Source organism: Equus caballus, chromosome 15, assembly GCF_041296265.1.
Source record: "Equus caballus isolate H_3958 breed thoroughbred chromosome 15, TB-T2T, whole genome shotgun sequence".
Lineage (NCBI taxonomy): Eukaryota > Metazoa > Chordata > Mammalia > Perissodactyla > Equidae > Equus > Equus caballus.
In genome coordinates this window covers 90,362,365-90,433,363 of record NC_091698.1, presented here as the reverse complement: position 1 = coordinate 90,433,363, position 70,999 = coordinate 90,362,365, and the positions used below count along the sequence as shown (strand labels likewise).

The 70,999-nt window shown below is 53.0% G+C and overlaps 2 long non-coding RNA genes across 2 annotated transcripts; both read right to left on the bottom strand.

The window, feature by feature from the left end:
* Window positions 1-28,785: 28,785 nt before the first annotated feature.
* LOC138917719 (uncharacterized) lies at window positions 28,786-51,146 on the bottom strand. The gene is made up of 2 exons (XR_011426168.1): window positions 51,006-51,146; window positions 28,786-32,716 (listed from the first exon to the last, which is right to left on the bottom strand). It is a non-coding gene; the product is annotated as an uncharacterized lncRNA (long non-coding RNA).
* An 8,085-nt stretch (window positions 51,147-59,231) lies between these two features.
* On the bottom strand, window positions 59,232-69,322 carry LOC138917718 (uncharacterized). The gene is made up of 2 exons (XR_011426167.1): window positions 67,952-69,322; window positions 59,232-60,812 (listed from the first exon to the last, which is right to left on the bottom strand). It is a non-coding gene; the product is annotated as an uncharacterized lncRNA (long non-coding RNA).
* Between the last annotated feature and the right edge of the window lie 1,677 nt (window positions 69,323-70,999).

The following is a 70,999-nucleotide window of genomic DNA, read 5'->3' as shown; positions in this document are numbered from 1 at the left end:
TCAGCTCCAGCCTTGTCCAGAGTCACATACATTCCTTCTCCTCCTCTTCTTCTATTTAAAAATTTTTATTATGAAAATGGTTAAACATACAGAATTGAGAGGATGGTATAAACCCCTTATACCAAGTACCCAGATTTAACATTTACTAACATTTTGGTATATTTGCTTCACGTACATTTTTGCTTAAATATTGTAAAACAGACTACTGACATACATTTTACCCCTAAATGCTTCAGTCTGCATCCCTAAAAAATAAGAAGTTATCTGCATAACTGTGATATCATTGTCATATCTATCAAAACGAACAATAATTCCTTATGATCATCTAACACCCAGTCCCAGTGTTCAAATTTTGCAATTGTTGCAAAAATGTCTTTTATAGTTGGTTTAGTTAAACCAGAGTTTAAGCCAGATCCATGCCTTGCACGAGGTCGTTACATCTCTTAGGAAGGCCTCTTTTAAACCAGGTCTATACTGTCCTTCCTGCAGTATAGACAGGTGGAAGGCATAGCAAGCGCAGTTGGCCAGGTCATACCCAATCTGGGGACCTGTGGGTCCTGAGCAGGGGTGACGGGAGAGAGGCCTGCTTTGCCCCTCCCTGGCCGTGGGAGTCCTCTGCAGGCATCACATGAAATGGCACAGGGTCACCCGTGGCCCTGGAGTGTTTCTACTTTGAAGCCCAGAAGCCCAGAGAAGCTGTCCCTCCTTGGGGAGCCACCGTGACAGACAGAAGGGGCTGGGAAGATGGCCCAGACCAGAATAAGGGCTTTGAGACACTTGCAGCCACACCAGGTCCTTCCGGGAGGGAAGAATCATGCAGTCTCTGGGAAGGACCTTTGTAGATAAAGGTCAATGGCTCAAAGCCTGCCAGGGCCGCGCACTCTTGTACCTCTGATCCTCCGTGAGGGCAGGGCCTGGCTGTGGGCTGGCGGCCTCCCACCCACACACTGACCCCTTTGATGGATGCTGGGCCCCGCCCTTGGGCTCCCTGAAGGTCCCCTCCAGAGAGCAGCTTGTCTTCTGCCTCCACTTGTGTAGCAGCTGTCATCATCCACTGGCAGCAGCTGTGACATTGTCCAGACCCCTTCCTGGCTCCCGCCCTGCTCCCCTGCTCCTGCCCTCCGCAGCTCTCTCTCCGGGCTGCTGTCCAGGCCTATGGCTCTGCGCATGCTTATTGCAAACCAACAGCCCTTAAGAGTCAGTCTCGCTGGCACATGCTCACAGTGAGAGGCCAGGCCTGGCTCAGGAGGAAGCTGTAAAGCAAGGGTGTAAATGAAGAAAAAGAAATGAAGAGAAAGCATTTCTTTCTCATATCAGATGAGAAAAATTAACTTAAAAGTTGATAATCTCCAGTGTTGCCAAGGCTGTGGGGAAACAGTCTCTTGCTGTCTTGGTAGAGTATAAATCCGTCAGCATTTTGGAAATAAATTGGCAATACCTATGAACATTAAAAACATGCATGTCTTTTTATCCATTCTTTTATTCAGCAAATATTTCTTGAGTCCCACTGTGTGTCAGACACTATTCTAATTGAGTGTTGAGGATACAGCAGTGAATCCGACAGATAAGGTACCTGCTCACACGAAACTTATATTTTAGTGGAAGAAGCAGACAATAAGCAAATAGGTCTATACTGTAATTCATAGTAAATGCTCTGAGTCAAAGTAAAGCAGGGTGAGGAGATCAAGTGTCGGGTAAGTTGTGGCTCTTTCACTTCTTTAACATAAGAATTATGTTTGCAGGAAATGCTCACAGAAATGCTTGCTCACATGCACAGACACACATATGCACACACAAATGTTCTTAAGAGCAAAAAATCGTAAACACCTGGATGCCTAACACAGAGGAGATGGGTCAGTGAATTGTCCATCCACACAAATGGAAACGTGCAGCCGTTAGAGAGAATGAGGCAGCTCCAGGCGTTCCGAAGACATATTGTTAAGCAAAAACAGGATGTCTTAGAGTAATAGACATAGCAGGACCCATATCAGTAGAATCATACTTACATATATTTACAAATGCATAGAAAAAGGTCTAGAAATAATTAATGGTGGTTTCCAGTGTAAGGAAAGGGGAGGGGTAATTGTAAAATGGGACTTCAAATTTTTACTCAAAACACTCCTGTATTGTTTGAATTCTTTAAAAAAAAATACCGCTGGTATACATCTATGTATTCCATGGATTAAGTAAAAAACAAAACACAATATCAGAAATGGACGCTCTATGTGCAGATGCCTTTCCTTGGGATTTTGAGATCCTAATCAAGCAAGTTAAATGATGCTCAGGTTTATCCAATTGACTCTGACCTGCAGCTTTTGGTCCTGAGGGAGACAGTGAAACAAAATGAGCATTTATTCCCTAAATCCAAAACGCTTAGCAGCTGAGCTGGCCCCAAACCATAGAGTGAAGAGGTCAGGGGAGGGTCAGGAAGAGAGGGACCTGCTTTCACTGAACCAGGTGCCCGGCCAGGAATGTAGTTGTCTCCACAGGAAGGAGCTCCTCCTGCCATTTAGAGACAAGGAAACTGAGGTTCAGAAAGTCAATCAGCTGGCCCAGTGAGAGTCAGAGTTTGAAGCTACGTCTGTTGACCTCCAGACTCTGTGATCTTGTCTGGTGAGGACGGTGATGACCTGGGGCCCCCTTCACAGTGATGCCTCCTCTTCAAGGAGGGCCCAGCAGTGGGCGGTTCCCCTTCTGCTCTGATGACCAGTTAGGACTCTCCAGCCCAGCCTGGTGTTGGCCTGTCCCCAAGCCTGGGGCCAAAGGAGGCCACCACCTTCTGGGTCCCTAAGTCCTGGCTCCTGTGCAATGGGGGACCTGTGGTTGCTTCAATCTGCAGCCACAATCGTAATCAGAGCTGAGAGATGATAGTGATAGTGATGACAATAATAATAAGAGTAACCAATAAAGAACAACAGTAACAGCTAAGATCATGCTGGGGATTGTTCTCAGCATTTTGCAAACACTGATCCATCTAATCCTTTAATATTTTAGCTGGTATCCTCCCCCCTTATACCAATGAGAACACTGAGTCACAAAGCATTTCACCACTGGCCCAAAGTCAGGATCAAATTCCAGCAATCTTCAGAGCCTGTGCTCTTGACTTCTCTTACACCGACTCCCCCAAAGCTAGTTAACACAAGTAGTCCTTACTCTGTGCTGGCATTGTTGTAAGTACTTTAAGTATATTAACATGTTAATTGTTCTGAGATATCTTTAAGAGATAGGCCCTATTAGTATGCCCGTTTTACAGATAAGGAGACTAAGCACAGAGAAGCTAAGTCACTTGCCCAAGGTCACAGAGCAAGTAAATGGAAGAGGTGGACTTTGAGTCCACACGTAGTAACTCCAGAGTTTGTGCTCTTAAAAGTTGTACTATATTAACAAATAGGCCCTGAGACTCTAATGCTCTCAACCTACACTTTCTATTTTTAGAGAAGAGGCTTGAAAATCCCCAGGGGCATTGTGGCGTTCAGCGGAGCAGGAACAACTGGTAATTCCTGGTCTCTGGTCTCCTTCTGCGGTTGAGGAGCTGGCTGTGGGCCGGTGACTCACTGCGCTGGGATGGGGAGACTAATCCCTTTACTGTCCAGCTAATGCCCACGGTGACACACTACCACCCTCCAGGCCCAGGGAGGGGCTGCGGCTGCAGGGTGAGTGAGCCCATTCTAGAATTGCAGCAGGGGGGCGGGGCCGTCCAGGGGACGGACAACACGGAGCTCTTCTCTCTTCCTCACTTCTCGTTGTCTTTCTACCTCATTAGGGTGAAAAGACTAAAGCAACTCCAGGGACATGTAGCAGAAGTGTCCCTCCAGCTCTGCTCCCGTCCTGCCCAAAGGAGCACACCAAGCCTGCTGCCTCGCACGCTCTGCTGCTGGTGCCCAGTGGGAGACAGAGCAAGGCCAGGGCACCGAGCCCTGCACCGGGGTCACGGTGAAGCTCAAGGAAGCCGCACGCGGTGCCTGGCGGAGAAGCAGGCTGCTGCCAGGCAGCTTTGTGCATTTGGTGGCTTCATTGGGTACTCATCAAACAGTTGGCACAAACACCTCCCTCCTCCCGCGACAGGAGCTCGCGCTTCAAAAAGCCTCAAACTGCTCTGAAATGTGATAACAGCGTCTGTCAATTTCTGCACATAGAACGCTGTTTGCTACGGCAAGACTATTTGTCTTGGCCTTCTGGAACTGTGTGGACTTCCAGACCAATGATTCCCCGCACCCTGGAGCAAGGTTGGGGTGGCGAATGGGGCATAAGTGGGTAGGGCAAGATGGTGGAGAGGTGGTGGGGAGCTCGTGGGAGCAGCGACCTCTCAGCACTCCGTTTGTGGGGTGGGGAGGGGGAGGGTTCTGGGGACATTCCTTAGCCAGGCGGCAGGCACAGCTGCGACCAGTGGCAGCTGCAGAGCCCAGAATGGGTCTGAGCGTGGCCTCTCCCTCCTTAGGGCTGGCGGACAACCTCCTGCTACCCCAGCTGCGGTGCTGGCTCTGGCTGGCAGGGGCAGGACACACAGCCTTCCCCGTGCAGGGAAGTGTGAGCAGGTGCAGAGGGGGAGGGTGTCTTAGGAGGTGAAGGACAATGGAGGTGAAGTGCAGAGGTGGCATTGTGCCTGGTGTTTGTGGGGACTGAGAGGAGGACACGGTCATTGTTTTGATCATTTGTAATTTAAGCCTAACTCCTTCTAAAGGAGGTTCTGCTGGAATGGGGCATGTGTGTAGGCGAGCTGTGGAAAGTAGGGCTGAGGAAGCATTGAAAAGTTTTTGAGTTGGGGTAAGGACAAGATCAAGAGGCAAGTTGACCTGCAGGGTGGAGGGAAACTGGATGGAGCACACTCACTGGAGGCTGTCCAGTGGTTCTGGTGGGAGGCCATTATGGACTAGACAAGGAAAGGGCGGTGGGAACGGAAAGGGGAGCAATGGAAGACCCAGTGCTTGGGCGCAGCACACAGGACTTGGGTGTGCTGCTCTTTTCCGTCCTCAGCTCTGGTGCAACAATGTGCTCAAGGCTGTCCCTAGGAGCTCAGCGGACCCCTAAAGGTCCTGGAGGACGTCTGAGTTATGTGACAAGAAGTCTAGCAGAAACGTCTCTTAGGAAAGGTGAGGATACTTCCTGCCAGACGCCCCGAAGATTAGGGATGATGGGGCATCCATCTGAGTGAGTCATTCCTGGGCCAGGATGCTGGATGGATCCTCAACCTCAGCCACCGCTCCTGGTGTCCCAAGACTCCCACAGCAGTCCTTTATCAGGCCACCAACCATGTCAGCTCTTGGATTTAGCATATTTGGTGTGCTTTAATCCATTGTGGTTATTTTCCTATTTATGCTCAAATTGTCTCATTTTCAGCTGGTAGGAACTTAACTCAAGTTGGCTTTTGAGTCCTTTTAATGTGATCCCAGTAGTTTTGGCTTTGGTATGACATAAGCTTTAGGCTCTTCTGCATTTCCTTCCTCGGACCTGGAATCAGCTATTTCTCCAAGTCGCTCTGGTTCCTTTTGGTGGGAAACGGTATTCAGAGACCACAGCCTGGGTGTATTTATAATCTAGTTCTGCACCTAGTTTCTTCACTTAACCTATGGCTGACAGATGACACAATATTGGTAAACGGAGGTAGCCCTCATTCCTGGTGACATGCCATTATGTAGACATGCATTCAATTAGTTCCTTACTGATGACTATCTGAGTGGTTCCAGTCTCACTATCACAAAGTGTCCTGCAGTGGATAGCTTTGTGCATGTGTCTTTGCCAGTGTGTCTTTGGAATAAATCCCTAAGAATGGGGTCACTGGGACAGAGGATGGAGGCACATGTCATTTTCCTGGATATTGCCCTCTGCGGAGATGTAACGTTTTTCATTCTGATAAGCCATGTTTGAAAATGCCACAGCCTTTCCAGAAGTCTTTGATGTCGGGGGCCGGCCCTGTGACCGAGTGGTTAACTTCACGCACTCCACTTTGGTGGCCTGGGGTTTCGCTGGTTTGGATCCTGGGCACAGACATGGCACCGCTCATCAGGCCACGCTGAGGTGGCGTCCCACACGCTACAAATAGAAGGACCCACAACTAGAATGTACAGCTATGTACTGGGCGGGTTTGGGGAGAAAAAGCAAAAAAAAAAAAAGATTGTTAGCTCAGGTGCCAATCTTTAAAAAAAAAAGTGTGTCATGTCCAAGTTTTAGAGTTTTGCTAACGTATTAATAATTGAGAAATGCTATCTTGGCATAGTTTTAATTTGCATCTTTCTTATAATGAGCGAGGCTGAGTATTGTTTTTAAATACATTTGAAGACCATTTTGCCCACTTAAAAATGAGATTGCTGTCCTCTGCTAATTTTAGAAGCTCCTTATTTACTCAGGATATCAACCTTTTTTCTTTTATACAAATGGCAAATATTTTTCCTAGTTTTTCATTTGTCTTTTTACTTTGTTTACAGTGTTTATCCCTCAAAGTTTTTTGTTTTGCTTTGTTTTTCGTAAAGATCATGATTTCATAACCCAGATTACAAAGATGGACTTCAAGGAGTCTGAGTGCCCTGTCATTTACACAAATTTTGGAGTGTCTAAGTACATACACAATTTTCTGGGGAAAGAGTTTGTTTCTTTTATTAGAGCCCCACGGTTATGAGCTCACCTTCAGATTCTCAAAATCTAAGTCCTTGCTTTTACGCTTTGGTGCGCCCTGTGCCCCTGCCATCTCTGACTTCAGTTTCTCCACTGAGCAGTCAGGGGACTGGGCAAAGAGCCTTTAGGGTCCTCCCAGCATGGACATGGGCCTTCTCCAGAGTCTGGACCTGCCCAGGCTCCCCTGCAGCACCCCTCAAACTTGATGCCTCCTGGCTTTTGGGGGAGGTCCGCCCTCACTTGCTAAATTCAGGATGAATCCTCACCAGTCATCCCCAGGAGACCTCGGGGCCTGATGACTCACCTTTCTGTTGGGAAAGGTCTCCCTGGGTTAGCCGTGAGTGCTGCCAGAAGGTCAAGGTAAACCGAGGGTCTGATAAATGAAGCAATACTCAAATTACTGCCCCAGAATGGAGAGGATTTGGCACTCAGGAATAAATAGCCAGCAGGGCTTAATAAATAATTAGACATTAATTCTTTGCCAATGGAAATGAATTAAAGTTCACTTGGGTGGAGAAGGAGCCAAGACACCTGTGGAACGAGGGTCCTTGCCGCCAGTCTTCGTCTTCTCACTGGCGCTGGGGTGGGAAGGGGGAATGACTAATTAAGATTTTTAAAAAGTCTCTACAATGTAGCAAAAGCCCTAAGTCTGAAGTCCCCTCAGAAAGAACCATCCACAAATCCATGAATTGCTCTTCTGTTTACGCTTCCCTGAGGGCCCTGTGGCGGCCGCCTAGCGGGATGCAGGTCTGCTATCCCAGGAGTCACAATGGCCACCCACAGAGAAGGGGTCAGACATTTAGACACTGGTCATCATGAGAGTCTCCAAACCCAATAGGCCATTTGTCTTTCCCTCCAGAGCCTACAGTGCTGGGAGTCCCCAGTGACAAGTAAGTCTTCTCTGGCCCCTGGGGCCCTGTCGTGGAGCTACTGTGCTAGTGGGCTTGGGGTCTGGGCGGAGGCTGCCCTGGACGGAGCTGGCCACTTAGCCTGTCTTCTTGGCTTTCACGAGGGAGAGGCTGGGAGTTAGGGAGGAAACTGGTGACTATCGCCTAGCAGCCTGTGTGGGGCAGGGCACAGAGTGACCCTTCAACAAAGCTTGGTGATGGATGTGAGGGCGGGGCGTGCAGAATGCAGAATGGGCCTCCCAGAAGCGCGCCTGTGGCAGGGCGGTGGCGAGCGTGATCCAGCGCTCCCCTCCTCTACCCAGAAAGTGCCCAGAGAGGTTCTGCTCCTGCCACCCAACTTCTGCTGCCCTTCCTTTTCCAGAGTGATGGCCGCACCCCCACCCCCAAATCCATGAAAACAAAACCCATCTCCCTAGATATTAATCCCCCACCTACCCACCTACACCTCCCCCCAGCCCCCAAGGCCGCTTTCAGAAAGGGATATCAACCAGAACAAGAGGGACCACGGCCCTGAAAGATGCTGGTCCGGCCTCCTGGTCCCTAGCCCCGAGCTCTGCCTGGCAGGCTCCTCCCTGCTTCCCTAGTCCAACACCTCACAGCGCCTTAACGTTCAAGGTCACCCAGGGACCTCCGCCCACAGGAGCTATTTGCCAGGCAGTGGGGGCCTGACCTGGGCCCAGGTGCTGTTCTCACTTTCTGCTGCCACAGCCATCATCGCACAAGGAGGGCGCCGGGGGCTCTCTGTGCCCCCTCCCTGCTCTCTCCGCCCTTCGTGGGTCTAGGGCACCCCTCTGCAGGCCCTGCGCGGGCTCACAAGGGCTCCCACAGGCAGCTTCAGCAGGGCCCACTGTCTAGCTGTCCTCAGAGTTTCTTCTGCTCTTGGCCATGTCCTCCTGCAGGGGACATGGAAGCAAAGGCCCTAAGAGCAGACTTCTGCTGCAGGCACACAAGGGGCAAGGCGGCTCTGGGTCTCTGGACCTAGGAGACCTGCTCTTACCCCAGATCTGCCTCTGCCCAGCAGTGGGACCTTGGCCAGTCACAGGAGAGGAGTCGAGAAGCTGGGCTAGTCAGCTCCTCCTCTGAGCAAGGCGCGGTCAGGTGACTTCCTCTCAGTTGCCTTTCCTGAGAGATGGCTGCCTCAGCTGTAAATGTAATTCCTCACTGAGTTTTAGCAGTAGATAGAAGAGGTAACTATGGGAAACCTACCTTGGAGCCATTTGTTGATGTAAGTCGGGAGAGTTCCCGGTTGTCTGGACCTGGTCTCCGCCTTCGTTTAGGGTCTCTAAGCCTCTGGCATCTGCCTTCCCTCAGGTGGATCTTCCTTCCTGTGGAAGAGGGCGACCTCTCCTGTGACATTGACTCGCCGAGGCTGTCACACCAGGCCATTGGCTGCAGGGTGAGCACACGGCTGACTGTTCTCCGCCAGCTCCTCGACGACACCCCACTCTGGTGCGTCCTACTCCCCTGTTCCTGCCCTCACAGTGACAGAGGGCCACTCTGGGTGCCTCACGTGGAGCCTGGTCTGTTAGGCCCTGTCCCCTTCCTCAGCAGGCTCCGGCCGAACCCGAGCCCCAAGCCTGTGGCCGCTCCAGGTCGGGAGCGGGATGGCAGGAGATGGGCTCACTCTGGCAGGGGAATTGCTCGCTGGCGATCCCACCTCCTGCCATCAACCCAACACCAGTGGCTGAAACACGCAGTGCCAGGGGAGAGACGGGCACTGAGATCCAGCCTGGCCTTGGGGGAGGCACGTCTGAGGACAAGGCCCTGACGGACCTAAATCAAGTTTCTACTCCACCTCCCTCACCAGGCCTTCTAAACATCAGCCAGACTAGTCCATGTCTCCACCCCCTCCATCCTCTCAGGGAATCCGGGAAGGCATGAGATGAGCAAAGATAGAAAAGATCAGCATCCGCCCTGACGGAAGTCTGGGGAAAGGGACCCGTTCCTACACTCTCACCGGAGCAGGAGTGAGCTCCACTCGAGAGGAAGGTGGCACAGCAGTGGACGTCCCATTATAAATTGTACATACTCTTTCACTTCTAGGAATATGCCCACAAAGATGTAAATATAGAGAAATTCACCCAACATTGTCTTTATTAACAAATAATTACAAACAAGCTACATGGCAATAGGGAATAGCTAAGAATGTCAGTAATAGTGGACTGATGCTGTATATCTGTACTCAACAACCAGAAAAACTGAAAAAAGTGGAGTAAAAGGTACAAAATAATATGTATAGGATATTCTAATACATACATATGCACGTCCAATAGCACACACACTATCCGGACACAGAGAATATCCTCACAGAGACGTCTGGAAGGGTACATACCACAGTGTTAATAGTACACAGTACAGAACGGTCTGCAGCACGTCGCGGCGCAGTCGTCCCTCGGCATCTGCGGGGGATCAGTTCCAGGACCCCCATGGATCCCAAAATCCACAGACGCTCAAGTCCCTTATATAAAATGATGTGATATTTGCATATAACTATGCACATCCTTCCGTATAGTTTAAATCTTCTCTAGATTACTTATAGTACCTAATACAATGTAAACGCCATGTAAATAGTCATTATACTGTATTGTTTAGGGAATAATGACAAGAAAAAGAAGTCTGTACGTGTTCGGTACAGACACGACCATTGTAGGCTTTTCATTGTACCAGATGGTTGAATCTGCAGATGCAGAACCTATGGATACAGAAGGTCTGCTGTACAGCATACGACAGTAGGCAGAGCATCACAGTATACACTACATCACGGTACACAGTACATCACGGTACACAGTACATACGGTATACAGCACATCACAGTATGCAGTACATACGGTACACAGCACATATGGTACACAGTATATCACAGTATGCAGTACATCACAGTATACAGTACATACGGTATACAGTACATATGGTATACAGTATATCACAGTATGCAGTACATCACGGTACACAGTACATCACAGTATGCAGCACATACGGTACACACTACATCACAGTATGCAGTACATACGGTATACACTACATCACAGTATGCAGTACATACGGTATACACTACATCACAGTATGCAGTACATACGGTATACACTACATCACAGTATGCAGTACATACGGTATACACTACATCACAGTATGCAGTACATACGGTATACACTACATCACAGTATGCAGTACATACGGTATACACTACATCACAGTATACAGTACATACGGTATACAGTATATCACAGTATGCAGTACATCACGGTATACACTACATCACAGTATACAGTACATACGGTATACAGTATATCACAGTATGCAGTACATCACGGTATCACGGTACACACTACATCACAGTATACACTACATCACGGTACACAGTACATCACGGTACACAGTACATCACGGTATACACTACATCACGGTACACAGTACATCACGGTACACAGTACATCACGGTATACACTACATCACGGTATACAGTACATACCGTATACAGTACATCACGGTACACAGCACATCACAGTATGCAGCACATACGGTACACACTACATCACAGTATGCAGTACATACGGTATACACTACATCACAGTATGCAGTACATACGGTACACACTACATCACAGTATGCAGTACATACGGTACACACTACATCACAGTATGCAGTACATACGGTACACACTACATCACAGTATGCAGTACATACGGTACACACTACATCACAGTATGCAGTACATACGGTACACACTACATCACAGTATGCAGTACATACGGTACACACTACATCACAGTATGCAGTACATACGGTACACACTACATCACAGTATGCAGTACATACGGTACACAGTATATCACAGTATGCAGTACATCACGGTATACACTACATCACAGTATACAGTACATACGGTATACAGTATATCACAGTATGCAGTACATCACGGTATCACGGTACACACTACATCACAGTATACACTACATCACGGTACACAGTACATCACGGTACACAGTACATCACGGTATACACTACATCACGGTACACAGTACATCACGGTACACAGTACATCACGGTATACACTACATCACGGTATACAGTACATACCGTATACAGTACATCACGGTACACAGCACATCACGGTACACAGTACATCACAGTATACAGTACATCACAGTATACAGTACATCACGGTATACAGTACATATGGTATACAGTATATCACGGTACACAGCACATCACGGTATACACTACATCACGGTATACACTACATCACGGTATACAGTACATCACGGTATACAGTACATACGGTATACAGTACATACGGTATACAGTACATCATGGTACACAGTACATCACGGTACACAGTATATCACGGTACACATACATCACGGTATACAGTACATACGGTATACAGTACATCACGGTACAAAGTATATCACGGTACACAGCACATCACGGTATACAGCACATCACGGTACACAGCAAATCATGGTACACAGTACATCACGGTACACAGTACATCACGGTACACAGTATATCACGGTACACAGTACATCACGGTACACAGTACATCACGGTACACAGTACATCACGGTACACAGCAAATCATGGTACACAGTACATCACGGTACACAGTACATCACGGTACACAGTACATCACGGTACACAGCAAATCATGGTACACAGTACATCACGGTACACAGTACATCACGGTATACAGTACATCACGGTACACAGTATATCACGGTATACAGCACACAATAGTATACAGTATATAACAGACTTTTAGGAAAAAAATCTGTAGGCTAAAATCTTTTGATCTAGGGCTGGGCAAAGAGTTCCTAGACTTGACAACAAAAGCATGATCCGTAAAAGGAAAAACTGATAAAGCAGACCATGCCCAAATTAAAAATGTTTGTTCTACAAAAGGCCCTATTAAGAAGATGAAAAGACAAATTATGAACTGGGAGCAAATATTTGCAAACTACACATCCAACCAAAGACAGATGTTCAGCTCTATAAAGAACTCTTACAATTCAACAGGAAAAATAAAAGCCCACAAACAACCCCACTAGAAAATGGGTAAAAGACATGAAGGGACATTTCAGAGAGGAAGGTAGAGGGGTGGAAAGTAAGGAGAAGAGATCTTCCTCATCGTCAGCTGTCGGGAAATGCAGATTAAGCCACAGTGAGATACCACTGCACCTCCATCAGAACGGCTAGAGGGACACAGCGACCACAGGGTCCCCCGGCTAGAAGGGCTCTCCGGGTGCCCAGCCAGAGCTGTGGTGAAGTCAGGCCTGGGTGGATTCAGTGCAGACAGTGACCTCTGCCTGGCCTGGAAGAGCCCGCCCCACAGCCTCCGCCGGGCTCCGGCCTGTCCCCGCAGTGTAGTGCGGCCGGGGTCAGGCTGCCCTCAATCTCGCTTAGAGCCGGGCTCCCTGTTCTGTCTCTCTTGACAGCTCAGGACAAACTGTTTCTAAAATCAATTTATTCTGAACTCCCAGCCTGGTAACTTAGTCCAAGATTTCACGGGGGCCAAGTGCTTTCCTTTCTCGGGAAGGACTGCCTTCCTTTCTTTCGTCCTAATTTCCATTCATGCCATCTGCAAAGCAAATCTTACGATTTTAAATAGACAGATAAATGTTTTAAAGTAATTAAGCTTTTAAACTGTTTTAAATTCAACAATGTAATAGCAGTTGCCATTCATATGCTTGTCTGTGCCAGGACATGTGCTAATCATTTTGTATGTGTTACCTAACTGAGTTCTTACAACCATTGAGTGAATAGGTAGATTATTTTCTTTTTACAAATGGGAAAAATGGGTTCAGAGAGGTTAAGTAACTTGCCTAAGGTCACACAGCTAGTAAGTGGCAGAATCGAGACAAGAACCCAGCCATACCTCATTCTAAAGCTCTGCCCCATGCTGCCTCCCAACCAAGCTGGCTAAATGTCACTGTTATTAACTCAGGATGGGCTTATTGCTGAAACAAGCAATCCCAGAGCTCAGTGGTAAACATGTTATTCCATTTGTCAGAACTTAGTTGTATGGGCCCCACCTAACTGCAAGGGAGTGTGGGAAATGTGGTCCCATTGTGTGCCCAGGACACAAGAATTGGTTAACACATGGCAGTGTCCTGGCCAAAACCACCTCCAGTGATATCTTTCTCTTCACCTGAATTCATGCCCAAAGTCAATGTCAGGATGGTCTAATTGGGTGCAAACCGGCCAATCTTTGCACAATGCCACGAATGGAAAAGCCGCTTCTTGTTCCTGGTAGAGCCAGGGCAAGGCACCATGCTCCCTGCAGAAATTTAGAGAATAGATTTCTAGTCCCCATTGTCTCGCGTCCTTTCTTGTCCTTAGACGGAGAAGCTTTGCTGGCCAGGCTGGGTTGGAGGCTGGATGGGGTGAAAGAAGCCACAGTGCCCTGTCCAGCCTGGGCTCTGTGCTCACGCATGCTCAACAGGACCCACTCCCCTCCCTTCACTCCATCCTGCCTCTGAGCTCCTTGCTCGACTGCCAGGCAACACACGTGAGCAGCCTGGACCAGCTGGGCATTGGCACGGCCTCACTGGGCACCAACCTCACCCTCTGTGCCTGCCCTGCCAGCCAAGAGCATGCACAAGGGCAACCTGAGTGGAGGCCCCCGCAGCCCAGGCAGAGGTTCCACGAGGTCTTTGCTGCCACCTCCCCTGCCTTTGCCTTTCTGACCTGCCAAGTCAGCCTATTTCGTAGACAGTTCAACTCTCAGAGACATCAGGAATTTGCACTGTTTCAATTAAGCAATTAGCCTATCAAGCGGCAGGAAGTGCCCGGCTATACCCTCTGTGAACCGAGCAGGCCTACTGCCAGAGCTTCCATCGTTTGGTCTTTGAAAGGCAGCTAGGAGCTCGCCCACGGTCATGCCTGCCTCCATGCAAGGCTTCTACCAGAAACAATGACTGGTCTGTGAGGATTATCTGGTTCATATATTTTATTGGGCATGCTGTGGGCAGAGCTGAGAGCAGGGAGGCTGAGTTTGAAGGCTGGCTCAGTCATGGGCTTTTTCTGACTCTGGACGAATCCTTTCTGATCTCTGGGCCTCAGTTTCCTCACCTGTAAAATGGGAATAAGTAATGTCTGGTTTTCGCGCCTTCCAAGGTTGTTGTGGGATAATTTTGGGGGAAAATTCTAAGAAGTAGCCAACATATACGGATAGAAGACAGGAGGTCAGGATTGTCCTTGTGGCAGACTGTTCCCATCCCTTTCCCTTGTGGTGTTTAGCGCTCAAAACAGCAGCCTTATTTTTTTTTTAATTTTTCCTTTTTCTCCCAAAGCCCCACAGTACATAGTTGTGTATCCTTAGTTGTGGGTCCTTCTAGTTGTGGCATGCAGGACGCCGCCTCAGCGTGGTCTGATGAGCAGTGCCATGTCCGCGCCCAGAATCCGAACTGGCGAAACCCTGGGCAGCCAAAGCGAAGCGGGTGAACTTAACCACTTGGCCACGGCGCCGGCCCCAAGCCACAGCCTCATTTTCTTAGCCTCCCGGGTAGTGGAGCTGGGGGTGGCCCCATGATGTAGTTCTGGCCGATGAACTTGAGGGGAAGCGTGCCGGAGGCTCCTGGAGGACTGAAGCTCTCCTGATGAAAAACAACAACCGCAGAGCAGACGAGGCTGACCTGGCTCTTCTTCCTTCTTGCTTCTCTCTGCCTTGAATTCTAAAGAGATGCCAGGAGCTAGGGTGGCATCTTGGGACCACGAAGAGACTTAGGACCTATCCTAATCAAGTACGACCTCATCTTAATTACAGCTGCAAAGACCCTATTCCAATAAGCCCACATTCTGAGGTTCTAGGTAGACACGAACTTTGGGAGGATGCTATTTAACCCAGTGCAACCCCCTAGTCCCCAAATCTAATTCATCAGCGAGTTCTATTAACCTTACCTCCTAAATACCCTCTGGACTTGGCCACTTCCCCCTACAGAGATTCAACCAGCCTACCCCAGGGTCCCAGCATCACTTACCTGCCTGTATACCAGTCTCCTATCAGGCGTACTGCCCGCAGCAAATCTCCGAGGAAGAGAGGGCAGTGGCCCTCAGCCCTGACTCAGTGCAAGGTACACATGGTTCCAGAGGCTCTGATGTTCTCTGCTCCCTGCCCACCCCCAGGCCGTGTGAGTCCCATGGCTTTGTCATGAGTGCCAACAGCACTGAGAGCACTGCAGCCAGAATCCCACTGGGCTGGACCCTCAGTGATGATAAAGTCAAGGAGGAAGGGGCTGAACCTCCCCTCACAGCTCTGTTGGAGAGGATGGAGCTGGGCAGGTGTCTCAAACACATGCACACCTGGCTGCTTCCTGGGCGTGGACTCGGATCTGGGTTGGGTGGGAGAGGTCATGTGGGAAGGTGTCCCCAGGTCTCCTCTGCCTGGAGCCCTGACAAGAGAGATGAGATGCTACTGTCCTCCAGAGAGGTTTCCAGCTAGAGCCTCCCCTTCTTGAAATCAATTGTGTTTCTGGGCTCCCCGGAGCTTCTTCTGTGCCCTGCCGATGACAAAGGTCCTGGAAACTTGATGGTGGGACAAGGCTTGAAGCAGCGGGAGTATGAACCAGCCACAGGTGATTCAGGGGCGGCGGGCCAGCCGGCAAATGCAGGGAGAGGCTTTGAACCCGGCAGGCTGGTGGGTACACGGCTGATCCAGCCCAGCAAGTATTGATTAGGCGCCTGTCGCCCCCTTGGCACTGTGGGTTTGCGGGTTGGTGGGGGCAGGGCAGGGAAAGAGCCAGCCTGTCCCTGCAGAGGAAGGAGAAAGTGGCGAGGTGATGCGGGAGGACCTGAATCGGACGCGGGCAAAATTGTGGAGAGCCGACACTCATGCGGAGTGGACACGCTCTCAACCCGTGGCAGTGGGAGAGTCCGGGCTGGTAGTGGCATACGGAGGCCACTGCGGTCCCAGGGTCACGGGAACCTAACTGAACAAATTAGACCGGGGTCAGGCCCTTCTCCTCAGGTGTTAAGGGTGGTCCTGCCTGGTGGCAGAGGACTGTCGGAAATGAGTGTGGGAGTCCTTCCAACCTGGGGAGTCTGTGGTTCTAAAAGTAGACAAATACGCTCAAGCTCTCTGGATCCCTCCCATCTGCCTTCAACAAAGGGTTTGTGGAGGGATCTGGGGCTTATTCTTAAAGCTGCCAGTAATATTAAGCAGAGTTCCTATTTTAGAGGGAAACACTTTCTTAAGGTGGGATCTTTCCCTATTTAAGGAAATACCAAACAGCCCCCCCAAACACAGCTTACAGGAGGAGGCCACTCTCGACTCCCCACACCCTCACCTCCAGTTGGTTCGAATGTTCTGTGCAGCTGCGCGGCTGCTCAGAGGTACATCCTAGGTGAGCGAATGCCGTGGGCCAGCCCCCTCAGCCAGGCCATCCGCCCACTGGCTCACTGCCTGCCGGCTGGCTGGGGCAGAACCAGCAGCAGGGGGCCTGCTGCAGACTCCAGGAAGGGCCGGGCACACTTGCAGGGGCCCCCAGGCGGACTCCAGCCTCCAGGTCCTTTCGGCCGGGACCCTGATCCAGTTCTTCTGACCTCAGATCCCATGCACTTGTCTTTGCACCACATGCTTCTTGGGAATGAGTGAATGAATGAGAGAGAAAAGCAAGAAGAAACAGTCTACAAATTTACCTTGTTAAATCTTTACCCATTTCCATCACCAGACTCAACTTTGAAAGTCCGGAAGAAAAAGAAGAGATGTAAAGAAAATTGTCACATTTCAAATTGTTGCCACAGTGACTTATTTTAGAAGTGGGGTTTCGTCCTTTTTAAAGGCGAATCAATACCGTCTTTTGTGAAAACAGCCTCATTTCCCCTTCAGCTGCAGCCCTGACCCACCCTTCTCGGCTCTGTATAGAAGGAAGCCGACAAGCAGCTCTCACCGTGGGCCTGGCAGGAACAGCAGGGCAGAGCGGGGAGGGGGCTGTTTGGAGGCAAAGAAGACAGAGGGACCCTCTGCCTTCTTCAGAAGTGCCTCCAACATTACTAACCCCATCTCCACCAGCTTCTGGCCCTCTCCCCACCCAATAAGGCCAGTCACAAGCAAGGGACTCTGGAGGCCACCCATCTGCTTGGAGCACCCTGGTCCGGGGATTCCAGAATGGACCCCAGCACCCTGGAAAGACGTTTGGGTCTCTCCTCCAGATCTCCATAGGGGAGTTGATCAGTGGACAGCCTAGGCAATGGCTTGTGAGGTCGTTTATTCCAGTGTCCAATGATTTTTTTTTTTTGATGAAGAGACTCAAACATCTGTGCTCTGTATGCCATCCCCTCAACAGTCTACTAGTCTTTAGAGTATACTTAGAATACGGGCGTAGTTGGAGCACTTACCTTGGATTTGGAAAATTAAACCCACTTAGGTCCATTTATTTCCCTCATTGCCATTAATAATTTCACAGAATGAGAGATATGTAGCTCCAAGAGGGACACTCCATTCCTGCCATCCGTCCACTCAGTGTCCTCTACGCATTACTGAAGAGCTGAAGTTTGAGCTGTGTTTGAAGGTGGAAAGAAGTTTTCCAGGACAGGAGGAGAGTGTTCTGTGCAAAGGTACATTGGAATAGCGCAACAAGCTTGGTCTACTTGGGATCCAGTGATTAATTCCACACTGCTGGGCACAAGGAGCATGTGGAGTGGCCGGGGCTGGCTGGGCTTAGAAGCTACACGGAGAAGATCCGATGTTATCCTGGTGTGCACGGGAGCCCTTGAAATGATTTAAGGGGGAAATGAGCTTCTGAGACTGACATTTTACAAGGACATAGACATACAGACATAGTTGGCTATGACTGTCCAGATGGCAATGGATGACTTACCAATCCCCATGGCGGGGAACCCCTGTCCTGGGCTGTGTCCCTGGCCAGGCCTGGCACGATGGGTGGTCTAAGCAGATGCCACAGAGAAGACCCGCCTGAAACCCCTTTGTTGACTGCCATAGCTAAGTACACTGTCTTGGCAAAGATGGTCCCCAGGATGATCTCAAATGGGAGGCCCCAGGGGAGAAGGAGCTGTCCCCTTTCCTGGGCCATTGAGTTGGGTCCATTTTGAACCTGGCCAGGATAGAAGAGAATGGAGGGAGAAAAGTGGTTCTGGACAGAGGGGTAGGGACAGAGTTAGTGCTTCCCTTCTCTCCCCAGCCTCACCTTCATGGGCTCCAAGACCCCCAGAGCCTTCCCAAATGACTGCCACCACCTGTGAGTCCAGAGGCTGGGGCTGGTGCCAGTCCCTGCATCCAGGGGCCTGGCACACGCTGGCTGCAGATAGAGCTTTTGGAGAAAGTTTGCCGATCATCTTTCTCAGGTGGAGCCCGGGATCTCTGAGACCCCCTAAGACCACAGGACACAGTTCCCGATCCCTAGTATGGTTGGAGGGCTTTGTAGCTGTGAGTGACCACTTGGCCAAGAGCCACTTCTGCCCTCCCTCCTGGTCCCATGTTCCTGCCAGGAGGTCCACTTACTCTCTTTTGTTTTCTTCTCTTTTTCCTGCTGCTGGAAGCTTTCCCTGTTTCACTAGCAGGAAGACACTCCTGTCCTTTCCACTTGCTGCCCCTTCCACCAATTTCCTTTTTAGAGGATAAATTTGTTCCTCACTGAGCTTCCTGAGGACCCAGCCAGGATCTTGTCAAGGCCTCTCCCTTCTTTCACCCCTTAGGCATTGTCCTGGGGGAGCCAGGACCTCACCCCACCCAATAAGGCCAGTCACAAGAAGGGGAATCTGGAGATCACCCATCTTCTTGGAGTACCCTGGTCAGGGGATTCCAGAATGGACCCTAGCACCCCAGAGGTCCCCAGGGATCAGCAACACAGGCCTCACCAGGGCCTGGAAACCATGTGGTCTTATCCCACCCAAGGCGTAAGCCCAGGCCTGTGTGTTTTTCCCCCAGACTGCCACGGAGAATGGTCAACAACTCCCCATGGTGATGCTGTGACCAACTGCTTCTTCCATAAGGCGAGGCCAAGTCTTATTTCCCCTGTTGCCAGTGGAATAACTCAAGGCCAAGTTCTGATCCTAACTTCACCTCTCTGGGGCCAATGGTTGGCTATTCGCCCGACTTTGGGATGCTGTACGCCCTCGTGCCGTGGAGTCACAGTCTCAGGGATCAAACAGATGAGCATGAGATGTCATTGAGGGACAAGCCAACAGAGCAGGGTCAAAACTACAGCAGCGGTTATAAGAGGACAGAGGGTATGACAAGAGGGTGGCCTTTGGTGTGAGAGAGATCTGAGTTCTGGTTTTGACTCTGTCACCTAAGCAGCTGTGTGAACTCTGGCAAATCCCTTCACTTCTCTGAGTCAACTCTTCATCGTCATCTTCATCATCATCATTCTCATGGATACCACTTATGGTATGCCAAGCAATCATTATCTTATTTAATTTTCATAGCAACTCTATCAATAGATACTATTATTCCTATTTTAAAGATAAAGAAATGAGGTTCAGGGAGATTACTAAAGTTGTCCAAGACCAACTTAGCTAGTAGGTAGCAAAGACAGGATTTCCACCTGGCTCTGTCTGATTCTAAAGACCATGTGTAATAGGTCTGATGGTGGCGCTCAAGAAGACATGCCCTGTCCTAAGCCCCAGAGCCTGTGAATGCGACCTTATTTAGAAAAAGAGTCTTTCAGATGTAATTAAGTTGTGGATCTCAACATGAGATCATTATGGATTGTCCAAGTGGGCCCTAAATCCAAAGATGAGCGTCTGTAGAAGAGACAGAAGAGAAGAGGAGGAGGCCACGTGGAGACGGAGGCAGAGATTCGCGGGATGCTGCCACAAGCCACCTGGAGCCACCAGAAGTCAGCAGAGGCGAGGAAGGATCCTCCCCTGGGGCCTTTGAGGGAGTGCAGGCCTCCCAACACCTTGACATCAGACTTCTGGCCTCCAGAACTGTGAGAAAATAAACTCTGTTGTTTTAAGCCCCTCATTTTGTGATCCTTTGTTACAGCAGCCCTAGGACCCTCATAACACCGTGCAGCGTATCCAGCTGCATTTTATTGCTCTCAAACGGTCATAGGAAATTTATTTGCTGGGGCAAACAGCAGTGGAAAAGTTCACAAGGACTCTTGGGTCCTCCCAGGCTAGCTGTACCGTTGTGACGTGAGCCCTGGATAGCGCATCCAAGCGGCTTCGAGCTTCCTCCCTTGGGAAGCTGCCCTCTGCAGAGACACAGTGACTCCCACAGTCACATAGCACATAACACACAGTAATTGCTCAGTTAACATCCGTTGATATGAATGGGGTTGAAAGGACTTAAGGGAGCTCCTGCCTGGACTGAGAATGATTCTCTCCTTCTTGAGAGTTCACGCCGCTCCTGTGTTTGTAGCTTCTCTGCTCCCTGCTCGTTCTCGCCCTCTGACGTGATCAAGCCTCAGCCCATCAAATCTTGCCTGCCTCGGCCTGGGCCGAGCGCTCTCTCCTTCTGCAGCTACCCTGCCTTTGCGCTGCCTATGACTCGGGCCGCTTCTGCTTTGAGGCCCCCTCGTGTTGGCGGTGGTGCTGAGGAGAGAGCCCCGGCCAGCCATCTGCGGGAGGGGCAGGGAACAACATTAAGCGGGGCCAGTGCTTCCAGGCTATGAAGGAATCTGGTTGAGTCACTCTTTTGCTCAGAAGCATCCCATGGTTCCTCACCGCCTCTAGAATCAAATTCAAACTCCTTAGCCTGGAATTCAAGACTTTTCACACTTTTGCCCCGGGCTGTGGCCAGCCCTGGCAATCCTGGATGCTGATCCAGCTCTCCAAAGCCTAGCTCTGTGGCTGAGATGATAGCCTGAGTATCTGCACCCCCATCACTCAGGCGGCCTGAGTAGACTATCTCTGTCCTGAAGCCAGAACGAGCTGACCTGACATACCCGCCCTGGGGGCTCCTTCTCTGCTCCTGTCCCACCCTCACCCTGTACTTCCTTGAGCCCACTTTGTCCTGCAGGACAGGTGCAGAGGACCTGCCCACTTCCCTCCTGGCCCAGGAGCTCCTCAAGGCAGTGCCTGATCCCCCTTGATAACTGCCCGGGCTTAGCACACAGTAATTGCTCAGTTAACATCCGTTGATATGAATGGGGTTGAAAGGACTTAAGGGAGCTCCTGCCTGGACTGAGAATGATTCTCTCCTTCCTGAGAGTTCACGCCGCTCCTGTTTTGTAGCTTCTCTGCTCCCTGCTCCTTCTCGCCCTCTGACGTGATCAAGCCTCAGCCCATCAAATCCTGCTTTTCAGTGGGCACGTTAGGCAGGCTGCCCTGTACAGCTGGCAGGCTGGAGACTGTACAGTTCCAGGGGGCACCGTTCACCGAGACCATGATGTGAGTAGCACCCCCTGGAGGTGCGCAAGGTGGTGGCCCTGTCCCCAGGCACCTTCTGTCTCTGGATGCCAGCCTGGCTCAGGGGGCTCAGACTCAGCTTTCCTTCCTGCTGTTTTTTCTTGCCAAGCACCTTGAGACATGGGCAGAGCTTCTCCTGGGGCTGCGGTATCTCCCTGCAGATGCAGCTAGCCCCGACAACAGTATCCTCAAGGGGACACCTTCGTCTCTCCTCCCCTCTCTAATCACAGAACTAGAGGGGTCCCGAACCAGGTCACCCACCAGCTGCCCATGTGCTGTGCCTTCTGCCTCAGTAAGGTGATGCTCAGTGTCTGGTCCTAACTGGGCACTTTAGAAGGAAAAGGAGCCTTGAGGTTTTATTACAGCAGGACAACAGTTGTAAACTGTGACTGTCCCTGATGAACCGAGATTTCAACCCAGGCCTGCCTGACACCACAGCCTGTGATGTTTCTGCTGCTCAGCCGAGAGGGAGTACAACCCAGGAAGGTCGTTCTGGTGGACAGAAGAGGAAGGCAGGGCCAAAGCCGGAGAGCTCTCCAGGGAGGGGTCCGGGGGCCTGTGGGGGGCCTGTTGCTTTTGCTTTTTGTGTCCTTCCCTCTGCTCCCATCCCAGGCTAACTTCTGTGAGGGGCCAGAAGAGCTGGCTGACATCCTTCAGCTGGAGGTCAGGGGCCTGGGACTTATCCTGGGTCTGTGTAAATGGAGCAGCCACTTCCCCGTCCTGGGCCTCGAGTCCCTCGTTTTGCAAACGGGGCATAATCGCTGCCCTGCCTGCCTCACGGGAGCCTTGAGCAGCCTCTGGAGGATGACGCCATGAGGGGTTTTGCGCCCTCGAAGGCATGGTCACTGTTCTGCTTGGTGTCTGTGCGAGGTCTCTCCTTGCACATTGCTGCAGGGATGGACAGAGGCAGGGGCGCGTCCAGGCGCTCAGCCAGCACGCTCACCCAGTATTCCTGTTGGGGACCTACCCCTGAGCACATCTCTCTGGGGGCATGGAAAAAAGGTCTATGACATTCCTTCCTCAAAACATTCTGGATACAATGGAGTAATATGGAGCTGGGGTCTATCAAACAGTAAGAATGCAAGTAATCGAGAAACTTCGACGAGTGAGGAGGAAGCAAGCATGGGGACGGTCATGGGCTGGCAGGGGTGCAGGGGAGGGAGGCAAGGAGGCCGGCTATGCGTCTCCAGGGAGGAGTCTCACGGTGGCCGTGGCCCTGGCAGCAGCAGTGGTCCGAGCTTCTGCCCCTCCTGGGAGACACGCAAGCATCCCTGGTTCCCTGGGACCCCACACTCTATGAACATGATGTGGAGCCAGAAAAAAGCAGGCAGTGCAGGAGCTGTTTTAGAAGGAGCCCCCCCCCATCCTGGGCTGGCCCAGAGGCCCAAGTTGGGGGACTGTCACAGGCTCCCAGAGGGACTTTCAAATGGACCAGGACAGGAAAAGGGCCGGGGAGGGCCGAGGTCAGCAACGCCCATTCAGTTTCTGATAATTTTAGCACATGGGGAGGAGGCCAGCGGTTCTTTATCTGAGGCGATTGTCTTTAGTTTAAATGAGCCCCCAGGGAGGCTCATGGTGGGCTAGGGCAGCCAGCAGAGGCAGGCAGGGCTCAGGGGCTTGACCACGGGTGGCTGGCTGACTCCACTACAGGAAGGAGCAGCCCCAATCTGAGCGGCGGGAGGACAATCACATCCCACGGAGGCCCAGGAGGTCATTTTCTGAACCTGAAGGGGCAAGGGCTAGATCACAGAACGGAAACATGGGAAATGTGGCCAGAGTTAGCAGAGAGGTCCAGCTGGAATCAATTGTTAGCCCATCCACTTGGGGACTTTCCAAAGGACAAAACAAATGTGCATATTGAACACGGGGGTCAGGGGGTCTTAGGGTGTGGACAGCACTCTCTCTACTGCCCTGTAGCCTCTGTGTGACCTGAGGTGGCTCTGAGGTGCCAGCCCCTGGACATCTCCTTCCTCAGAGCAAGGTGGGTGCCAGGGCTGAGGACTTGGCAGGAGTGAGGGCTCTTAGCAGATGTGTCCACCAGTTACCTGTTCATGGGACACCGTTTTCAGGGACGTTAGTCTGTTGAGGGGAAGGTGCTGTGACCTGTGAGACTCCGGGCAGCCTCAGCAATCCCGCTCAGTGATGTACAGCTCAGTTCAAGTTCACTCGGCCCTGGAGACCACGGGTCTCCGGGGAGCCAACAAGCATCGCTGCTCTTCTCAGGGGACTTGTGGCGGTAGCCAGGTGCCGGAAGCCTCCGCAGGGCACATCGAGCACTGAATGTCACCCAGCAGATCTGAATGCAAGGCCCAGTTGACTATCCAAACACTCTGCAGGGACGGGTCGGGGAAGGCCCTGCGAGCCTGGGAGATGACATGGCTAAGAAGTGGCAGAACTCAAGTCTGGATCCAGATCTGCTTGGCTTAGAGTCCATTCTCTTTCCCTGAGGAATATTATGGGAGACTCTGAGGAGCTGACCGTTGTCACTGAGGACCCCTCACTGTCCGTCAAGCCCATAGCCAGGATAGTCATGTTATTTGCTGAATAAAGCATAGGGGTTTTATATGGATTCCATTTCATGATAAGACAGGACCATGCAATTGATAACGGAGGCTCTTCAGAACCAGAAAAATCCAACTCTGTTGCTTGCGTGCTGTGTGACCTTGGGCCATCACTCAACATTTCTGAGCTTTGGTTTCCTCATTTGGTAAAATTCAATAATGATATCTACCTCCTATAGCTGCCTTGAGAATCACATGAGAAATGTTTATAAAGTGATTGGAATAGATTCTGGTACATAGCAAATTTGCAAAAAAAGTTAGCTCTATTCTAATAATATCTAATAATAATATTCTAATATATCTAACTATCTAAAATCTATATATTATTAATATATTCTAATAATATCTTTTTTCCCCTCCGTTATTGGGGATAAGTATGGCTTGATTGATATATATGCTTGTCTGCATATATATATAGAGATAGATAGATAGACATACACATATCTCCACACATTTACACCATATCAGTGTCTTGTGGGTGACACCCCCTCTGTCTGCTAAAAGAGAATAAGACCCCAACCCACTTCATGTGGTTGCTTTGAAGGATGACTAATCAATATGCTCATAAAAACCTCTGCTAAATGTCAAATCCTTAAAGACATCATCAAGGAGAGTAGGATTTCTTCAAGGTCACACATCCAGCTGAAGACAGAGACAATAAGAGATCTTAAAGTTGTGTGCGTGTGTGTCTCTCGTTTTAAAACTTTATAGAAAAAGAATGAATCCACATGAGGCTCTGACGACCTCATTCCAGCCTGCCTCCTGATCCCACTGAAGCCCACACCTAGAAGGTTAGAATGCGCATGCGCACCTTAGAGCCCCAAGAAGGGGTTGGCTGAGGCGTATCTGCATCCTCCCGGAACTCGGAATCACTGAGGCAGAAAACCAGGAGTCCTGCTTCTGCCCCCAGCACCCCTGGGGGACGAGGTGAAGGGGCTTTGGGATCAATGTTCAGGCCCCTGGGATTTTGGTGTGAAATCTTTGAAAGAGGGGAGTCTTCCCCACGCCCTGGAGAGGCAGCGGATGGAGAGGGAACCACCCTCAGTAAGAAGAGCATTCGGGACACGTGCCTGGTGAGGACAGAGGCTCCAGGCCTGCGCGTGGCTCTGCACAGCTGGCCCCCGGCCCGGCCTCTCCTCCTCCTGAGAAGGTGGTGGAATTGGTTCATGTGGCCTGGGGAACACAGCCCAGGCCAGGCTGCACCCAGATTTTTTTCGCTTCACGTCATTTTATAACTCTGTTTCCCTGTGTCACTGATGAAATAATAGTTAATGTGCTCGAGTGCCTGTTATGTGGCAGGCACAGTTCAAGTTCATGAGTTAGCCCGCTTTAACCTAACCTTTACTCCACAGGTGCCTTCCCAGCCCCATCTTCTAGCTAAGGAGACTGAGAAATGATTGAGGAACGAATACAGGTCACCCAGGACGGGGACCTGGCCTGGCCCTCGGGCTGCTTCTTGAGAATGCTGTCCTCCCCTGCGGGGCACTTACCGCATCTCAGATGCTGGTCTAGGGGCCTGACTGACTTAGTCCTCTTAACAACCCTGTGAAGTAGGGATTATCGTTGTCAGCCTGTTGTACCCATGTGGAAACTGAGGCACAAAAGGGTCTAGAATTTTCCTAGAGCCACATTGCCCAAAAGTGTCCTCTATAACCTGTGTGCATAGCCACCACACCCCGCTCCCTGGTGGGGGGCCGCCTTTTCCCCATTGGCCTCCCCTCCCCAGGGGTTACCCAGGATTCCATGGCATTGACCTGAGATTGGCTCCACCACCCCCTGCTGTTGGGCATCTGGGCTGACCCACGGCCTGTGCAGCCCGCGCCAGACCTTCACCTCCCGCCCTGTGTGGCCGCCCAGATGAGGCTCTGGAGAGTTTTCTGGTGTGGCTGGCAGGAAGCTAGGAGGTGTCGGGACACTGTGAAAAGACAAATGTCTGACCTATTATTAGTGAATAGTCGGCCCTCATCCAGCCTCCCAAGGTCCCTGGAGAAGAGGAGACCTTCAGCATGGCCAAGGCCTCTCCTAGGTCTCTTGGGATGGCTGAGGCAATGGCCTGAGCAACATTTACATTTTTGCCACCATCCTATAAAACTAGAGTAGCAGAGGCCCGAAGGCTTCCCACCGACCCCTGCAGCCCCCTAAATGGGCACCCAGCTGGGTCCAGGACTCAGACTAGGACACTGGCCTTGCCTCGGGGCCACCAGGGACGAGGTAGGTCGAGCTTTCCAAGGTCACATTGCCGCCTTGATCCCCTTGGCCTGAAGCTTAGGACTCACCCTGGGTGATGCTTCCCAGGTCAGGATGAGATGAGAAGCGTCTTGGATTCTGTCCTGGCTCTGCCAGTACCTCTCTGGGGCTTGATTCCTCAGCTATAAAATGACAGGGCTGTTAAAATATATCCAGATCTGACAGTGTTCTCTACTATTCCCCAAAGTGTGTTCCATGGAACAAGGCATTGCTCGAACCAGCGTTCCACAGTCAAGTAATCTGAGAACGACTGCACCCCTGGTCCACTCTTAGAAAACCACAATGCACGTCAGCGCGTGCTCTGAGAAGTCCCCCTTCAAAGACACCGAGTTAGCCTGACTTAACCCAGCATCTCCCATATTTACCTAACCCCAGAACACTGTTTATAAACGTAACATCCGTCAAGCCTTCTGCAGGGGCATGTGCAGCAGCACCTCGGTGAATCCCACTGCCCTTGGCATCAGACCTGCTGCGTTCCTCTGCAGGGAGCGGGGAGACGGAGCCAGCCCTGCCCTCCCGTAGTGTGAGGCCCAGGGGAGGTTCGGAGCACCCACAACCCGGCCTGAGAGCCAGAAGGGCGTTCAGGGAGGGAGACTCAGACATTTCCATCCAGGCATCAGGGAAGGCTTCCCGGAGAAGGTGGCCTGGGAGTCGGGCCTTGATGGCCTGGTGGAGGTGGCTAGGGGCAGGGCTGGGGGCGTCCGGGGTGTCTTGGCTGATGGTCAGCATGCGGTGTTAGGGATGGGAGGAAGAGGCCGTGTCTCCTCTGTGATTTAAGCCCCCTGATGCCGAGCCAGACCCGACAGACCCACTCAGCAAAGCAAACGCTTTCCTGAGCAGACGGGGGAACAACCATTTTCTGTGACTTGATTGGCCTCACGTAACTCACTGAAGTATCCCTTCTAAGGACGCAGTTTCTTCTTTACCAGACCCCGTGGAATATCCTCTCCTCTGGCCCCTTCACATTCCGGCAGTGTTTTAGTACTTCTCAGGAAATAGAACCGTCCCACTCACAAATCAGGCTCTGAGGGGGAAAGAAGTTACGGGACTGATGTTTCAGGTGGACAGGACTTTCCTTCATTCAGTCTTCTAGTTTTTCAATCAAGAAACATTTGCTGAGCACCTACTCTGTTCCCGGTGTCGTGCTAGGTGCTAGGGACCCAGAGGGGCATCACACACGACCTTTCCCTGAAAGAAGACCAAACTCGTGGGCCTCAGGAAGGTTTGGTTCTAGTAACAGAACTGGAGCTTCCACGTGGCATAAAGAGAACACTGTGAGAAGCTGCTGTATCACGGTGTAAAAACCGTCAACTGCAATCTAGTGTGTCAGGTACAGGGACCGACAGTGTGCCAGCCTCCTGGGCGCTCTGGGAGAGCTCTCCAGAGCAGGCCAGGCCCAGGGACAGCCCTCAGGGAGAAGCCGAATATGCATGATCAGGAGTGAAAAGGCAGTTCAGGCGGAGGAACAGCCTGTACAAAGGCCCTGTGGCACAGACAGCTGGGATGCGGAGAGCTAGGGGTTGAGATGAGAAGACAAACAGGGCTCAGATCATGAAGTGCCTTTTAAGCCACATCAAGGAGCCTGAACTTGACCTCAAGGGCTGTTAGGGTTGATAAAACGTGTGTTTTTAGGAAGATCTCTCTAGTTGTGGGTGGAGTGTAGGAGCCGGCATGACGGCAGTTGCCGGAATGAGGAGATGCTCCCACCTGGCTGGGGCCCAGCACAAAAGGAGAGCATTATGCTCCCAAGGGCCAGGCCAGCCCCTGGCTTTGGGGGAGACCTCTGAGGCAGGTCAGGGGCCAGCTGTGCTGTGAAAATCCTGGGAGCCCCCACCCTGTGACAGGCACCACCCTCTACCCGGCTAGACCCTGCCAGACAGGGAGCAGGCAAGGGCACACTTCCTGCGCCACGGCACCAACAGCAGACTCGGGAGCATCTCCAAGGGGCGTGTTTCTGCACGAGAGCAGGCATTTTCTGCTCCAGGACAATCCCTTCACAGTATCCAGGCAATTAATTATTTCTTATCTCACCAAGTAAGGGGCCACGGGAAAATCATTCTCATCCTTCTGTTCAAATTTTATGTTGCTGTTTATTCTGAACAGGAAAAGAGCAGAAAATAGAACTGTTTTCTGAATGGATGCCAATTGGAGGGTTTTTTTCCTTTTATTTTTGAGTGATGGGAACAGGGATGGTGAGGGAGGGAGCCCTTTCTTTGAGGCTGTTGAGGTGGGAGCAGGCACCCCTGCCCTCACTCAAGGGGGGATCTGAGAGTCCAAAAGAGCTGGATCCCCAGAATCTGCCTTAGCCCCAGCCCTGGACAGTCTTTCCCGGGGTTATTCCCTTTGTGGAGAGAGGTGAGCGCAAGCCCTGGGGGTGAAACCGGAAGCAGTCAGGCCTTTGGAGTCCTGGAGGGGCTGGACCAAGAGAAGGGGGGCTCAGACCCACCTGGCTGGTTGTCTGGTGTCCTGAAGGAACAGTGGGCGAGGAGCCAGGCACCCAGGCTCCGGCCCCAGTGTTGCTGACTGGTGTGACCCCGAGCTAAGTCTGTTATCTTCCTGGCCTCAGTTTCCTCATCTGTAAAATGGGTCTTCTGCCCTTAAGAAACGCCCCAGGAAACCGTATAGTACAGCTCCTGACTCCTGCACACCCAAGTAAGATGCAACAATATCCCCCAGGAGCAAGTGGGCTGGGAGCTCAGGGTAGACACTGCTCGGGTGGCATGCTTGGTGGTGGTGTTGGGGTCTCTCTGTCATGATCTTGCTGCAGTTCACGTCTCCCCAGAACCTGCGGGCACACAGCCCACGATGGGCCTTGACATCCTCAGAGTTTCAGAGGAGGGTGCCCGGGGCCTTGGAAGCTGGGATGGGGGTTGACAGGCCCCAGAGGGCAGGAGGTAGAAGCATATTCTCGACTGTCTGGCATCGGGGTGGAAATCTCTCCGCGGTGAACTCGCTGTGTGTCCTTGGGCTCGCTCATCTCTCTGAGCTTCACTGTCTTCATTTGTACGATGGTGGTACTAACGCTGGCCCCTGTGACTCGGGGGAGAAATAAGAGAGGATTGAGGGTTCATGGTGACACTCTTCATTGTCATATTCCATGTGCCTCATTGGCCTCCAATAAATGTTTGTTGAATGGTTAATGGCAGTACAGTGACTGGCATACAATCAAAAACAAGCATGGCCGCTGCCATGGATATGCCCCGCCCCCTCCCTGCCTCCATTGCCCTCGGTGGCAGTTACTGACTCTGACATTTCGAGCACTTGGGGGTCTGTGCTCACCCCGGCCCTGCACCCCCTCACTTCAAGCTTCCTGCTAGAAGGATGCTGTGCCCGGTTCCCACTCCCTGTCTCTGCCGGCTGCGCTGCCAGAAGCCGCCGTGTTTACCCACCAGGTGCTGAGCTGTGTGGTGAAAGCTGAGTCTCCCCAAAGGAAGTGAGGGACCCTGAACTCAGTCAGGGTCACCCGCCTCTGCCCTGCCCTGCTTTCTGTTGTCCTCCAGCCCAGGGTGAGGCTGCCTCAGTGCCGCCGGCTCCCCCCAGGGCCAGCCACCCTCCCTGTCCTGCTGGCTGTGAGGCTGCGGGCTGCCCCTCTGGCTTGGGACAGGAGTTCCCCTCATGCCTCCTCTCCTTTCACGCCCCGCCATCTCCCCTAAAGCCCAGTTGCTGTTTTAGGATCGTCCCGGGCCCGTCATCGGCCTCCGGCTGGCCACTCCAGGATTTGAGTAGGATGCTCCAAGTCCTGCCACCTGCTCTGAACTGACTGCTTTGGAAAGAGCTCTTACCCAAGTGTTGGCAGCCGCTATGGGCTGGAGCGGAGTGCTCCCTCCCGGGCCCCTGGGGGCTCCTGACTTGAGCGAGGCCCACTCACTCACCTGAACCTCTTCTCCCACCGCCACTTCCCCCTAGGGGTCTGCACCCTGCCCTGCGTCCAGGGTGCTGGAGGGCTCTTTTCCCCAAACTCCCCAGCCAGCCTCCCGCTGCCCCACTTTCACTCCCTCCTCCCCTGGACGACCACTGATGAGCCCCTCCCTGCAGGAGGCAGCCCACGCCTTCATCCGTGGTGCTTGTTCACCAAGAGCTGGCTAACGCCTCCTATGGACGAGGTCGGACAGGGAGGTAGGGAAAGCTGGGCCCTGGTCTAGGGCTCTTACCCTTGGGGCTGGTGTCACGACAGGGCAGAGTCCACCTGGGAGCCGGAGTCCCCACACCCAGGGTGAGGCCTGTCCTGGCTGTGTCTCCGCCTGAGCCACCCCCGGGGCTGGCTCTCCGGCTGAACTCACCTGCCAGAGCAAAGGCGTGAGACAGGCTGTGGACCCAGCTGGAGGAGGTTGTGATGGGAGCACAACATTTATTGAGCACCTACTGAGTACAGGAGTGTAATGCCAGCTGTGTCTGCCCCGTGTTGCCCACTGTTTGATGAGGAGAGGGAGGTAGCTGGGTCTGTGTGGGAGCCACAGAGGGAGCCATGGGAGATGGAGGCGGGAGCTCCGACTCCAGCCCTTGCAGAGGAGCTGGCCTTGAATGCAGCATTGACTTTCAACAGGCAAAGGTGAGGAAGGGCATTCCGGGTGGAGGGAACAGCATTTGTGAAGGCCAGAGGTCAGAAGGCAGGGCCATGTTGGGGTGTGAATCATCTGGGCTTTCAGGAGGGGGGTTTGTAGGTGAGGAGGCTGGGCAATGGGGTGGCTAACTGTCCTGGTTTCAGGGACTGGGACACCTCCCAGAACACAGGCTTTCTGTGCTAAAACCAGGAAAGCCCCCGGCAAACTGGGATGAGTTGGTGGCTGTACTGGGAGAGCTAAATTGAGTTCTGACAGAAGCAGGCTTCGCATTTACTGGTAAGAAGTTTGGGTCTCTGTTCTCTAAGCCATGAGGAATTACAGAAGGATCTTTTTTGTAAAAGGATGGGGGGAAGCATCTCTACAAACTGAGCCCACTCGATCCCCACACTGATGGGAATACTTACCACCCATTTTGCAAACGAGGAACTGAGTATCAGAGAAGTTAGGTCACTTGCCCCAGGTCACACAGCAGATAAGCAGCCTGTGATTCCAAAGCCTGTTAGCTCTGAGCCACTGACCCACCTTTCTCAGGGTGAGGCTCTGGCAGGCCAGGGGGTAGCTATTGTGGCCTGAAAGCCGAGGCTGCCTGGGATCCCTCCAAGGACGGGGCTCAGAGGCTCCTGGAAGATGGGCCTGCACCGACTCTTGGTTTCCCTGTCTGTGGCATAGACAGCCAGCAAGCAGCCCCAGGGCTGGCTCGGCCTTCCTAGCTCTGTGTCCCCATTGTCCATCCCTAGGTTTGGCCAGTGTAGGCATCAGTGAACAGTGTCGAATGGATGATAGCACCTGTGCTGGCCCCTCTGTGACTGATGGGGGCCCTGAGGGGCTAACCACCCAGCGACCCCTCCCATTGGCGAGAAGCAGCACACTGCATGCAGGCCACAGGGTCCAGAAGGAGACCCTCCTAGGTAGGGGAGGCTCGCCCCTTGCCAGACAGGTAGCTCATCCTCTGCTCCAGAATAGGCCCCGGTCCAGCTCTCCCCCAACCAAACCCAAGCTGCTCGGACGTGAGAGCTACTCCGCCCTGGCAGTGGCATAGAAGTGTTCACAGGCTGACTCGGGGAGGAGCCTCACCTAGATCCAGACACTGGCTGGTGGGGAGGAGCCGGCAATAAGAGAATGCCAGCCGGGCAGGTGGAGCCAGGGCTGGATGGCCTGGCAGCGGGTGTGGTAGGCAGCAAGCATGTCCACTCAGAGGGCACGAGTGTTTGGACAGGTGGCCAGAGCCCGACGACAGGAGTCTGGCAATGGGCAGCCAGGTCCTGAGTGCCGAATCTGGGGCGGAAAGCCAGGCACATGGATATTCCAGGCGTGTTATAAGGTGGCAAAACGTGATCTGCTTGGCACCAGGCCCCTGGCACACATACCTGGCTTTGAGGCCATCCTGTGTTCAGCATGCCCCTGGCTGTGGAGTTACACCGGGGAGCCAGCTTGCTGACGAGGACATACCGAAGTCTGGGCTGTGGTAGCGGTGCTCCTCCCCACAGAGCCTCGGTGACGGACATGAGGGCTGCCGCTGGTGGGGGCAGGAATCTGCGTATGGGTGCTCTGCCGGGAGAGCCCCACATTGGCCCCCAGAAGAGAAACGCTAGCGCAGGCTGCTTGGGCCTCAGCCAGAGGGCTCTCAGTGGGTATGTAGAAGGAGGCATCTTTGTCAGAGAGCCAAAGCAGGACCATTCCCAGAGAAGGAGAGCAGGGTAGGGGTGTTCGACTCCTCTCTATCCTTAGCGAGCACACGATTTGCTAAGGATCAAGGATGGGTGCTCACCACGGGGACCATGAGAGAGCGACGCCCACAGGCCTTTCTGTGCAGGTCTGGGGTTCCTGGACTCTGGTCAGGAACGACAAGGCCTCTTCCCTGGGCAGGAGGCTGGGGTGGGGTCCCCCTCTGAGTCTCTCACTTGGGAAAGGGGAGTGGGGAGTTGTTGCTTCCTGGTTACAAGGTCTCTATTTGGGTGATGATCATGTTTTGGAAATAGATGGTAAATGTAATTAATGCCACTGAATTGTATACCCACAGTTAAAATGGCAAGTTTTATGTTATATTTGTGTGTATTTTTTTAAATGATTTTTTTTTTTGAGGAAGGTTAGCCCTGAGCTAACATCTGCTGCCAATCCTCCTCTTTTTGCTGAGGAAGACTGGCCCTGAGCTCATATCCGTGCCCATCTTCCTCTACTTTATGTGGGACACCTACTACAGCATGGCTTGCCAAGTGGTGCCATGTCTGCACTTGGGATCCGAACCGGCGAAACCCCAGGCTGCCGAAGTGGAATATGCGAACTTAACCGCTGTGCCAACGGGCTGGCCCCTTTGTGTATGTTTTACCACAACAAAAGAAAAATTTAAAAAACTGTCAAGGTCCTAAAAAACAAGGAAACACTGAGATGGAGACTAGGAAACATGATACCCAAATGCTATGTAGTCACCTGGATTAGATCCCGGAACAGACAAAAAGGACAGTTAAAGTCCATTAAGGAAAAACTGGTGAAATTCAAACAGAGTTTATAGTTTAGTTAATAAATTCGTCCCCATGTTAGTTTCTTAGTGGTGACAAATGTCCCATGGTTATGTAAGATGTGAACATTGGAGGAAGCTGGTGATGGGTGTACGGGAACTCTCTGTACTGTCTTTGCAACTTGTCTGTAAATCTAAAATTATTCCAAAATAAGAAGTTAACAAAAAACAAAGCAGAACAAAAGCCGGACCTGGACTACCAGGGAGAGCTGGGGCCCTGGCGTGGCACTGGGCCTCTGGCTCTGCCTGCAAAGGCCAGGGTGGCGGGAACCGGCTCTCAGCTGGCCGGAGGATTTGGCACCATCCCTGTGGAGATGTGCCAGAGCTGGACAGAGTCAGGGAGGAGGTGGACGCGCCCCCGGCATCTGAGCCTGGCAGCGGTCTCCATGAGCTTCACTGGTTTTCCTGTGTTCTCCACTCTCGGCAGGGTCCCTGGGCCGGGAGCAGGGTTCTCTGCAGCCAGTGGGGGGGTCGGCCTTAGAACCTGTGTGGTCCCCGAGTTGGGCGGGTCCAGCAGACAGTCCAGGCCTTTGGTCTAGCTGTACCCCTCGCCCAGTCACGTGCCAAGACAAAGAGTTGGCGGCCCCCCCCTGGTGCCGCCCTGCTCCGGTCCAGACCCCGCACACAGGGCCTCTTCGTGGAGGCAGCCCTGCTCACACCATTCCCTGATCAGAGATGGCTCCCTGGTGCTTGGAAAATAAATGCCAACTCTGTTAACCGGCGCCTGGGTCTTTATCAGCCCGCCTCCAGCCTTCTTTTACTGCCTGGCTTCACCCTCCACACTTACAGGCTGACCAGATACACCAGCCCCAAAGCACCAGCCTGGGGCCTTGGCTCATGTGGTCCACTCCTTCCTTTTTTTTTTTTGGTCATCTTCTCAATATTCAAATTCAGTTTTTCTAGGTCCATATCAAACTCATCCTCCCAGATGTCTCCCGGCATTTGTGGCCGGCCTCCCTTGGGTTGCTGACTGCTTTCCCTCTCTCCTCCTACGGGTCTGTCAGGTCCCCTTTCTGTCTCTGCACAGGAAGAGCTGGTGCAGGGGTGATGCAGACTGAGGCGTCTGTGGGGCTCTGTCAGAAAAAGCTCTCAGCCCTGGCTCAGCCGAGCCCTGAAGGCCTCAGGAGTGCCTGCCCTCCTGCTCAAGGGTCCGGCTGTGTCCACGTCCTGGCCGGTGACCGAAGTCCTCAAATGCCTCCTGGGAGGTGATCCCAGGCCCCATGGGGGAACAGTAAGGAGCCACTGCACTAGGCTGGTGGCTTGAAATTTTCGGGTGGCCCCACCAAAGCATCCTCTCATCCTTGAACTGAAGCAGGAGACAATAGGAGGCTCCGTCCTCGGTCTGAACTTCCCTCGTGGTGGCGGCAGGGAGCCCTGGGGCACAGACGCCAGCCTGCTGTGGTTGCCAGCCTGGCCTGGTCAGCCTGTGCTGTCCTCCCTCTGTCTCTGAGGCAGGCCCATGCAGGAGGCAGAGGTGGAGATGGCCACTACCCATGGGCTGGGGATTAGGGGAGAAGGGAGGGCTGAGCCACAAGCAGTACGTCCAAGGCCCCTGGCCCCTTCTGGACATCTTGGTTCCTATCTCCACAATGGCTCCACCCACAGCCTCTCTCTACCAACACTGTGGGCCTGGGCATGGGGCCGTCAGCGTCTTGAGATGTGCTGTCCTGGCACAAAGTGGTCTCGTAGCCAAGACTGGCCATGTCCTCTGAGGACAAGCTGCAGGCACAGGTCTTTAGAGCAGGATTTCTGTCCCCAGTCACTTATTGGAGGAAAAACGGTTTGGACAGGAAGGGGAAAAACTGGAAGCTAACATTTAGTGACCACCTACTGTATGCCAGGCACAGTGTAGACACTTCACAGGTGGTTCTCCTTGGTCTCCTTACAAACCACAAGATAAGCATGGTTCTCCCCTCTTCACAGATCAGGAGACTATGGCTGAGAGAGGTCAAGGCGCCCCCCGCCTAGGTGTGTCAGAGCCAGGGACGGAACTCAGGTATCTGTTGGACTCCAGATTCCTTCTTTTCTCTGCACCAGGGTGGGAGAGAGGGTGGGAGCCATCTAGCTCCGCAGGCTGGGGACAATGTCCAGGCTGAGGGACATTCTGAGCTTCCAGGAGTGTCAGGTGACAGGACAGAGGGCACACTTGGTGATGTCACTTTCCGGAAGGGGGCAGGGCATGTGTTTGCAAGGTCAAAGTTCCTCTGGACAGAAGGGCAGGGCTGGAGGGAGGAGTCAAAGCAAGTCATATTGTTGGGGGGCTGCTTGGGCCTGGGGAGGCCACGGCCCCCGGGGTCCTGGCGGGACTAAAGTGGAGGCCAGTTTTCTTCTTAACGCCTCCCCTTGCCCAGCCCCCACACTCCAGGATGTGGTTTCCTTGGTCACTCTTTTGCCCTTGGAGGGACCACACACATCCTGGAAGGGGCCCCAGATGCAGACACTTCCTCTATTCCCCTCTGATCTAGCCATCTTTCCAGGCCTTGCTTCCATCTCCCCACACCTCCCACCGCCTCAGCAGACACTCCCTGCGCACAGCCCCAGGGATTGCTCCTGTCTCTGTGAACTTTCCTCACCCCTAGTGAGCACCACACCCATAGTCCCAGGAGTGGTCACCTTGGGATGGCTGCTCTTGCCAGCACCATGAATCCCCAGAGAGCCCAGGTGGTCTTCATGTCCTCTGGTCCCGACCATGACTGGCACTGAGCTCAGGACTCAGCACATAATGAAGAGCAGGGCTGGGGCCAAGCTTCTTTGGGCATCCTGGGCATAGACAAGTGAGCTGCATATGGGGGGTCCCATCTGGGGTCCGGTCCAGCCCAGGATGCTGCTGCTCGCCACTGAGCCTCGTCTCAGAAAGGCACTTCTCGAAGCTCAAGGCCCCAGTCCAGGCCCAGACTCCACTCACTGCTCTGGGTACAGCCACTACTCTGAGCCCCACTCCCCCAGGCCAGAGAGGAGGGTGAGCCCAGAACGTTCTGTGATTACAGACTGTGGGTACAGGCTGTGATTGTGCAAAAAAGACCAGAGTGTTTCCAGTAAAACACTGAGTAATCTAGAAAGCAGTGACCACCCCCAGCACATTTATTCTTAGAAACGCCAGAGAGCTGTTAACTAGCTCTATCTTAGAAGCCGGACTCTAGCAGAAGACAAGAGGGGTCAACTAGCGACAACCCCCTGGGTCCCTGCCCTGAGCCAGCAGGCTGGAGGGGCGGTTTGCAGGATCTGGGGCTGGCCAGAGCACTGCAGCGACCCAGGCTATCCTCCTTGCCACTCAGCTGCCTTTCTTGTCCCAGAGCCCTTTGCTGAGAAGCACGCCAATGTCATAGGTGTCCTCCCTTTTCAAGTAATTTTATCCAGGTTCCCCATGCCGGGGTCTCCCTGGAGGCTAAGGGGCTCGTGGTTTGAATGCCTAACCCTTAATTCCTTGCGTTTGGCCTTGAGGAGGTGTGCGCCAGACCACGGCCACCTCTGCTTATTCATTTAGCAAGTGCTTGTTGGGAGAGGGGCCTGGTGACAGAGACTCAGACACCGTTTGTGGCCTCCTTGGGAGCTGAAGGTGGCAAAGTCAAGTGTACAAATAACTCTGCAGCAAGAAGTGTGGAAAGGGCTCAAGAAGGGGGCAGACAAAGCGTTACACGGAGCGGAGAGAGAGGTTTGGTGCAGCTAAGTGGACCAGGGGGACTTCCTGGAGGAAGGGGCATTTGACTGAGACTTGAAGGATTGATTTTTTTATCTTCAGTATTGAAAGGGGAGCAAGGCTGAGCATAGTCCCTGGCGACAGGAGCCGCTGAGGTGAGAGGGGGTGAGGCCTGGACTGTGGCCAGCAGACCTGGTCTGAATCCCATTCCTGAGTACAGGCCGTGTCACTCTGGGGAGGTCCTTTCCTCCCAGAATGTATTTCCTCACTGGGAAAGAAGGAAGACTGAAACTACACGTGAGAAAATGCCCGGCGCCGGGGTGGGGAGCACCTGTGGTCGGTGCTCCGCGCGTGCTCGCTTGAGTCCCAATGTGGTGGTGATTTGGCAGATGGTCCAGGTTGCCGCCAGGCACATCTGGATAGTCCAGTGTCACTGGCTTGAAGGGAATCATTAGACATCACACTCACTCTGCACAGGGTAAGCTCTGAAACACAACCCTAGGAAGAGACGAATATCGTCACTTTGTCAGAGCCTGGGCCCCTTTATTAGGGCCGACGACCAGCACCATTTAGGTGTCAGAACACAACTGTCAGCCAGAGCCCAGCGAGCTCCCCGTCCAAGCCCCCCTCCATGGGAAAGGAGCTGAGGCCTGCGCCCAGGGTACATGGTGCCCCCATCAGAGGGGCCTCGCACAGGGGCTCCATCCTAATGTCACTCCAGTCCTCTTCCTGACAAAAGATTCCTTCCTGTGTCACAGCTGGAGCCACCCCCGCCTGAAGATGTCCATCAGGGGGAAAAATTCACATTCAGTAAAGGGAGGTCTCTTTGTACTTTTCTCCTCAGGGCTCACTGCTCAGTCAAGGCCCTGGGCACATCGAAGCAGCCGGGGCCTGGCTCCCGGGGAAGGTGCAGCCCTGGAGAACGCATGCACCTTTTGCTGTCCCTGATAACGGAGCCAGAACTTTTTCCTCAATCCACAAGTAGCTTGGGAAGCAGAAGCACAAGCTGGAGCACACTTGAGCTAATGACGACATGGTCTCGAGAGAGCCATGGGCCCGGGCAGGTCTCTGCCCTGACCAGCCGCGCTGAGGATGGACAGCTCAGCGGGTGGACTTGAGAGAGGCGGGATAACTGAGGGGAGAATCCCAACAGGGTACATGTGACCCTCCTCAGGTGGACAGAGAGCGGGGGCATGGGGTGGGCTCTGCCACCTGGGGCTTAGGAACTGGAGCTCAGCGCAGGGGATTTCACAGTGGCCAGTCCATGGGTGGTGATGGGGCTCTGCAGACAACATCCACTCTAACTCTCCTGTGTGAGTGAGGAAACTGAGGTCCAGGGAGATGCCATGATGCTGAGTTTCCCCAGGAGTTAGTAATCGTGCTCAAAAGGGAAGCCGCAGTGCTGTCGCAGGCTAGGGCATGGCACACACCAAGCCCGCCTCCCACTGCAGGTGCGAGTGGAGACAGGATGAGGGGGTGGAATGTGAAGAGCTGTGGGAGCCCCGCTGAGGAGACAGGATCTGCCTTGGCAGAGGCTGGAGTGGGGTCTCGGAGCCTGGGGCCTGAGCAGGGAGCAGCTCAGGGAACTTCTGAGCTGGATTAGTAGTGGCCGGGGGGTTAAAGTGGGCGTGGCTATGAAAGGGCCACCTAAGGGATCCTCGTGGTGACAGAAACATTCTGGATCTTGACTGCAGCAAGGTCAGTATCTGAACATCCCAATGGTGGTACTGCACGGTAGTTTTGCAAGATGTTGCCATTTGGAGAAACAGGGTAAAGAGGGCTCAGGATCCTTGGTATTGTTTCTTTTCTTTTCTTTTTTTTTTAGGAAGATCAGCCCTGAGTTAACATCTGCTGCCAATCCTCCTCTTTTTGCTGAGGAAGACTGGCCCTGAGCTAACATTCATGCCCATCTTCCTCTACTTTATATATGGGATGCCTACCATAGCATGGCTTGCCAAGCGGTGCCACGTCTGCACCCAGGATCTGAACTGGTGAACCCCAGGCTGCCAAAGCAGAACGTGCGAACTTAACTGCTGAGCGACCGGGCCGGCCCCCATGGTACTGTTTCTTACAACTATCTCAAAATAAAAAGTATAATTAAAAAAAAGCAAAAAGAACCCTTCTGAGCTGGGTGCACAGAGGGGTCTAAGAGACAGAGGGGCTAGCCAGGAGGTGGACCACTGAGCTGAGTGGAAATGGCCTGTGCCCAGCAGCCCCCGAGGCACTGTGCCTACCCCAGGGACAGTGGGTCACAGGTGCTCAGCTGGGCATGGTCTGTGAGCATCAAAGGGCCAGGAGAGCTGAGAGGCAGTCAGAGGGAGGGCATGGGGGAGGAAGGGTGAGGAAGGCACGGAAGACCCTTAATGACTGGTAAGTAGGGGTGCTGGGGTGGTTAGGAGGGATGGTGTCTGCTCTGTGGCCCAGTGTGGGAAAGCACTGTCATTGCAATCAGAAAGGGAGTTGCCAGGGATGCTGAGGACAGGAAGGCTCTGGGACATCTCCAAACCAACAACTATCTACATTTCCACAGGACGACTCTAGATTAGATGCCAGGCAGCCTTGGATGCAGGAAGTCCTAAGGATTTAATGAGACTTGGGGCTGTGTTGCCTGTAGCTGGGTCAAGAGCATGAGGACTTTCCTGGGTAAGTCTTCACTTCAACCCCACTGAGCACCCACAGGGTAGCAGGTGCAGGAGGAGACACATGTGCATGGCATCCCTCAATGGGCATGGGGCTGGTGCTGTGGAAAGCAGAAAGATGACTTTAGTAGCAGACAAGATTGAGTCTGGCAAGTGGACTGACAGGGGCTGGGAGCTCAGTTCCATGGCACAAGCTCTGTGATTTGCAAACATGTATTTGTAAGTGCCCTGGACAGAGCCCATCATGGAGGTTCCCTTCTATCTCACCAACCCAGCTTTTCTGCGTCTCTTCGTTTGCCTGAGATGCCCTCCCACATTTCCAGACCTCAATCCCAGTCCTTCATTAGCCCCCCACTGTGTCTAATGCATCTCCTCTATGCAGACGCTGTGCTGGCCCTGAGCACCCAGAAATAAACCAGATACAGTCCACCCCTTGAGGGGCTGCGGTCTGGGGAGAGACAGGTATGTAATTAAATAAGGCTATCAAAGAGAGTCAGCTGGGTGAGCCTCCCAGCTGGTATCTTTGCCTCTGGGTCTGTCAGTGACAGGGAGACGTTCCAGCCCCGGTGTGGAAGCCCAGCATTGAGGACCCATTCTCCAAGGGCGCCTCTGACTCTGGCGCTGCTGGAGGAGCCCTCTTGTCCACTGTGGCAGGGCTTATTGTCTTGTATCCAGAGCCTGCCCAACACTCTGAAGCCAGGTCTGCAAAATTGTCATCAGCCCTCCTGGGCCTGCCTTGTGCTTGATGCCCAGGCAGGTCTGGGGGTGAGGCAGATAGGAGGGGAAGGGGGAGAGACCCACACGCTGCCCACATAGCTCCTGGCCAAGCCAGTACGATGTAAACTCATCTTGCAAAGCCAGAGGCGATTGGACAGTGGGTGGGGGCCCAGCCCATGCAGGCTGCAGGCTGGTGGGAATGTTGACTTGGGAAACTTCTTTAAGGAGGAGAATTGACCCAAGCTTCCCATAGTTTGGGGATATAGAAGGATCAGAGAAACTGCAGAGGAAGGAAGAGCTGGGCAAATGGGCCAAGGTGGGCCCCTGGTGTGGTGTAAAGGACAAGCGAGGAGAGTCCATTTAACTACATTGATTGAACGTTTCCCGGGCTGCCTGGTGTTAACCTCCAATCCACAGATGATGAAAGCAAGGCCAGAGAAGATAAATGGCCCACGCAGGGGCTCAGAGCCCGTGTCCAGAAGAAGTCAGCTTCTCAGCCCTACTCTACCCAGGCCAGCTCCTGTGGGCTGGACAGGGGAGAGCTCCCTGGAGAAAACACGGAAAGACGTCCGGAGGAAGGCTGGGGGTCTGACTGTGGAAAGCCTCAAAGTCAGGCCAGGGGTGCCCATGGTGGTGTTGGCTAAATGCTCCACATTTCCCGCATGACTGAAAAGGCTGGCTCCTCCAGGAATGCTCCCTTCTGCTGCTGGGTTTGGCTTTATTTCTGGAGACCCCTTAAGCTCTCTGATCCTTAGTTCCTTCATTGTAGCAAAGTCTAATAATACACCGCCAGCTGCTGCAAGGATTACTGGTACTGTATGCAAAGTGCTGGACATATGATCATGCACAGTAATGAGGAGCTATTAATAGTATGTCAGCTGCTGGCTGCAGCCGCCTCCTCCTCAGCGGTCCCCGCTTTGACCACTCAATCACCTCCGAGGGGATTGCTTCAATTCTTGCTAATGCTGCAGGACGCAGGCGAATCTTCCAGGGATCTGAGACAGGCCCAAGGTCTGGGAGGTGCCCTGGACCTAAGGAAATCGAGTGGCTTCCCTGATCCTGGATCCCACACGTTTTACATGGCATCGCAGTGGAGCTGCCGATGTAGACAGCTGGTCCCGCAGCGTTTCCTCTCACAGGAGCTATTAGCTGTGTCATGCATCCATTTGTAATGAAATGGAAGTGTTTTGATTTCTCTGGGAAGCCGGATTTTCTCCCAAATCCTTCCTGCTTTCATCCTTGGACATGAAACAGCTCATTTCTAATCTCATATGGAGGGGCAGCAGTTATAAGGCCCCCGTGAAATCTGATCACCAACTTGGCTCCCAGGCGTCGGCTTTGATCGCTGGGAGGGAGCAAGTTGTCCCCAGCTTGGTGCTAATAGCCGCATGCATTATTGAAGAGCCGTGTTTCAGTGGCAGACACATTCAGCAAGATATCTAGATTGCAGGCTGGAGTGTCAGCTGCTTCCCTCACTCCTTGGCAATGGAGCTCTGTAATCCGGCAGAGCCACTAAAAATAGGCTCCTGACAGGGGAGTCGACACTGCTCACCCCACCCTCACCACAGACTAGTTGGAGGGCAGCTGACACGGAACAAGCAAATAAGGTGAAACCACCACTTTCCAATTCTCTCAATTGCTGCTTCTCTCATCCAAATGTCTGAGGAGTGAACAGTTGCCCCGGGAGCCTCCTCAGGAAAGGCACGTCTGAGGCCTCAGCTGACTACAGGCGGGGCTGTGGACTATGTCCTCTTACCGCTCTGAGTAGGACACGGATACCCAGGCTTTGGGACCGCTAGGGCAAAGCGAAGATTGGGACTTAATTACCCCTGAGCATTTGCTGGAAATGCTAAGGGGGAGGGGGCAGGCTTATTGTACCCACCCTCACTTAGTGTTTGAACTGGATAACCTAGTCAAACCCTCTTTTATTCACTCGAAAACTCTTATTTGAATATCTACAACTGAAGATACAACAGTGAGCAAGGACAGACGGGATTCACAGCTGTGGTAGACAGCCTTGGAGATGGCCCCAATGGCCCCTGCCTCCTCGTCTTCGTGTACGTACGTAGTGCTCTCTCACACTGATTAGGGCCCACCTGTGTAATCAACAGGATGTTGTGGAAATGATGGAGTGGGATATCTGAAGCAAGGTCATAAGAGACATTGTGGCTTCTGCCTTGCTCTCTTGGATCACTTGTTCTCTGAGGGAAGCCAGTTACCATGTTGTGAGGACACTTAAGCACCCTGTGGGGAGGCCCAGTGGCCATCTTGGAAGTGGGTCTTCCAGCCTCAGTCAAGCCTTCAGATGACGGCAACCTCACGAGAGATCTTGACCCAGAATCGCCCAGCTCATTGAATTTCTGACCAATAAAAACTGTGAAATATTAAGTGTTTGTTTTAAGCTGCTAAGTTTTTGGAAAATTTGTTACACAACAATAGATAGCTAAAACACTGACCTTCAGTGAATATCACAGTCTGATGGAGAACTAGATATTGATCAAATAATTACGCCAATAGCTATACAATTGCAACTATGAAAGTTGCTATAAATGCCTCAATAGGGAACTGACCTAGTCAGAGAGGTCGGGGGAAGCTTCTGGAAGGAAGTGATGACTGCTTTGAGGCTGAAGCGTAAGTACAGGTGAAGTAGGTGAGAGAGGTGGGGAGGAGCACTCCAGGGAGAGAAGCAGCTTGAGGCAAGGCCCAGGGTTGGGACAGAGCCAGAGGCACAAGAAATATGAAGGAGGCTGAGGGGTTGAAGCACAGTGAGGGAGCAAGGCACACAGGCAGGCTTGGAAGGCAGAAGGGGCCTCTGCCACTGAAGGGTTTACCACTCAGTCTAAGTGCCATAGAAGCCCCTGAAGGGCTTTAAACAAATGAGGAACGTGCTCAGATCTGTTTTTCCAAAGGTTCTTGTAGTTCCTGTGGAGGCTGGCTGGGAGATTTTAGTCGATGGGGCAGTGGCAGGAGCCCAGAAGAGGGATGGGGTGTCCAGAACCAGGTGGTATTAATGGACATTGAGGGGGGACAGATTGAGGGATATTCATTAGGTTGAACTGAGGGTCCCTGGTGATGAAATGGCCATGGAGGGGTAAAGGAGTAAAGGGGAGTGTCTAGGAGGAGTTCTAGGTCATACAACCATGGATGGCCTAGGGATTGAGCTAGTCTGAGAGATCCAGAGAAATGCACTTAAGAGGCTGGGGGCTGTGTGAGCCTGATGTGCTGTCCTAGATGAGCTCAGCAGTCTCCAGGACATGGGTCCAGCTACCCCACCCCCCCGCCTCTGGGTGTGGCCCCATCGTATCCGAGCTCACGGTCTAGGGGAGTGGATGACGCCCACGCAGGAAACAAGGAGGGACTAGCAGGTTGGTTTGGTTCCTTCCAAAGGGCAGATCTGGCACGACAAGGTCTAGAGCAATAGCCGCTGTGGGGCCCTGAAACCTTTTTGGCGTCCAGGAGGAAAAAACTATTTTCATAACTATACTAAGACATGAAGTGCCTTCTTCACTCTCATTCTTTCGTGATAAAGTGGAGCATTCCAGAATCCACATGGTACATGATGTTGCAGTGGATTGAAGGCAAAAGCAGACATGATCATCCAGCTGTTTTCTGTTAACCAGACATTAAGGAGATTTGCAAAACTGTAAAACAATGCCACTCTTCTCACTAATTATTTTTGTTTTGGATAATACAGTTATTTTTCATAAAAAGATACATGTTAACATATGGTAGGTTTATTGTTGTTGTTTTTAAATAAATTAGTGAATAATGAAAAAATTTCTCAGCTTTAATTTCTAGTGTGGTAAATATTGATAGCTGTGACCCACGTAAACCCAGCCCTGGTGGTCTAGTGGTTAACATTTCGTTCTCACTGCCATGGACCAGGTTGGTGTCCCTGTCTGGGAACCACACCACCCATCTGTCGGTTGTCATGCTGTGGCAGCTGTGTGTTGCTGTGATGCTAAAAGTTGTGCCACCAGTATTTCAAATACCAGCAGGGTCACCCCTGGTGGACAGGTTTCAGCGGAGCTTCCAGACTAAGACAGACTAGGAAGAAGGACCTGGCCACCCACTTGTGAAAAAATTGGCCACGAGAACCCTACGAATAACAGCGGAGCATTGTCTGATATAGTGCTGGAAGGTGAGAGGATGGTGCAAAAAGATTGGGCAGCGTTCCACTCTGCTGTCCACAGGGTCACTAGGAGTCAGAATCCGCTCAAGGGCACTAGCAACAAAAACAACCCACCTAAACAGAAGCTCTTAGGTGTGCTCAATAATTTTTAAGAGTATAAAATAGCGGTGCAAAGATCAAAAAGTGTGAGAACTGCTGACCTAGAACAAGGTCCCTCTTTCATCAGCAGCTGAGTCATTAACAAGATGTCACAGGGTAGAACAGCTTTGTTGAAAACGCACTTTAGACACGGATGGCTTATCAGGGAGAGCCCACTCACCACTCCCATCCATAGTGTTTGTGAAACCACCTGTCTGGGCCATAACACATACCGAAGCAGCACTTGTGGTTTCCAGGCTGAAAAATGTCCTGCGTAAGGCCAACAGCAGGCGGACCCACACCCCTGCACACCAACGGTGTAACCTAAGAGCAGCTCTCCCCTGAACGCTGGCTCGTCTTCTCTCACTTGGGGAGTTTCTGGTCCCCCTCTCTCTGGCCCCTTACCCTCACCTGTTAACTAGAATACAGACATTGATCTTTCTAAAAACACTAGAAAGATAGTTCGGTCCTATTTCTCCCTGATTAACAATCCTCCACTGTTCCAAATCAACTTAAGGAATTAAAACTCAAACCATTGTTAAACCATGCAAGGTCCTTCGCGGTCTGCTCCCTCCCAGCATCACTACTTCCCACTTCAGCTACTGGAAGATTCCTGAAGTCTCAGGGACTCTCTTGCTTATGAGATTTTGTCTATGTGGTGTCCACTCTGCACCCTACCTGTGCCTGAAACTCCTGCCTCCTTCCTTTCTCCCTCTGGTCCTGCAGGATTCAGCTTAGAAGCATCTCATGTGGGGAGCCCCACTGACTCCTTCCGCCGAGGCCCTGGAACGTTGTGCTCCCTGCTGTATCATCAGCTCCAGGGCTGACGTCCATTCTGGTTGGACAGCTTCTCATTCTGACTGCTTATTGCTCATGCCATTCTAGTTGTTAAACATATATTTTTTAAGATTTTATTTTTCCTTTTTCTCCCCAAAGCCCCCCAGTACATAGCTGTGTATTTTCAGTTGTGGTTCCTTCTAGTTGTGGCATGTGGGACGCCGCCCCAGCACAGCCAATGAGCAGTGCCATGTCCACACCCAGGACCCGAACCCGTGAAACCCTGGGCCGCTGAAGCAGAGCGCGCGAACCCAACCACTCGGCCACGGGGCTGGCCCCAAGTTGTTAAATATTTTTAAGACCACTCCTTCCAAAGGCCTGGAAAGAAAGCACTCAGTAAGTATTTGTTGAATGAATAAATGAGAAAGTGCCCTGGACTCCAAAGTCACAAAGTGAGTTAGTTTAAGGACCCCATGTTCCAAGCCCTCAGTCTCAGAGCTGGTGGCTAAGGCCCTTCTCCTTTACCACTGGCCTGGCATTTGAAACATCCTGCGCCGCCCTAAAAGGTCTGAGCATCTGTCATTTGATAGTTTTCTCTGAACCACACAAAGCAAATAATCAGAGCTTCAACTCCTTTAAGGGACAATCTCTTTCCAACCAGTTGGCTCTTCACACACTTGCTCCATTAGAAGCGGGGAAAACCCCTGCCCTGCAAGGAAACGCATCCTATGGTTTCTTCAGTGCGTCCGCGGACATCCTTGGTCCAGAGGGATCATTACTGAGCCTCACCCTTTGCAATTGCAATTGAACAGCTCACATTACAGGTTAAGCTCCTAACGGATGGAATTGCAAAGTGCTCCAATTACTTGAAACAACTATGCACTGGAGTCAATAACCTTCCATGAACTGCCGGGAAGAATTGTATTCTAAATGCAATCCAATCTTTGCCTCCATGTTGGAAGGCCCAGTAAAACCCCAGCGGCTCTGGATCAGGACACTCTTTCTCATTGTCCATTAAGTCTCTTCTCTAGGATCACCCCTGACCCGGGGGAGAGTATAATATAGTCATTTGGGCCCATGGGCCATCTGTAGCATACAGAGGAGACCCCTGCACAGAGCAAGTCCAGGCTCCCTTCCCCGGGAATTCAGATCTTTCCTGCTCTCCCCCTAGCCCTGCCTGTACTCGCCCTTTAGGCTAAGGTTGGGCCCATCTGCTCCAGGAAGCTGGCCCTCCTGGGCAGGGCAGTGTGCTGGGGCTGGGTGCGCCTATAGGAACACTGTCTCAGTGTCAAGAGACTGTTGGAAGACTTGGCTGCCAGTTAAATAAATAAACAAAGAAGTTAAACTGATAAGGTTAAGATCGGAAATACCCAAATTGGCAGCAAATGCTGTTTGATTGTTATGGCTGGTGGATGGCAGATACAATTGAGCCTCATTTTTTAAATTCATTTGACAGTGTTTACTCAGTACCTGCTAATGTGCTAGGCTCTGTGTGGGTGCAGGCCGCAGCATGTAACACACACACACACACACACACACCATTTTTTCTTGGAAAAATCAGTAAATGCAGCTTCACAGGACTTATCCCAGCAGTAAAAATTCTCCGAAGAGGAATGAGAGAGAAGCCTAATTCTGCCAGCTCTTCACGGACAGCCAAGACAAGCCTGGAATACATGGTTCCCTGAGGTCTACATTCTGGGCCCAGGAGCAAACGGGGAGCCTTGTCAGGCCTCTGGAGATGGTCCAAGAAACAGGTTTCTGGGCTCTCCCCTGGCCACTCTGTGCTCACTCCCACTGTGGTCAGGCTGCCAGGCTGGCAGGCCGGCAGGTGGGCAACGCCACAGGATAGCAGGCACGTCCTGCTGGAGCTGAGATCCAGCCCGGGAGCCGCTGGCCAGGGGATCACAGGCAGACCTTCCTGCCCGGCCAGCTCCTCTGCAGCTGTTTAGAGAAAAAGCCGAGGAAAGCAGAGTCTTGGATGATCGATGGGCTGTGTGTCTCTCCGGCTCCTGTGGATTTTTCAATTGGAAAGAATAGGCTTATCTCTCCTTTTTAATTGATTTTAATGCGGCTTAGCCAGGCTAGATCAGATCTCAACTCCTCCGTGGCCTTCGATGAATGGTGCGGGGAGCTGCCTGAATGTTAATAGGAGGGGCTAGGAGGAGGCAGTGAGGCCATTGTGTGCCTGCAAGACCGCCACAGCTGCTTTCGGGGCTGACCTGCCACGATGGACCCCTCTCGGATTTCAGGGGTGGTGTGGGCTGGGAATGGGGTAGTTTGATTTCTAGATGATGCAGAAGAGCATACATGTGCAGCTGTGATTACAGCTGGGAGGCCCTCTGGCTCAATCCATGCATGACAGGGTTTGGGGCTCTAGCTAGCCTACCTCTCAGAACATTTACTCACCTCCTCCTGCCAATGCCCCAGGCTCCATCCTCCTCTGAAAACCTTCTGGTGCCTTTGCAGTTTTAACTGTAGCATAGTCGGCACCTTCTCACACAGAGGAATCTCCTCTCGCTTCCTGTCTTGTCCTTCCCAGCACCCCTCCCTCCTCCAAACCTTGCTGGGCCCTGCCTCTCTGTGCGAACTTGGACCAACGGCCAAGCTCCTCTGGGCCTTGGCTTTCTTCTCTTAAATGAGGTAACAGCATCGACCATAGGGCATTATTTGAGGAGGCAGAGAAGATATTGCAGGTAAAGCAGCCAGCGCTGTGCTGAGAGCAGGAAATACTCAGGTATTATTTCTTTTCCATCCAGCTTCCCTCTCCACCAAGCCGACTGAATCAAGAGATGCAAGCACAGTAACTGGAGACAGGAGGAGTCCTGAAATGGTATCCCGTGGGGATGGACTCAAGCTCCTGCTGTAACTACATGCTGTAGGTGACTCATGAATGACCTATCCCCGTTTTCCTGGCTGGAAAGGGATTAACAGACCCCTCAGAGGACAGTTTCTCAAGCTTAGCTGCTGGAAAAGAAACACTCAGAGAAGTTTAAAAAAAAAAAAAACATTGCTGGGGCTTAAGACCCAGAGTCTGGTTTCACCGGCCTGGGATGGGCCAGGCACTGCTGGAGGTTTGGAATGTTGTAGAAGTTAGTGAGTTTAAGATGGAGTGGGGAAGAAGATCCTATTCCACAAAATCAAGGGCCTCTATTAAGAGCTCAGCTACTTATTCTGCATGACAGTCCTCTGTGGCCTCTTCCTGTGGTCACTACAGGATTCCTTTAAGCCCAGGTGGCTGGTGGGTGGATGCAGGAGGGGGCGTCTGTCTCTCCATGTTCCGTAGCCCCCACCTCCTTCCTATCTTTCAGTGAGGAGAGCTGGTACAGCCCCACCTTAAAAGCATGCTCCTAGTTATCTCGTACAGACCCGGACATCCAAGGGCTGGTTTCACAATCAGTACCAACGCTGAAACACGCTTTCTCACAGACACCATGACCCTCTAATCCACGCATATACATACAAATGTGGTCAAAAGCAGACTCACTGAAACACACATGCTTACAAACATATTTCAGGAACTGTGAATCGTCTGAGATTTTTGCCTACTTGCAAGCTAGCGAGGTAGCCTGCCACGGTTTTGTGGATGCTGGTAGACAACACAGGATGCCTGGGTCAGGGATGACGGACAGTTTGCTGCTAACAGCAATCACAGTTGCCAGAGTATTAGCATTTTGGTGCTAGTTCCTTGAGCCCTAATTCCCACAGGGTGATGTGAAGAGGATTACATGACACCCTGCATGCAGTGGGTTACAGTATAGGGGAGGAACTCTGAGTTTAGGACCCCGAGTCTTATAGGAAGCAGGAGGTGCATCTGCCCTTTGCTCAGGAGGGAGATGCTAATTCTATCTCCCAAGGCTGTGTGTTCCACAGCATCCTTGAAAAGATAGTCGAGAACAAAAGGCATCAGCGCTTCACTCTGCAAGGTGCACAGAAACATGAGACCCATGAAGAATTATCTAACACTTACATCCCCAGATATGCATCCTGTCAGTCTGACACACACTCCCAACATATATCCACACAGGATATGAGCTCACTTCAACGTGCACCGAAATCCACACAGCGTTACACACGCATCTCTATCCTACAAACATCCACAAGCTTAGGAAATGCTTGGACAGAGTTTGGGACCGTGCCTTTCTCCCTTGTATAAACTGAGAATGCCTAGCTGAGTCTGCAACTGGAATCCATTCTGGAATTCCCATTTACCTTACAGTGATCCTTCTAGTACAGAATCTGATCGCTTCCTGGCCCTGCTTAAAACCTACTCCCTGCAGGACACAGTTCCCACTTTCTAACGTGGCTCTGTTGCCCCTGAGGCCTCTTTTCCAGCTTCTCTCAGCCTAGCACCCTATGCTTCAGTACACGAAAGCCCCACTGTTCCCTGTTTGCCTTGCACTCTGTGCATCCACACCCATCCTGACAAGCACCCCCTCTCTCAGCCCGCGATCTCCCGGGTACCAATCATGGGCCTGCAGACCGAACCGTTCTCTCTGCCACATTCCCTCCGCAATCCCTCGTTAAGCTCAGTGTCCCACTAAGCTCACTGTGGTGTAATTGTCATTTACTGTTTTCTTGACTTCCTCCCCATTCTGGGCTGGGAGCTGCTCTAAACCAAGACCCTTATTTGACTTGTTTTTGCATCTTTGTTGAGTAAACCCAGGGCCTAGGGCAAGGGGACAAGGCTTATGACGGTTGCTGTCAAACCAGTTACAGGACTGTAGGCAGGATTGGCCACATAATTTGCAAGTCTCAGTGCAAAATGAAAATGGGAGGTTCCTTATCCAGAAATTATTAAGAATGACAAGATGGTAACAACAGAGCATTAAACCAAGAGTGTAGCCCTTCTGAGTGTGAGGCCCAGGTGACTGCACAGACCACACACCCAACAAGCCCCTACTACAAGAGCAGCCACGTGGAGAGGTGATAGTGTCAGGCTCCTTAGGCCAGTGCCCAGAGGCAAGAGACAGGTTAGGGAGCAACCAGCCCCACAGAGCCTCTGGGGAGCCTTGGGTTTGCGTACGGGGCGACCTTCCCTCCTTCCTCCCTTCATTTCCTCCATGTGTGGGAGGGGCCTCTTATTGACTTTACATTCTTTTCCTTTTACCCACTTACGTAAATTCTTTGGCCACCTACAGTGAGCCCTGACCTCGGAATAACACGGTGGCTTCCCTGCTCTTATGGAGCCTCCAGACGCACTCACAGAAGAGGAATGGAAACTCAGTTTCCCCAGCCCATCTGCACACTTACCCGATCACTCATCCAGACTCCCCTTCCCTCAGTTCTTCCACCGTAAAGCTTTAAAATGTATTACGACTGTTTTCGTGATAACAGTACTGCGGCGGATGTAAACAGATGCAGAGAGGAGAATGGTGGTAAGTGCAAAGTTAGTCTCTGGATGATGCCCAGTCCACTACGCAGAGGAAACTAATCTAACTCTTTCTGCTTACGTTCTGGTGGTTAGCACCACGGTTCTAAATGTGCTTTGACCTTTGTTTTGTGGCTTGTTAGCTGGACAGTATCTATTCACTTCCTGCTATGAAAAGTGATCAATTTAGTGTGCGTCCTTCCCCCTGGCCTTTCTGCTTCTCTCCTAGTTTTGTTACATTGTTTTCAGTTCTTCTATTAGTTATCCTTATAACAGTAAGTGATTTGCTTAAACCCTGATGTGTTTTGTTCTACTAGCTTTGCACAGTGTCTCCCCGCTGCCCGCTCTGCAAAGAGAAGAGGAAAGTGGTTTCTGCGCCTCCACCTCCCCTCCCTACACCTCCCAGCTCTACAGTCTGCCTTACTTTACATGATCAAGTTCTTTAACTGTACCAAGGACACTATCAAGTTCTTTTACTCTATCAACTTCTTTTATATGATCAAGGTTATGACATTTACAGGCTATTCAGGAACTAACTAGGACTGCTGGGCTTTGTCCATTGGTTGATTTCAACATAACTTTTACAATGTGATGATTATGTAAACAGTATCCAAGTTGGCCCCTTAGAGAAGGAATCGTATTCCTGAGTCACAAAATCTAGGCTGCCTGGATAAAAAAGACATGCACCTTGGATCAGAGTCCTCCTACCTACGTGCCGTCAGTTTCTCAAACCCGTCAGTTGCTGCATTTCAGCTGGCCTCGTAGGCACGTGCACCCTGACTTCTTGCACAGTTTTTTCTTTTCCCTGGCTACCTCTTGTTCTGCCTTTTTTCTCATTCAAAAAAGAAACACACCATTCCTCTTCCTTTCTATATCCTTAAAACCACTGGATTTTTAGTCATACTATTTGTGGAAGGGTCTCAATTGGACCGTCAGCTCTCTGGGGTCCTGTGGGCACCCTGGCTGGGATCTCCTTTCAGGGCACCGCATGGGGTAGTTCCACTGTTTCCTTTCCCCATGCCTTCCTCTCTTCGATTCCTTTTTCGTTTGGCTTGTAGTACATCCTCTAACAATCTTTGTCTGAAAAGGGTAATTGATAGTTTGTCTAGTTATAGGATCGAAGTTTCAAAATCATTTTCCCTCTGAACCCACTGGCCTCTGGTGTCTGTGGTGTTGATGCAATTTCTGATGCTAACCTGATTCCCATTCCTTGTAGGTGACCTGTTTTTCACTCTCTGGAAGCTAAGATCTTCTTGTCACTGGCCTTCTGAAATTTCACAGGATATTCCAGGGTATCCTGCCTTTCAGATGCAAGACCTGTGTCTTTAAGCCAGGTCATTTTCTCTTTCTGGAACTCTGATAGATGTGGGTGGGCTGCCTGCCTGACTCTCTACGGAGAGTGTCTGTTCCTCATCTCTCCGGGGCCACTTTTAGGTTGTGACTTCCTTGCTCTGTTTTATCCATCAGTTCAGTATAATCTGCTTCCCATTTTCCAGAAAGTCAACAGAATCTCTCGTCACTGATGAGCTCTTTGCCACATTGACAGGGATTTTCCAGGCATTTTGGTGGGATGGGGAAGGGAGGGAATACAGCCATGCTTCATCCACCATCTGAAAGCTCCCCCTGGAAGCGTTTCGTCCTCCTGAGAAAGGCTTGAAAGGAGCGGAGAGAGGCAGGGAGAATGCTGCACAGGTTTTCAGAGGGCTCTGGAGCAGACCAGCTTTCTGAGACTGATGGAGCTTCCAAGGATTCACCTGCTTCCATGAGGGCTCTCACCTGCCTCAGGAGTGCAGGCTATCCCTGGGGGAGAGATGCCGAGATGGTGATAGGAAGGAAAGAAGTATCCATGAGACAAGTGGGTGGGCAGGGGTTTAGAGTAATGAAAGGGGAGAGAGTTGCCTAAGGGGTCCAGCAAAGCCTTGAGGAGGGTAAGTGGGGCCCCGGGCCTTTGTGGGCAGCCTTGGGGTGACCTGGCTCTGTTTTTGCTTTACCTCAAATTCCCCAAAGCAGAGGTCACCAGGCAGCTGGCTGCCTACTCGCTGAGCATCTCCCTCTCCCCTCCAGATTCAGAGCATCCCCTGGATCGTGGCTACTTTGCAAGGGTCCACTTGGACATCCATTGCTGGATCTGAGTCCATGTGATTTAGTCAAGTTGATGGTTTTCCTCCAGACACCGCTGGACCCCGGAGCCAGCGGACAGGGGTGTGGTGGGGAGATGAGATCATTTTGAAGTGTGGGACACTTTGTGAAAAAGAAGAGGTTGGAGAAGGAATGGCAGTGAAGGACTCTGGGAAACGAGAGGGGCGGTGGGGCAAGATGATGGAGAGGTCACTGAATGGGAGAAAGGACAGCTTAGGGTTCTGAGAAGGCTGAGCCTGCTTATGGCCCCTCCCTTTTGCCCCCTCCTATCTGGCCACCTGGTGCCTTTGTGCCTCAGTTTCCTCATTTCCCATCCACTTGCAGCCTCCCTTATGGAGCTTCTTTGAGGTCAGCAGGCCTAATCCATCAGTCCCAGCTCAGGTGAGAGGCAGGCAACAGCCTGGGACACAGGGCCCCAGAACTGCTCCGCCATCCCGTCACACTGAGTGAGGGGACGTGGCAGGCACTGCACTGGCACCAAGTGGGTGGGAGTGATGAAGAACTGCGAATCCTACCTTCAAGGAGCTCATGGCCGAATGGAGAGGCAAACCCACAGGAACAGAGAAGACTCACGGACAGGGCCCAGTGTGCACAAGAGGCGTCGGTGACTTCCGACACAGAAGCCCATTCTCCTGGGGTGATAGGTGAGCTGGAGCAAGGTGGCCACAGGGATGGTGCTGCCGCGCCCCCAGGAGGCGCAGCCACTGGCCCCCCGGCTTTGAGGGAAGGAGGGGTCTGCTGACTGTTGTAGAACTCCGTGAACTCAGGCCCACAGGGAGGCAGGAGTCAGAGGTGCTCCTAGCCCAGGAATCTGGATGAGTGGGCAGCTGTGGGCCCAGGTCACAGCAGGAGGTTTGAGGGCAGCCTGGGACTTGTGGGGTGAGGGAGCTGGGACACGTGGTGGGTGTGGACATGCTTAAGTTCATGGTGTTAAACCACATCTGCTTCAGCATCAGCTGGGGCGGAGCGGTGCTCTCATGCACACTCACGCACACTCACGCACACGCATGTACAGGAGGATCTAGGAGTGGAGGAGGACTTTTTATACATATGAATCTCGAATTCCTGGAGCTCCTCGTCCAGCCTCCTTGTTTCGCCCCTGTGGGAACTGCTTCCAGAACAGGAGAGGGCTGCCGTGCTCCCTCCACAGCGCACCTGGGCCCCTGGAGAAGCTGCCGTTCCCCTCGGGGCCTGCCCAAAAGCCGTCAGCTTTGGGACTCAACCTCATCCTCCAGGCAGGCCAGAGGCGCACCCTCTACCAGCCCCCCAGCTCCCGTGAGGCCCCAGCTGACTCCCACTGTCGCTGTGTCTGCTGGCTCCTGAGCACCTCCAGGTGGGGCCAGATCCTGTTCCCACTGTCCCTCGGTGCCCAGAGAAGAGCTCAGGGTGTACGTGTGGGTGAATGAATGAAGGAGGGGGGAAGGCACGGCATTTTCCCCAGGCCCCTCTGGTTCCAGGCCCTGTGCTGCCCCCTCACCGGAGCCCCTGCACCAGCCAGCACACAGCCTTTGTCGCCCCGCCCGGGGAAGCCCGCGCCCGGCCTCCCTCACCCTGAGCTGCGTGGTGCTTGCTATTTTTAAACTGTGAATAACGCTCCTGAAAGTTACAGGCATCCTGCAGGTTGTTCTAGGAAAAGAGAAACGTCGGACTCTGAGTCTCTGAGTTCACAGCGGCGTGGACAACGGGTGACCTATTTCCCAGTCAGCCTGCACCCTGGGGCAGCTTGCCCGTGGACCAGCACTCTACCTGCTCCCCTGGCGGCCCGAAGCCCAGACCCCGTGGATGTTGGGCATCTTTCATCAATTGGCGTAGTCAGGCCGGCTCCCGGGACGGTTTGGTAAACTGAGCACAGGCCAGAAAAAGGAAATGGGACAGGTGGTTCCAGGGCTCATGGAAGATCCCAGGGCCTAGGGCCAAGCTGTGGCCAGGCCCACCATCTCCTTGATGGTTAATTTCAGCGTCAGCTTGGAACGTGTCTTTGGATGGATTAACATTTAAATAGGTGGCATTTAAGTAAATGTGGGTGGGCCTCATCCAATCAGTTGAAGCCCTGAACAGAACAAAAAGACCAGGCTCCTCTGAGTAAGAAGGAATTCTGCCAGGCCTCCAGGCCCTTGTCCTTACCCTCTTGCCTCCTTCGGCAGGTCCCAAAGTGGTATTGCCCATTGGAGGATAGCACGGGATGCCATCCTGTCATAGCAGCAATGAAGGGAGGTGGTGTGATGGTGACAGAAGAGACAGAAATAGTGGAGGCTGGAGCCCTGGGGCTGGGGGCTGGTGCCATGGGGTTTGGGAATGATGTTGGGGGCGGCAGGAGCCTCTTCAGTCCCCACAAGGACAGGGCATGTTTGGACGGGGATGGAGGGAGGCGGTGAACTCTGAGAGCAGCCAGAACACCCTACCTGGCCTGGCATTCCAGGCCTCTGCAGGTCAGGACCGCACTGGCTGCTCCGTGCCCCTAAATATGCCTGCCGCATCATACCTCTGCTTTTGCCCAGCGATTCCCTTGTTCCCTGTCACATCTCCAGGTCCTGTCAATGCTCACTTCTCTGGGATGCTCCCTACAGCTCCCCCCGTGGTGCCCTCACTGTCTTGCCAGATAGTATGCCTCTCTCCTGCAGCACTGAGCCCTGAGGCAGGCATCGGGTCTGGTTCAGCCCCGTCCCCAGGACCCGACTTGGGGTCTGCACAGAGCAGGTACCTGATACATGTGTGCAGAATAAATGCACAAATGGAAAAAAGCAGTAAGTAAATGGGCCTTGCAATGCAGTTTGTGACCACAGTAGGACCTCAACAAAGATTTATTGAAATAGAGCAAATGAGGCTCTGAACCCTGGGCCATGATGTCACAATGTCCCTGTTGGCTCCATCACACACACACACACACACAGAAGAGCATCCTTCCAGAACACTTGGGACACTTTGAAGACGTTCTGCTTTGTCATGGCAGAATAGCCCTGCCCTGGGCACCAAGCCCCTCACTCAGAATGCACACGCCCAGGAGCCCCACCCATTCCCCCCCTCCCCCCACCCCACACGTCCCCTCCCTCCACCCTCTTACCTCCCCTTCCCTGACATTCACAGCTCTGGGGAGAAACAACAGGACTGCGACTCCCTCCCCCCGACACACACAGCAATACTAGGGAAACTTCTCAACTTCTCTCTGCAGTTTCGAAAGATGCTGATCTTTGTCAGCTGCCTTAATGAATCACAGCCCAGGAGGTGCCAACCTTCCTAAAAATATCCGAGAACCCTCAGTGCTGAGAGAGGCTGTGGAGGCGTGTGCATCCTGATGGAGCCGCCTGCCCCGCCACCACTCACACTCACCTGTCCTCCATGGCCCCATCCCCACCTGCTCTGAGCCCCAGAAGCCTGATTCAGTGGGTGCTGAGCCAGGTACCTCCAAGAGAACCTTCGGCTTACCCCCACATTATAGATGGGGAAACTGAGGCCCAGAGGGGGAAGGGCCAGAGGCTGAGGCCTACTGGTTCCCAGGGAAGGGCTGCAGAGGCTGCCTCTGTGGTCAGAAGCCAGCTGGGGTGGGGAGGAAGGAGACTCCTCTGTCTAGGGCCCTGGCTGGGCGGGGCTGCCCCTGAAATGAGCCCTGGTGTGATGGGGTCTCAGCCAGCCCACACAACCAGTAAAGAGCTCCTCTAGACAGAAGCAGTTCACCAGGGACAGGTGGGGGTACCGGGAGGTCACACGGGGGTCCCCAGGCTGTGGTGCAGCTGCCCTCCTATGGCAGGTTTATGCTTCTCAAGCAGGGGAGACCAGGAATGGTCCCCAGGATGGACAGAGGCAGGGTTGGACTTAGTTCTGCTTCAGAAAGAACTGAGTCCGTTCCTTTGAAATCCTGCACCGGGGGCTTCTTAATGCCCCCCGCCTCCGCCACCCCCCTGTTGTAGAATCCTGATGGGTCTCACTGGCAGCTACCACTTTGTTTCTCTAAGGGTAGTTCCAGGACCTGCGGCAGCAGCACCTGGGAGCTTGTTGGAGATGCAGACTCTCAGGCCCCACCCAGACCAGCTGGATGAGATCCGCATGTTGTTCTTATGCTCATCAGAGTTTGAGAGGCACTGGCCTGTGGGACCACTTAGCGTCAGGTCCCACCCAGGAGTGACGCCTGTGATTGATTGCACATGCACAGTGTGATTAATTAGCTGGGAGGGACGGGGAGGACTGGAACAGGAGGGGAGGGATCCCTAGGATGGCAAATCCACGTGCCAAGTGGAAACTGTCCGCGCCGGGGGAACCAGGTTCAAAGAACGGCTGAATCTGGGGAAAATCAAGGTGAAGGGTCTGAGACTTTGTGGGGCCTTCCTCCTGAGGCTGGGAGCTCCTCTGCAACCTCTCTAACAGCTGCTTTCCAGTCCTAGCTTGGGCTCTCACTGTGATGGGGAGCTCACCACCTCTCAGGCAGTCGATAGCAGGGTGGACAGCTGGGACTCTGGCAAGGCCTCCCTCACCTGGAGCCAACCTGCCTCCACGGCCCCGGCTGGCCCACTCTCCAGTCCTTGGTCCCCTTGGGGCTGCTGGTAACCAGCCTGTCCCTCCTTTGATCCTCAATATCCTGCCACTTTACTTTTTCTCTAGTTCCAGAAATAATCTTTCTATTTGTGTGGAGAGTCATTTTATGGGGCTCTTTTCACAGAGCGTGGAGGCGTCGAAGAGGCCTCTACGGAGGCAGAGCTTCTGCTGCGTTGGCCTCATTTCATCCCTTTCTCCGGCCACCAGACGAGTGGGCCCTCGGCAGGCTTGGTTAACTCAGAGGACAGGTAGGCCGTGCACCACCCGTTTTCTCAGCGGCAACACTGGCTGGAGCACACAGAGTGCAGAGGTGCTCGGGCCTGGTTGGCTCACAGAGCATCACCCCTGTCCCGGGCAGATCCACAGGGACCTCTGGGGACCGAGGGAGGGAGCCCTGTTGAGGATAGTAGATGAGTACCGTGCAGGGGTCCCAAACCCCTGCCCCCTTCCCACGCTCTGTGGGGCTCCAGACCAGTACCGCTCCTGCCTTCTGGACCCCTCCAACTGCCCCCAGGCCTCAAACCTGAACCTTCTCTAGCTGAACTCATCCTCCCCTTCCTCAGTGCTTTGCTGCGTCTTGCCCTCCTGAGTGGCACCTTTGTTACCCAGGATCCACGCCGCAAATCAGGGTCACCTTCAGCTCTGCCCTCCGTCTCCCTGCCCCCCATCTACTCCACGCCTCCCACGGAGTTCTGCGAATTCTGGAGTACTGGGATGAGTTCTGCTAATTCTACTTCCTTCATGTCTCTGTTCTCTGTCCTCTCCTTTCCATTTCCATTGCCAATGACCCGATCTAAGCCCTTGAACTTCTCCCCTGTTGCCTCTTAGCTGGTCCTAGGCCTCTAGTCTCTCCTGCTACAAGCTACCATCTGCACGAATGGCAGGTGATCTGTCTGGAATATAAACACGTTCACAGAAACCTGCTGGTCTAAACTCCTTCAGTCAAACCCCAGGCCTGTGGCTTCGAATCCAGTCTCTTTAGTGGGGCCCACAAGGCTCTCAGGGAAGAGTCTGCTGGGTAGAGGGGTGCTATGGGCTTGGGGGCCCAACCTGCTTGGGTCCGAATCTTAAGGTCCTCTGCAGAACTTCCTCGTCCCTGTCTGCACGTCTTTTTCCTCTCCACGCAGCCATCACCCCCTGTTTAAATGTCTTACCCGCCCCAGGCCCCCTCCCCAGTCCCACACACTGCTAACTCTTGCTTATGTTAAGGATCAGGTCCCCAACCCTTTCAGAGTTCTCAGCTATGGAGGGGAGTGTTGGTGGGATCCCCTGTCTCGCTGGGGAGGAGGGTAGGTTGTCCCAGGGTCCCCTGGCTTCCTGGAGGAGGGACAGCAAAGGTTATAGGATGTGGCTTGTTCTCCTCTAGCTTTTAAAATCAAACCAATTTCCCCTGTGTCTCAGTCGGCTCTGGCCGCCAAAACAAAATACCACAGACCCAGGGCTTAAGCAACGGAAATGTATTTCCTCACGGTTCTGAAGGCTACAAGTCCAAGTCAAGGTCCAGCGGGGTGGGTTTCTGGTGAGAACCCTCTTCCTGGCTTGCAGACAGCTGCCATCTTGCTGTGTCCTCACAAGGCAGAGAGCGAGCCAGTGAGCTCTCAGACGTCTCTTCTTACAAGGACACTAATCCTAGTGGAGTAGGCCTCACCCTCATGATTTCATTTAACCTTAATTACTCATCATGGAGAAGCTGAACGTTGTCTTTATCCTAAGTTCATTGTGTGCTCAAGTGTGTGGTATACTCAGTGTCCAGCTTGTGCACACACAGCCTACTGCGCGTCTGTTCCCGGTCGGTGAACAGTTCTTACTGCTACATACGGCACTAGAAGTGGGCACGTCTCCAGTCACTTGTACAGCTAAGCTCAGTGTTCACACCCGGCTGCCTGCTGAGAGTCTGGTGAACTCTGAATCCTAGAGCTGTAGCACACAGTGGGGTTTGGAGAGAAAGGCAGGGCCAGTGCTCAGGGTCATGGGGGCAGTGCCATGAAGAGGAGAAAACACTGGCCTCAGAGCCCAGGGACATTGTTCTGGTCCCACCCTGTCACTGACTCAGTGAGGGACCTCAGGCAGGTTCTGATCCCTCTCTGAACCTTTTCCCCAACTGCACACTGACAATCTCTACGGGCCCTCTGGGCTGGGTTACTCTGGACCTGTGCTGACAGACGGAAGCCACTAGCCACATGAGGCTATTTAAATTAGTTAAAGCTAAATAGAATTTAAAAAATTCAGCTGCCCAGTCACACTAGCCATATTTCCAATGCTCAACCGTCACCCGTGGCTGGTAACTAGTGTATTGGACAGTGCCAGCATGGAACATTCCCATCGTCACAGAAAGTCCTAACGGACAGTGCTGCTGCACTGCCCAGTGAAGGTGAATGAGCCTGGGAATCGCCGGGGATCTGGTCAAAATGCAGACTCTGATTCAGAGCTGGAGGAGGGGCATCTTCTACATCTCCAACAAGCGCTCCCCAGCAGTGTTTTGCTGCTGGGCCGAGCGCCGTGCTCTCAGTGACAAAGACGTAGACGGTGCTCCTCAGCATGGTTGGGGGGTCAGCAGTGTCAGCACCGCAGCCAGCATCTGAGAGACGCAGAACCTCAGGCCCCACCCCAGACCTGCCGAATCAGAAGCTCCGGGCTCAGGCCCAGGACTCCGTGGTTTGACAGGCCCTCCAGGTGATGCATATACACATGAAGGTTTTAGATCTCTGATCTAGAAGGCAGCATCCATCTGGGGTTTCACCAAATAGTTGCTGGAGTTCGATGACATCGCTTCTCTCCCAAAGCACGTCCTGCTCTGTCCAAACTTCTACCCCCAATTGAAGATGGGGATAGTCTTCTATTCTCAATGGTGTCACTTCCATTGGGGCTCCACCCTGCTCTTTGGGGGCTCAGGACGAGGAGAGGGAGGGCAGCAGCAGGCCCAGCCTCGGACTGTGGCCCGTCCCACCTTGGGCTCACGTCACAGCTGGAGCTCCAGATAGCCAGCTACTCCCACTTCTTCCCAGTGGCAGGCCTGGCCTTCTCTGTGGGGAGATAGAGAGCTGCAGTGTCCAGCCAAGGACAGGTGCTCACACCAGGGGAAGGGCGGGCCTTTTCCCCCACTGGCTCAGTTAGCCACAGAGAGACCTGAGACTGTGAGGCCCAGAGAAGGGCTAGCCCCCTGCTCAGTCCCAGCTGTGTATAGGGATTAAAGTGGAGGCAAGGCCACCCCTAGCTCAGGATTCTGGACATTAGCGTCCTGCAACCACTGCACACTCACCTGCGGCCCCCTTCTCCAGGGCTGCATGCCCTGGCCTGCAGCCAGCTCTCACCCCTGCTGTGATGACTCCTCCATAAGACTGACCAGACATTTCCAAGGCCATTGCTTCCTGCCACTCCTCTACTTGCCACACAGTCTAGGAATCCCTCTGACCACCCTGGCCCCTGTCAGCCCTCTCCCCACAATTATTGATCTTGATGGAGTTGGTCTTTTTGTCGCACACCACGTGACTCCGGCAGGCATCTACAGGCTGGGACACACCCAGAATGGGCAGTTATGGGCACCTGCCTCCCTCCCCCAGGCCAGCCAGCCGTGCCCCAGGGGACACTCTCAGCACCCCCTGTAGCTGGGGTGCATCTATTACCAGCTGCAGTTACCCCACTGGAAGGTGAATGCAGGACATCTGACCCTGCTCTACCGGAAAAGAGCAAGACCCTCTGGGGACAAGCCAAAGGCACCAAGCAGGTCAGAGCAGGAAGGGTTTTGTCACTCCTCTCAGGACACAGAGGGAGCGAGGGCAGCCCAGAGAGAGCCAGAGATGCGCTGAAGGCCACACAGTGAGCTGGCTGCAGAGCCAGGGCTTGAAGTGAGGTGCTCGGGCTCACAGGCCAGGCTTCCATGGAAAAGTGAGAGCAGCCTGGTCTGTTGATGGGAGCCCTGTGCTAGCAACTTTGCATGCGATGCCACTTGGCACGGCGGTCATGAAGATCCTATTTCACGAATGAAGGAAGAGCTTAGCGAACTCGCCAAGGATGCAGCTAGTAAATGCTCCTGCTGCCCCTCCAGGAACTCCGGACCCTCAGGGCTGGATGCAGCCTATTGCCCAGGGCAGGGACTCTCTGCAGCCCCCTGGCCACACTCAGCAGCTCTGCCCCTTCCACCGCTGCCCGGAAGCTCACTCCTCAGGGAGCTCTTCCTGTGGTGGCCAGACTTGCTCCCCCTGGGGTTGAGTTGTAGCTGCTTCCTGGGAACTGCCCCTGCACCCCTCACCATCTGTGGCCCCCATGGCACCTGCGTAGGCCTCTCAGAGAGTCAGGTACCCGGCTGACCTCCTTGGGCAGGTGAGTCCCTCCTTCCCGGTCTGGCCTCTGAACAGCCCAGGGATCTGGGGCATGTGGACCAGAGCAGGGTAACCCCCCAGCTCTCTGTGTTCCTGCCCCATCTGCTGGAGTGCTCTCCGAGGCATGTGGGGCCTCACGTGCCCCCAGCTCTTGGTCTAGGATGACAAGATGGAGCATGCCCACCTCCTGGCATGGGCCCCTCACCCTCACGGGCAGCCACATGCATCTGTGAGGTCTGTGGGGGCTGTCCCAGGTCTCTCTTTCTTCTTCCTGGGGGTCTCCTTGCTGTCCTCTACCCCTTGAGTCCCTGAAGACAGGGATTGGGTTTCTCCTGCTCTGTCTCCCTCTCAGAATCGCCTGTCACCGTGGAACTCACATTTATTGGGTGCCTGCATGTGCCAGAAACCATCCTGGGCACAATCATATATTCATTTAATCTTCTCAATAACATTGTCTGGTGAGTATTATTAGCCCATTTTACAGATTACAAAACTAAATTTGGAGAGTTGATGTCACTGGGAGAAGGTCACCTTCTTGGTAAGTAGCATTGGAATTCAAGCCAATGTGGGTGACCCCTGGGTTCGGGTTCTCTCCACAGGCCAGGCTGCATCCCATTTAAGATGCTGCTTCTGGAATAAGGGGCTGAAGTTTGGGATTCTCAGCCTTCCCCTTACCTGAGGCCAGGCCCAGCTGGGTACTGAGAAGGAAGGCCCGTCACGGGCTCTGTGCCTGCAGGGCAGTGGGAGGGAACCAGCCCCAGGGACCTCTGTCCCCACCCCCACCCTCACCCCAGCTGGTCAGCCGGGCCAGACAGTGGGGCCTGAGGAAGGCAGGCTGTGCTGGCGGCCAAACAAAGGGGTCTGCAGTCAGTCAGACACTTCCTCACTAAACAAAGCTCTACTTCCCCCCAGACACAGACCTAGGCCACAAAGACCCCAAAGAATGCCTGGAATGTCGTGGGGCCAGACGACCTCCTGCAGACAGGAGAGGCTGGCTTTGTGCTCAGCTTGCCAGGACGACTGACCCCAAGTTAGAAAGGTCACTCCCTGACCTGTGACCCTGCCCTCTCGCCCCATCCATCCATGGTGGGCAGCTGGGCTTCCCTCCTCAGGATCCCCAGTGTCCCTTCCATGCCAGTGGGACCTGGCCTGAAGTTTATAGCAGCTCAACTGGTGCAAGCTCGCACAGATGGCCCCTAAGAGGTGGAAGGCTACCCTGAAGATGTGTCCGGGCCCCTCTCCTCCCCACTGTGGAGGCTACAAGGGGCTTCCTGGTGCTCATTGCACAGTCAGCCCCCTGTGAGGTGGCAGATCCAGTCCCCACCTCACCTGTCCCCCAGGGCTGGGCTGCTCTGTGCACGGGGCCCCTCCCACTCAGCCACACCTGCTGGGGGCCCCACCTGTCCTAGGAAGAGACATGAATGCCTGCCCTCTCAGTCCTTGTGGTCGAGCGCTGGAGATGGACAGTCGGCCCCAAATGTAAGTAAATCACGGAAGGTGAAGCTTGCTGGGGAGACAGAGGAAGGTGGTGCTGGTGTATGGGGAGGGGACTGCAATCTTAACGGGTCAGGAGGTCAGAGAAGATGTTTGAGGGAAGACTTGAAGGAGGGGACCCTTGTGGGGGAAGAGCATTCCAGAAAAAAGGAATGGCAAGTATGAAGCCCTGCTTGTTCAGTTCCCCGTGGGAAGAGAGGGTCGGCCAGGGGAGGCTCCTGGGGGCTGAGGTCAGGAGGTAACGGGGCAGAGTGTGGGCTATGGCCCTGGGGGGGCCTCCGTGCTCACTTGGGGTGAGACGGGCACCCCTGCAGGGTATTGAGTAGAGGAGCATTGGGATCAGACATGTGGGTTTAACAGGGCCCTCTGCTGCCGATGCAGACTAGACAAGGGGCGAGGGAAGAAGGCCCAGGCCCAGCCACACTGCACACATCTCTGCCTGTCCTGTGGCAGCCTGTCCCCAGGGCCTGGGGTTGCAGTTGCCGAGGTAACACACATTCCACACTCTGTGGGACAGGGGAGCCACTGTGCTGGGGACAGGCTAGGAGGGAGAGCCATAAGACACCCTGCCTCTCTCAAAGAGCCCCCTGCTGATGGGCAGACGGACAGCCCACGGTGGCCTCTTCCAGCTCCGAGCCCCAGCGCTCAGGGCTGAGACCTCCCTGGGGACATCACATCCTCTCAGCAGCTGGCTCAGTGCCTGCCTGCCTCCGTGCCCTAAGGGGCCTTCTTGGCTGCTCTAAAGCTCAGCCCCCAGTTTGGCCTTAAGGGTCCAAGTGCCCAGCTCCATGGGTGCAGGCAGAGCTAGGCCAGTGGCTAGGAGACAATGGCCCCTCTGTAGGGTCAGCGGAGTCAGGAGGGGCCTCAGGGGCCTGGGGGGCTGGTGGCCAGGAGTGGCACGGTTGGAGGGTCTTGGTAGACTTAGTCAGGGCCCAGCCCAGCCCTGCCCGGGCCCTGCCAAGGGAAGATGTGTGAACGGATTTGCAAAGGAGGGAGAAAGGGGGTCCATGTCCACTTGACCCCAAAAGCCAGAGAAACATTTTCAGCTTGCCTGTGACTCACTCTTCCTCAGCAGAAAACTTTGTTTTTTCCTTCAAATCCACGGACTTCCACCTTCAGACAATAATGTATTCTTAGGAAGTCACATGTTTCGTTTTCTGTGCAAGTTGCTGGAGGTGGTGTTTGTTTTAGAAACATTTTACTGTAATGGGGTCTGTGGGCCTCCTGCCCCTCAGACCAGGCTGATTCCCGCATAGGGTAGTCCAATTTGGTAAATTAAAACTTGGGACGCCTGGCTAAATTGAATCTCAGATCAACAACAAATGATTGTTTCAGTCTAAGTATGTCACATGCAATATTTAGGATGGACTTAGACTAAAAAATTTATTCATTTATCTGAAATTCAAATTTAACCTATATTTTACCTGGCAACCCTGCCTCTAAGTCCGTCTTCGGTCTAAGACCTTTCTGGTCTCAACGTGGGGGAGGAAAGCCAAAAGTTGACCCTTTACGAGAGGGGCTGCCCCTAGCCCCCCCGAATCAGTCCCACAGCCCTGCTCCCTGGCCGCAGACTCCTCCAGGGCTCCTGACCCTCGGCCCACTCCTCCCGCCCTAGCACCTGCCTCCCGGCAGTGTTCGAAAGGGACTTTCTCCCTGCGTTTCTGGCTGAGACACCTGAATCTGAGACACCGAATCCTGCTGCCATTAGAAAGCATTCCATCACAAGCCTTGAGGAGTGTATTTTTCCAGCTTTCTAGACCCCTAGAGCAGGCGAAATGCCTCTCTTCCATTCACCACCTCTGAAAGATTCCCCCCAGGTCGCTGACCCTGAGCTCTCCAGCTCATTCATCCAGAAACGCTCTGTGGACACCTGCTCTCAGCATGGCCCAGCTTGGTCCCGGCTGGGTAAAGACTCAGAGAGACGCCACTGTGGCCTCAGGAGCTCAGGATGGCAGGGGAGAGATGGGTAACTGTCTCCTTCCGTTACAGTGTTTCTGGGCTTGCCATGGAGGGCATTGGGGGCTGCCCAGGCTGAGAGAGCAGGGCGGGCTTCCCAGGGGAGGCAATGCCTGAACGGAGTCCCCAGAGGTTAGGAGGCTTCTGATGGTGGAGGAGAGAAGAAATGGTGTTTGAGAAAGGGGAGCAAGACGGGCAAAAGCCTGGGGGCTGGGAAGCCAGCAGCTCTGAGCTGGAGGGGTGGAGGGCGGGAAGATGGGGAGGGCAGCAGGCAGAGCCCAGAAGGCCTCGGATGGCAGCTGGGGCTTGGATTGCACCCTAAAGAGTCACGGGAGGGCTAGGAAGGATGGCAGGATTCAGGGTGAGTGACAGGAGCAGCGAGGCCCTGGAGAGGGCCCAGGATCTAGGGACCAGCACCCTGTCCCCTGCTCTCTATACTGCCTCCAGCGCAGGCCTTGCAAGCAGCAAGGGCTGGAAGCTGCTAAGTCAGCCTGGGTGAGAACAGACAAGAATCACTGCCCCTTAATAAAGATGAAACCTCCGGCCTGACTGGAGGTGGCTGTTCCTCAGCCCTTCACACCGGAAGCCCCTTCCTCAGCTCACCCCCCTTTCTCAGGCCTTCCCCTTCCCCTGCTCTCTCTGTGTTTTTCCACCTCTAGGTCGGGGCCCCCTCCCCTCCTGGCACCGCCTGGGCCCCACTTGTGCACTTGGTCACTTGGGACTTGGGTCACTTGTGCACTCCCAGACTCCTGGAGCCTGAGGCCTGCCCAGCAGCTGGCCTGCTGTTCCCATCTCTTCCTGCTGAACACTCCCCACATTGTTCGCCTTTGTGTCCTTTTTCCTGTGCCTGAGCTATTCCAACTTCACTGCCCTGGTTCTCCCCAAGGGTCAGTTGCCAAACTGGGACTGGCGCCACAGACTGGGAAAAAACAGGGTCCTTTGAACCCCTAGGACCTCCTCCTGCTGAGGAGAAAAGTCAGCAGAGACCCTCCCAGCCTGCTTCCGCCCCTCTGATCCTCGTCCTGGCCCACAAAGACTCCCGTGATCCTGCCTCGAGCCCACCTGCCCCGAAACCTCAGGAGGGAGTCTTTCTATGGAGCCATCTTGAGTGCCCTGGGGGCAGCGAACCCTGCCACGTCCCTGGGTCCCCAGGCAAAGCTGGAAGCTCACCCCAATGCTGACAGCAGGTGTCAATTCATGTGCTTGAAATGGAGCCCGCCACCTCCCCAGTGCCACTCCTGGGGGACTGGCACTGAACACTAAGTCACGTGGTCCCATCTGCCTGTCTCCTCTTCCAGCAGGCCAGAGCAGCTGAGGAGAATGGGACTGTAGACCTAAGACCGCTTCATAGACCCCAGCTGAGGCCCGTCCCTGAGGGGGCAGCGCAGCCCCCGGGAGAGGCCTGGGAAGCAGAGCTCAGGCCTGGCTCTGCTGCCAACTTCCGTGGCTCCCCTCAGGCTCTTTCTGGACTCGGCTGCCTCCCTCCAGCTCAGAACACCGAGGTTTCCAGACGGAAGCCGCTTCTCCTCTGACTGATTCTCTTCTTGACCAAACTCTCCTCAGGCGCTTCTAAACTCTCTTCTCACCTAGGCCTGGCTTTTGGGCCTCTGTGTTCATCTCTGCATTGTCCAGTTTTAGCAAGAATCCCACTAAGTCACTTTTGCCAGAATCCCCCATCCTTGATATCTGATGCCCCTCGGTATCTGATCGGGTTGCTCATCCCCCACCAGCCCCCAGGTGATGTGGGATCACCCCCGCCTGCCTTCAGCAAGAATCCTGTCAGGTGGGATTAGCCAGAACCTCCCTCACCCCTGATGCTTCCTCCTGGTAATTTTCCATCCACTGACACCCCCTCACCCCACTCCTTGGCTATCAATTCCCACTTTTCCTTGTATTTGGAGATGGGCCCAAACTCTCTGCCCTACTGCAAAACCCCACTGCAATGGCCCCTGTACCTATTGTGACTGTCGCCCTGAATAAAGTCTGCTTTACTGTCCTTTACCAAATGTCACGGTAATTCTTTCTTGAACACCTCCATGCCCATCAGAACCCCCTCCGCTGTGCCCTGCCATCCATGACCCAGCCCTGGGGCTACATAGACTCCTGATTCAGGTCTTGGGGTAGCCTTCAGACTTTGCAGTGATATCCCCAACCCTGCTCCACCCTATGCCTGTGATTTAGAACTCTAAATTTGTCACAAGGAGAGACATCATGATGGTGTGAAAAAACCGAGGAGCTTCTCCTCTAGCCAACCTGAGTTCTTACTTTGGTTCCATCACTTAGTAGCCGTGACAGCCGGGTCTCGTTGCTAAAGCTCTTTGAGCTTCAGTATCTTCATCAGTTAGAAGGTCAGAACTATTATGAGGATTAAATGATATAATGAGGAAAATTACCTGGAACATAGAAGGTCCTCAGTAAATGGCCAATGTCCAAGTCCTCATCTCTGGTTCCTGGGAACGTGACCTTATCTGGAAATAGGGTCTCTGCAGATATAGTTAAGTTAGGGATCTCAACTTGAGATTATCCTGCATTTAGGGTGGGCCTAAGTCCTGATAAGAGAAAGGAGGTTTGATACACAAAGAAGAAGCCCGTGTGAAGATGGAGGCAGAGACTGGAGTGATGCTGCCATAAGCCAAGGAATGCCAGGAGCCACCAGAAGCTGGAGGAGGCCAGGAAGGATTCTCCCCAAGAGCCTCTGGAAGGAGCTTGGCTCTGCTGACACCTTGATTTCAGACTTCCATCCTCAAACTGTGAGAGAACACATTTCTGTTGTCTTGAGCCAACACATTTGTGCTAATTTGTTGTGGCAGCCCTGGGAAACTAATACAGTTACCGTGTTTGGAAAGAGAGTCTTGACAGATGTGATTAAGTGAAGGATTTTGAGATGCAGAGACTCTCCTGGATTATCCGGGTGGGCCCTAAATGCCATCACAGGCATCCTTATAGGAGAGAGGCGGAGGGAGGTCTGACACAGAGGAGGAGGAGCCGATGTGAAGACAGAGCAGAGAGAGATCTGAAGATTCGAGTCGTGGGGTTACAAGCCAAGCAATGCTGGCAGCCACCAGGAGTTGGAAGACCAAAGGAACAGATTGTCCCCCAGGGCCTCTGGGGAGAGTGCTGGCCTGCCCACACCTTGATCTCAGCCCAGTGAAAGCAACTGGGGACTTCTGGCCTTCAGAACTGTGAGAGAATAAAGGTCTGTTGTTTAAAATCATCAGGTTTGTGGTAATTGGTTACAGTGACCATAAGAATCTAACACAGGGTAGCAGGGCCGAGGCCCCATCAGGTCCCTCTCCTCAGGGACTTACCCGTATTCAGAGCCATCTCACCAGGAGCAGCATCCTGGCCAGCGCTCCCCCATTCCCTCACTTCCTGAGCCCCAGACAGAAGGACAGCCCCGCCCCAAAGCCTCTCTCCCCCGGTGCTGGGGTCAGAGCGTGAGGTGTGTAGGTGAACACGCAGATCCCTCTCTGCAGCTCCAGCTCCTGAAGTTTAATAGGAATCTGAGTGATCAGGTCCCTCTGTCCCTGAGGTCAGGCCAGGATGTGGGGTGGGGGGGTGTGGTTTGGAAGGAGAAACCTTGTCTTGGGTGTGGCCAGCCTGTGTTGCCAGGTCCAGGAGCCGGGCCCTGGGGTCCTGAGAAGGCAGGTCTGGCATGTCCAGGATCCTGTCTGGCCTTCCCCAACCTCACCTTTCCCACAGAAAAACCCTCTCCTCTTCAAGCTTGGGAGTCCCGCCCCACCCACGGGACCTCAGGTCGCCCCACGAGGGGTGCTTTGTAGCTTGTTCTTCCCGGGGAGACCCTATAACCCCTGTCTCATCCCTTTTAATCCTGAGACCCATATTTTCAGCAGGTTTTGAGTTGCCATTTTGTGGACTGAAAACCTAAGATTCAGAGGTTCCCAAAAAAGGACCAGCTCAGGGTAGAGCGCTGTGCTGCAGGAGCCACTGCCTCCCAGCCTTTGCTCCTGGAGGCGTCGCCAAACCCGCAGCTCCCAGTCCTTAGACAGGAGGCATGGGCTTCCCCTTCCTGTTCAGCTATTGGCTTGAGTTGTTTTCCTTTTTCTGCTCTGCAAGGAACAAAAACAAGTAATTTTCTCATAAAAATAACAATTACCAAAACCAGATTCCAGAGAGCCTTCAGTCAGAGCCAGTAATGTCTGGCTCCTCAGGGTGGGGGGGTCTCAGCACTGCTGCCTCTATGGGCGCCCAGGGCTCTGCTCGCTGCATGTCGGCCTGGCCCGAGACAGGGTTTTTGAGGAGACAGAGAGTGAGCAGGAAGACCAATGTCAGCTATCAAAGCATGTTGGACACCTGACATGGTTTTGAAAGCCGTGGAGAATGCAAAGCCGGGTCCTTCCCGTGCATGCTGCCCTCAAAAATCCAGAGACATGTCATGTTCATGGCAGAGAAAACAATTGCACTGATTAATTTTGCTTCTGTTTATGCCTCCGTTCTCGAGACTTCTGAGTGCATTCCAGTGAGGCCATCTGCCAGATGGAAGTGCTGTCACGCACAGCTTCTTGGTGCAAACTGCAAGGCATGCGAGACTCCAGCAAGCCTGTTGGAATTCCATTTGCTAAATGGCCATAATCAAAGAACAAGCTCTGAGTGATCTCACAGTGAATCTTGGAAATAGATGAGTACACAAAATCACGATTTATGAGTTTAGCAATTTTTCTTTTTCTGCTAAAAATATTAGCCCACAAAAATCTTTTGGTGTTGGAGGAGATACAACCAATTGCTAATTATCTCTAAGTGGTTTACCTGTTGCTACTTTCTTCCTACTATTGCAAAGGCCCCAGGCTTGGTGAGAGGGCTGAGCTGGCCTTGGAGAGGGCTTCTGGGAGACCTCGTTCCCAGGCCCCCAAGCACACGGACATCAGTGGGAAGTTATGGGAAAAGGTGTGGCTATAGACAGAGAACACAGTCAGCCTGGGCTGGTGGGAGGATGATGGCCTGGCCAGCCCTGCACAGTTGGCACCAGGCCTTCACACGGCAGCATTCAGGGACAGGCAGTACTGGGCAAGCCTGGCCTCCTGGCCACCTCACAAAAGAATCTGCTTCCTTATCCGGCTGATTCCACGTTGGGAAGCTCAAGGGAAGCAGGCAAGACCCTGCAGTCCAATCCTATCCTGGGATGGGGGCAGCTGGCTCCACTGAGCTGGACTGGAAAGAAGCTGAGACACTGGGTTCGAGTCCCAGCTCTAGCATTTACTAACTCTGGCACCCTGGGGAGGTCACGGGGCCTCTGGGAACCTCAGTCCCCTCATCTTTATAACAGGATGCTAATGTTGGCCTTGCTTGGGTTTTCTCCAGGATTAAATGAGAACATGGAGGGGATGGTGGTTGTTATTGTTGGCATAAAAGGAGCCATTTCCCACTCAATAATGTGGAAAATATAAATGTCTGGATGCCTAAGGACAAAGGCCCCACCGGCC